The sequence below is a fragment of the Entelurus aequoreus genome, linkage group LG03 (assembly GCF_033978785.1).
Source record: "Entelurus aequoreus isolate RoL-2023_Sb linkage group LG03, RoL_Eaeq_v1.1, whole genome shotgun sequence".
Classification (NCBI taxonomy): Eukaryota; Metazoa; Chordata; class Actinopteri; order Syngnathiformes; family Syngnathidae; genus Entelurus; species Entelurus aequoreus.
The window spans coordinates 17976219-18037166 of NC_084733.1; the positions used below are offsets into that span (position 1 = coordinate 17976219).

Here is a 60948-nt window from a genome sequence, read left to right on the forward strand (position 1 = left end):
AACACTTAGGTATTCACATATCAAGGAGAGTAAAAAATAAAGATATGGAATAGGCACACTTGAATTGTCCCCTCACTTTCCTTCCGGTGCAAAAACAGCAGTGCAAATACCATTAAACATGCGAATAATATAAATAAGGCTATGGAATCGAATAGAATTGTCCTACCACTATACTTCTGGTACAAAAAGACAGCAGTGCAAGTAGCATTTTTTTGCATGTGAATAATATAAATACGGTCTAGTATACATACAAGTACAGTCAAATGGAATAGGAGAGGATTCAGTTTGTAGCCTTCCGGCTGCAAAAACGGCAGTGCAAAACAGCATTTTAAGTATGAGTGATATAAGTAATGACTATTTTCCAGTTTAATATATGCATCAAACCCTCTGATTCAAGTACAGTCAAAATTGGAATGTGATAGAATTTATCCAGTCAGTTTTTAGCCTTCCGGTGCAAAGATATCAGTGCAAAACAGCATTTTCAATAACAACGATATACGTAATGACTATTTTCCAGCAGTTGTCACATCAAATAAAGCAATATTTGTAGTCACACACTGCCTGTCACGATCACATCCACGGGAGGAAGGGACCAAGTTTTCCCTTCCTCCCGCACGATCACATCCACGGGAGGAAGGGACCAAGTTTTCCCTTCCTCCCGTGGATGGGATCGTGATAGGCAGTGTGTGACTACAAATATTGCTTTATGGATGTGACAACTGCTGGAAGATGATGTTACCATGTTACCATGAATTGATTAACGTGACATAAACAAGTTGAAAAACTTATTTGTGTGTTACCATTTAGTGTTCAATTGTACGGGATATGTACTGTACTGTGCAATCTACTAATAAAAGTCTCAATCAATCAATCAATCAATATTTTTCTTTTGGGTGACCCAGCTTATCCCCTGACGCCATATCTCACGAAAAAATACCCCAACGGCGGAGTCAACCCACAACAACAATACTTTGGGTGTGCTCTGTCTGGATTAGTTGTTGTAATTGTTGTAAAATGTTCTTTATCACTTTTTTTGTGTGTCCAATAAAGATTTGATTAATTTATGATGTCTCAGGTGTGATTCACAACAATAGAGACACTGGATTCTAGTTCGTTGAAATACCACAACACTGGATATTGTTCAAAGGAAGTGAAGTGGAATTATTAAAGATTAAGATTAAAGTACCAATGATTGTCACACACACACTAGATGTGGTGAAATTTGTCCTCTGCATTTGTCCCATCCCCTCGGGGAGCAGTGGGCAGCAGCGGCGCCACGCCCGGGAATCATTTTGGTGATTTAACCCCCAACTCCAACCCTTTGTTGCTGAGTGCCAAGCAGGGAGGTTATGGGTCCCATTTTTATAGTCTTTGGTATTATATTTGATATAGCGCTTTTCTCTAGTGACTCAAAGCGCTTTGACATAGTGAAACCCAATATCTAAGTTACATTTAACCCTTGTGTGGTGTTCGGGTCTGTGGGAACCGTTTTCATGTTTTACTAAAAGAAAAATTATAACAATTAATTAATTTTTCAAACTGAGACTCACTGACTTTGGCTCATTTTCTGTGAAGAACATATATCAGAATCATACTTGCCAACCCTCCCGTTTTTAGCGGGAGAATCCCGATATTCAGCGCCTCTCCCGACAACCTCCCGGCAGAGATTTTCTCCCGGCAAACTCCCGGTATTCAGCCGGAGCTGGAGGCCACGCCCCCTCCAGCTCAATGCGGACCTGAGACTGAGTGGGGACAGCCTGTTCTCACGTCCGCTTTCCCACAAAATAAACAGCTTGCCTGCCCAAAGACGTCATAACATCTAGGGATTTTATAGAGTGCACAACTGCGCACACAACAAGGAGACGAAGCAGAAGAACGAGGAAATTACAGACATGGCGGCCGAAATGATATACTCATCATGAACGGAGAAGTTAAACAGGACAATACTGCCATCTAATGGATAGCCACTGGAACACTGAAATTCAAGTTTGTTTTTGTTTTTTCTATGTAAATAAAATTAAAATTAAAATAAATATATATATATAGCTAGAATTCACTGAAAGTCAAGTATTTCATATATATATATATATATATATATATATATATATATATATATATATATATATATATATATATATATATATATATATATATATATATATATATATATATATAATATATATATATATATATATATATATATGAAATACTCGAGTTGGTGAATTCTAGCTGTAAATAGCCATCCCCCGAACCACGCCCCCCGCCCCCAAACACGCCCCCCCCCCCCACCCCCCACCCCCACCTCCCGATATTGGAGGTCTCAAGGTTGGCAAGTATGATCAGAATACATATTTAATGACCACACACCATACACCCCCCCCTACGCATTTCTATTACATATAAGAGGACAAGCGGTAGAAAATGGATGGATGGATGTTCTGTGTACCACACGCAAAACACAAACACACACACACACACACACACAGCAGGCCTAGACAGGAGGAGGACAGAGTGTAGGTACACTGAACATCATAGGGTCAAATGTGCGAGAAAATGAGAGCAGACAGTGTTGACAAACAATGTTGCAACCTTGTGTGGGAACCGCAGGTGCAAAAACACACAAGAAGAATCACTGTGGGATGCAGAAACTGGCAGAGAAATTTTCCGGGCAACGTTCATATTGTTGTTACTCAGCCAGCGTTTGTGGGTCTGATGGACCCGTTGCATTTTGTGGCTTTTAATGCCTCACAATCAAACACTTTGATGTTAAAATACTGAAAAGATATTTATTGGGATAATCAATCAATCAATCAATGTTTATTTATATAGCCCTAAATCACAAGTGTCTCAAAGGGCTGTACAAGCCACAACGACATCCTCGGTGTCGAGTGGGTCTGACATAATATTGTGAAAGTCCAACACATCAGCGAAAGTCCAGTCCATGGTGGGGTCAGCGGGAACCATCCCCGCGGAGACGGGTCAGCAGCGTAGAGATGTCCCCATCTGATGGACAGGCTAGCGGTCCACCCCGGAGCAGAGTAGAAAAGAAAAGAAAAGAAACGGCAGATCAACTGGTCTAAAAAGGGAGTCTATTTAAAGGCTAGAGTATACAAATGAGTTTTAAGATGAGACTTAAATGCTTCTACTGAGGTAGCATCTCTAACTTTTACGGGGAGGGCATTCCATAGTATTGGAGCCCGAATAGAAAACGCTCTATAGCCCGCAGACTTTTTTTGGGCTCTGGGAATCACTAATAAGCCGGAGTTCTTTGAACACAGATTTCTTGTCGGGACATATGGTACAATACAATCGGCGAGATAGGCTGGAGCTAAACCGTGTAATATTTTATACGTAAGTAGTAAAACCTTAAAGTCGCATCTTAGGTGCACAGGAAGCCAGTGCAAGTGAGCCAGTATAGGCGTAATATGATCAAACTTTCTTGTTTTTGTCAAAAGTCTAGCAGCCGCATTTTGTACCAACTGTAATCTTTTAATGCTAGACATAGGGAGGCCCGAAAATAAAACGTTACAGTAATCGAGACGAGATGTAACGAACGCATGAATAAGGATCTCAGCATCGCTTGTGGACAAAATGGAACGAATTTTAGCGATATTACGGAGATGAAAGAAGGCCGTTTTAGTAACACTCTTAATGTGCGACTCAAACGAGAGAGTTGGGTCGAAGATAATACCCAGATTCTTTACAGAGTCTCCTTGTTTAATTGTTTGGTTGTCAAATGTTAAGGTGGTATTATTAAATAGATGTCGGTGTTGAGCAGGACCGATAATCAGCATTTCCGTTTTCTTAGCGTTGAGTTGCAAAAAGTTAGCGGACATCCATTGTTTAATTTCATTAAGACACGCCTCCAGCTGACTACAATCCGGCGTGTTGGTCAGCTTTAGGGGCATGTAGAGTTGGGTGTCATCAGCATAGCAGTGAAAGCTAACACCGTATTTGCGTATAATGTCACCTAGCGGCAGCATGTAAATACTAAAGAGTGCAGGGCCAAGAACCGAACCCTGGGGAACTCCGCACGTTACCTTAACATAGTCCGAGGTCACATTGTTATGGGAGACACACTGCATCCTAGTGTTTGATTGTGAGGCATTAAAAGCCACCAAATGCAACGGGTCCATCAGACCCACAAACGCTGGCTGAGTAACAACAATATGAACACCACACAAGGGTTAAACCAGTGTGGGTGGCACTGGTAGGAGGTGGGTAAAGTGTCTTGCCCAAGGACACAACGGCAGTGATGGAAAAAGCGGGGATCGAACCTGGAACCCTCAAGTTGCTGGCACGGCCACTCTACCAACCGAGCTATACCGGGATACATTTTCATTTAAAAACTTGCACACAAAACACAGCAAACTATTTACAATATAGCTCTTTTAAATCCCTTCACAGTGAAGTAAAGTCATCTACTGGAGAGCAGATGGACGTTTTTTTTTATGTTATTTTTTTTCCTGCGTATGTGTACTAGATCGCGTTGCCCCGGCGGACGGAGGGGGTGCGGGGGTCTTAAACGGTGGTATCATTGTGTGTGGACACGGGTAAGGTTAGGTGTGATTTACCCTGGATAACCTGAGTGTAAACGGGGCCTAAGTGTTTCAGAATCTTGCAATTCTTCGCATATTGGAGTGTGAGATGTAAAAAAAAAGGTGTTTGTCTAAACAGGCCAACACTCACCTCCTGTTTGATGTGTATGGAGCTAAAAGTGAGAGGAACACCAGCCTGCCATCTGCACCACCTGTTTACTTCTGCCTGTTAGCCCATTCAGACCCCCCCAACACACACACACACACACACACACACACGCACGCACGCATACACACACGCAGGCAAACAGAGGGATAAGAGAAGAAGGCCGGTGTGAACGAGTGGAAAGACACACCTCATTAATCTATGTGACACTTAGCACTCCACACTCCTGCATTGGTTTACTTTTAAAGGCGAAAGTGAGGGTGACGCTCATTAAAACGCACGGCGTCAGCCGCAAGTCGTTTAAAAACTGTCGCCGTTTAAAGATGGAAGTTCACCAGCACGCTCGCTGCACTCTGGGCTACCACTAGTAGAGAAGCTCATCAAAAAAGATTTTCTAATAGATTTTCTTGCCTAAAAAATGGGAGCCACAAAGCCTCAATATTTAACAAATTGTTCAGTTTACAGCAGGGGTCCCCAAAGTTTTTGTTGGGTTAAAAAAATTGCCAGGCTATATACATATATATATATATATATATATATATATATATATATATATATACAATCGGGTGGAAGGCGGGGTACACCCTGGACAAGTCGCCACCTCATCACAGGGCCAACAACAGACAACATTCACACTCACATTCACACATGGATGGATGGATACATATACAAACGTGTACACATTCATACATACATATACACATACATACATACATACATATATATATACACACATACATACATACATATATATATATACACACATACATACATACATACATACATATACACATATATATATATATATATATATATATATATATATATATATATATATATATATATATATATATATATATATATATATATATATATATATATATATATATATATATATATATATATATATATATGTATATATATATATATATATATATATATATATATATATATATATATATATATATATATTAGGGGTGTGGGGAAAAATCGATTCGAATTCGAATCGCGATTCTCACGTTGTGCGATTCAGAATCGATTCTCATTTTTAAAAAATCGATTTTCTTTTTTTGTAATTTAAAAAAAAAAAAAAAAAAAAATTATTTAAATTTTTTTTAATTAACCAATCCAACAAAACAATACACAGCAATGCCATAACAATGCAATCCAATTCCAAAACCAAACCCGACTCAGCAACACTCAGAACGGCAATAAACAGAGCAATTGAGAGGAGACACAAACACGACACAGAACAAACCAAAAGCAGTGAAACAAAAATGAATATTATCAACAACAGTATCAATATTAGTTACAATTTCAACATAGCAGTGATTAAAAATCCCTCATTGACATTATCATTAGACATTTATAAAAATAAAAATAAAAAGAACAATAGTGTCACAGTGGCTTACACTTGCATCGCATCTCATAAGCTTGACAACACACTGTGTCCAATATTTTCACAAAGATAAAATAAGTCATATTTTTGGTTCATTTAATAGTTAAAACAAATTTACATTATTGCAATCAGTTGATAAAACATTGTCCTTTACATTTATAAAATCTTTTTACAAAAATCTACTACTCTGCTTGCATGTCAGCAGACTGGGGAAGATCCTGCTGAAATCCTATGTATTGAATGAATAGAGAATCCTTTTGAATTGGGGAAAAATCGTTTTTGAATCGAGAATCGTGTTGAATTGAAAAAAAAAATCGATTTTGAATCGAATCGTGACCCCAAGAATCGATATTGAATCGAATTGTGGGACACCCAAAGATTCACAGCCCTATATATATATATATATATATATATATATATATATATATATATATATATATATATATATATATATATATATATATATATATATATATATATATATATATACATGAAAAGGACAACCGGTAGAAAATGGATGGATGGATGTATACAGTCGCGATCAAAAGTTTACATACACTTGTAAAGAACATAATGTCATGGCTGTCTTGAGTTTCCAATCATTTCTACAACTCTTATTTTTTTGTGATAGAGTGATTGGAGCACATACTTGTTGGTCACAATAAACATTCATGAAGTTTGGTTATTTTATGAATTTATTATGGGTCTACTGAAAATGTGAGCAAATCTGCTGGGTCAAAAGTATACATACAGCAATGTTAATATTTGGTTACATGTCCCTTGGCAAGTTTCACTGCAATAAGGCACTTTTGGTAGCCATCCACAAGCTTCTGGTTGAATTTTTGACCACTCCTCTTGACAAAATTGGTGCAGTTCAGCTAAATTTGTTGGTTTTCTTACATGGACTTGTTTCTTCAGCATTGTCCACACGTTTAAGTCGGGACTTTGGGAAGGCCATTCTAAATCCTTCATTCTAGCCTGATTTAGCCATTCCTTTACCACTTTTGACATGTGTTTGGGGTCATTGTCCTGTTGGAACACCCAACTGCGCCCAAGACCCAACCTCCGGGCTGATGATTTTAGCTTGTCCTGAAGAATTTGGAGGTAATCCTCCTTTTTCATTGTCCCATTTACTCTCTGTAAATCACCAATTCCATTGGCAGGAAAACAGGCCCAGAGCATAATACTACCACCACCACCATGCTTGACGGTAGGTGTGGTGTTCCTGGGATTAAAGGCCTCACCTTTTCTCCTCCAAACATATTGCTGGGTATTGTGGCTAAACAGCTCAATTTTTTGTTTCATCGGACATCACATGGACAAAGATAAGACCTTCTGGAGGAAAGTTCCGTGGTCATATGGTATATATATATATATATATATATATATATATATATATATATATATATATATATATATATATATATATATATATATATATATATATATATATATATATATATATATATATATATATATGGTGTAAACTAGTTAGTGGTACTCACAGCTCAAATTTGGCAAATGTTTTGCGCCTGAACTCTTCAAATATCAACATGTAACAATAAAAACAACACAACAAACATAATTGTTAAAATAAACATCGCATCACGCTTGGTATCAATTCGATCGGGATTGAGATCGATCAGCCCACCCCCTACTGTAGTTCTCCCACAAACTACCTCGGCCAGATCCAGCGAGGTGGGGGGTGTTGGTGGAAGGGATTGAATAACAATGGGCCTGCTCGCCCTGGAGGAGATCGTTATGGTGGCGAGCAGGACCGAGCTGGCACCTCAGTAGCAGACAACCTGGGAGGGAAGTGGAGACGACAGGGACCCCCTGCAGGGACGGATGGATGAAGGGGACATCAGGCTAGACGGAGGTTTGTGGGGTGTCTCCTGCATACTCTGCCTGGGCGGGGGTGGGGGGGGGGGGGTGAAAAACACACATTACATTATTTATTTACTTATCCATTGACAAGAAGGAGAAGGGGGGTTAAAGGTGAAGGATTCAGGAGTAAATGAGTCATGACCAAAACCAAAGGGGGGGGGGGGGGCAGCGGGGGGGGAGGCAAGGTTGCTTGAACACACACAAACGAAAAAGTGCACACATGTTACAAAGTAAAAGTCATCCAAAAATTTAACTTGATAGTTACAAATTTCCCAGCTAATCCGCTGAAATTTCCCAGATGTCTTGAACATAACACACTAATGGTTCCCAGCATAGCCACCTAGCACTTTAACATTATTAGCTATTAATGAAACAATTAGGCTTTTTTTTTCATTGGAAGGCTGCCAACTACTGTTTGAAAGTTTTGGTTTTTTTTTCTTCCTCTGGAAATTGCTTCCCGTCGGTAACAATGCAGCAAACACAGCATCTGCACACGGTCAAACGTAACTGCAAGCGACACGGAACTCCCCTCGGCCTTGAAACGTGCTCCAAGAAACTATTTTCCTTAGGTTTTTGAAAGAAAACTATAGTCTTCTAGTGCAGCCATTCTCCAAACTGTGGTACTGTGCGCTCCATCTAGTGGCAGGCCAAAGAATCACTTAAAATATTCAGACATGGGGGGTGTATATATTTTCAAGTATTTCTTATATATATACACTACCGTTCAAAAGTTTGGGGTCATCCAAACAATTTTGTGGAATAGCCTTCATTTCTAAGAACAAGAATAGATGAAAGTTCTCTTTTTCTGGCCATTTTGAGCGTTTAATTGACCCCACAAATGTGATGCTCCAGAAACTCAATCTGCTCAAAGGAAAGTCAGTTTTGTAGCTTCTGTAACGAGCTAAACTGTTTTCAGATGTGTGAACATGATTGCACAAGGGTTTTCTAATCATCAATTAGCCTTCTGAGCCAATGAGCAAACACATTGTACCATTAGAACACTGGAGTGATAGTTGCTGGAAATGGGCCTCTATACACCTATGTAGATATTGCACCAAAAACCAGACATTTGCAGCTAGAATAGTCATTTACCGCATTAGCAATGTATAGAGTGTATTTCTTTAAAGTTAAGACTAGTTTAAAGTTATCTTCATTGAAAATAAGGACATTTCAATGTGACCCCAAACTTTTGAACGGTAGTGTATATATATATATATATATATATATATATATATATATATATATATATATATATATATATATATATATATATATATATATATATATATATATATATATATATATATATATATATATAATCCGTTCATGAATGATATCCGTTCAGCCACCATGTTCAATGGAGAAGTCTGATGTACAAAATGTGCAGGCAGCATACCCCTTCCCCTTCGAGCTGTCCTGGATGAACCGAAATTATTTTTTCCAATCATTTTGGAACTTGCAAGCGTACTTCTTCTGCTTACTCGTCGTCGCCATGTCTCTTCTTCGTTCTTCTGCTTCGTCTCTGTTATGTTTTTGGACATTACTACTTGCCGTAGTTTTGAAGCAATGCATGATGGGAATCCGGATGTTGTGTGTCAGTGTATTAACGTGCCGGCCGGAATAAACACACGCTGAGAAATAGCTCCGTGACTGTGTAATAGTGTGATGTTGTTGCGCTATATTATGAACTAGACAGGGTGTTATATTTTATTTTGAAGTATCGCTTTTATTTTGAAGAACCGGATGTCCGGTGCGGGAAGTGTCTTTGCTGTTTTTTCGATTGCTTTACTTCCTCTTCCTTCGGACTTTTGAATGACAAGGTAATAGTTCTTCACTGCTCCGTGTTTCTTCATATTGTAAATATTCTTCCTAAACGTTTCTAGATACTTTAACACGCGAAGTCCCAGAGAAGGGTCAATTGACATTTTTACCTAGAAAACACACAAGAGGGTCATTTGACCCCTAGTCCCCCCTGTGGACACTCCTTTTGTTATGAAAATGTGGCTGTTAGTGGCACACGGCAGGGGGCCACTTGAGCCTGTGTGGGGGAGGGGACCTTACAGCTCAAGCTTTAGTTCTGAGGTAGGTTGTGTGTGTTTTTGCAAGGATCAACAGAATGAAGGGATCAACACTCTGACATTTATTGTTAAAAAAAATACAAAACAAAACATATTTACAAAGAATGAAAAAGCAACTGTTTTCCCAGTTTTGGTGTGGAGGGTTGTTGCAGAAGCAATTGTTATTTTTGTGTGCCAAAAATAGTTTAAAAAAAAAAATTTACAAAGAAAAAAGCATATTTACAAAGAATGAAAAACCATGTCCATGTAAACGTGACTGACATACATTTGAGCAGTCACTCACAATCCTGGCACTGCCATTGCTCCTTTCGGCATTTCCCACATGTATAATTTTTCTGTCTACCTAGACAAACTGCCCCTAACAGCCTCATTACCATAACAAAATGAGTGATTAGTGTATTCGGGAAAAGCGTCGGGCCAAATGACCCCTCTCTGGGTCTTCTAGGTAGACAGAAAAATGCTGGGACTTCTAGTGTTAAAAGTTAACCCAATAATGTTGTGTGTACAAGTGATGTGTTGTTTAAAGTCATTTTTATGCACAATTTCGTTTATTTAGAAGTAGAGCGTCGACTGTGTGAATTATTTGGTAGTATTTACACATGGTATTTACATCACACAGGAGCAGATATCACTCCGCCAGAAAGTTGAGACCTGTGTGTGTGTGTGTGTTTCATGTTTCCAACACAGGTATGTGGATTTGTGCATTATTATTATTTTGTGATAAAACGTTTTTGTTAATGTAATTTAATGTATTATTATTTTTATATGAATGAATGAATGTTTGTTACTTCCTCTTCCTTCGGACTTTTGAATGAGAAGGAGCAGATATCACTCCGCCCGAAAGTTGCGACCTGTGTGTGTGTGTTTCATGTTTCCAACACAGGTTACCAATAAATACTGAACCGACGGCATGGTGAATTGTCTTTTATTTTAAAAAACTACACAACGCAGAATGAGACTCACTACACCTGTCTACTTTATGGGTTATAGATAAACCTATGGATAACGGCGCCATATATTATAGTCTCCTTTTCAGGTGAGAAAGGACGCTAAAGGAAGTGCCTTTAAGGCACGCCCCCAATATTGTTGTCCGGGTGGAAATCGGGAGAAATTCGGGAGAATGGTTGCCCCGGGAGATTTTCGGGAGGGGCACTGAAATTCGGGAGTCTCCCGGGAAAATTGGGAGGGTTGGCAAGTATGGTCCCAATCCGTCATGGCAGTTTTGGATTTGTGTTTCTATTTCCTGTTATCTTCCTGTCCTCTTACTTTGTTCTACTACTATGTTGCTTCCATGTTTCTGCCACTTCACCGCTTATCTTAGGGCTGATTACCTGTTCCTGATTCACAATCAGGAGACACACCTGTCCGCGGTTGTCATTCAGGGGGCTTCTTCGGATCCGGAGGATCTCAGGGCCCGGGAAGGTTCGTAGGGTAAAAGCAAATCTGAAAGATTAGGAGGCCCAATACTAGAGATGTCCGATAATGGCTTTTTGCCGATATTCCGATATTGTCCAACTGTTAATTACCGATATCAACCGATACCGATATATACAGTCGTGGAATTAACACATTATTATGCCTAATTTGGACAACCAGGTCTGGTGAAGATAAGGTCCTTTTTAAAAAAATAAAATAAGATAAATAAATTAAAAACATTTTCTTGAATAAAAAAGAAAGTCAAACATAAAAACAGTTACATAGAAACTAGTAATTAATGAAAATGAGTCAAATTAACTGTTAAAGGTTAGTACTATTAGTGGACCAGCAGCACGCACAATCATGTGTGCTTACGGACTGTATCCCTTGCAGACTGTATTGATATATATTGATATATAATGTAGGATCCAGAATATTAATAACAGAAAGAAACAACCCTTTTGTGTGAATGAGTGTAAATGGGGGAGGGAGTTTTTTTGGGTTGGTGCACTAATTGTAAGTGTATCTTGTGTTTTTTATGTTGATTTAATAAAAAAATTAAAATTAAAAAAACAATACCGATAATTTAAAAAAATGATACCGATAATTTCTGATATTACATTTTAAAGCATTTATCTCTACCCAATACTAGAGCTGTCCAATAATATCAGGCTGCCGATATTATCGGCCGATAAATGCTTTAAAATGTAATATCGGAAATTATTTCAAAACGTAAAACTTATGACTTTTTAAAACGCCGCTGTACAGAGTGGTACACGGACAGAGCGCCAATAAACTTTAAAGACACTGCCTTTGCGTGCCGGCCCAGTCACATAATATCTACGGCTTTTCACACACACAAGTGAATGCAAGGCATACTTGGTCAACAGCCATACAGGTCACACTGAGGGTGGACGTATAAACAACTTTAACACTGTTACAAATATGCGCCACACTGTGAACCCACACCAAACAAGAATGACAAACATATTTCGGGAGAACATCCGCACCGTAACACAACAGAACAAATGCCCAGAACCCCTTGCAGCACTACCTCTTCCGGGACGCTACAATACACACCCCCGCTACCCCCACCTCAACCTTTCCCACCTCAACCTCCTCATGCTCTCTCAGGGAGAGCATATCCCAAATTCCAAGCTGCTGTTTTGAGGCATGTTAAAAAAAAAAATGCACTTTGTTTTCAATAATAAATATGGCAGTGCCATGTTGGCATTTTTTTCCATAACTTGAGTTGATTTATTTTGGAAAACCTTGTTACATTGTTTAATGCATCCAGCGGGGCATCACAACAAAATTAGGCATAATAATGTGTTAATTCCACGACTGTATACATCGGTATCGGTTGATATCGGAATCGGTAATTAAAAGTTGGACAATATCGGAATATCGGATGTCGGCAAAAAAGCCATTGTCGGACATCTCTACCCAATACCATAAAAACATTTATAAACCATAAGAAGTGATGGCAGAACACAGCACTGTACTAGTAGAGTTTCTTTACAAAGCAACATCGCCCACTACTGGCCTGGCTTGCCTATCACAGCGTTTTACCGTGGCCCCATTTTCTGTCAAATCAAAATTGATAAATCTCCATTGGGATTTTTTTGGGGGTAAAACTTGTAAGAAAACGAGAATCACCGGCAGTGTCCCGCGTCTACTGGAGCGTCACTAGTGTTTCCCGAGCAGAGACATCAAGCACATTCCAAGAGTCCAAGGCCCAATTACCGGCAGATGAAGGGCAAGTTCTCCTTTGTTTAAGAACAAAGCCAAGAAGTGACAAAACTGGTCTTTAAAAAAAAGGGGGAGCTCTCCCAGCCTGGATTGGCCTACAAGGACAGGACAGGACAGGACAGGAGAAGAAGAGGCGGCTTGGAGGTGACCAGCTGGTTATAAATATCTATTGGTAGGTCACTTACTGGAAGCAAGATGTGGAGTTTGTTTGTCGTTCACTAGTGCAGGTGGCGGGCCGGCTGGTTGCAAAACATTACAGCCGAGGGAGGACGCACCTGTGTGAGAGTGTTTACATGAGACGACTAAGAACAGATCAGACCTGTGTATCATTTTGCAAATGGGAAATGCCAACATTTGAAAATGGTTAGTGCTAAGCATTAAAAGGGTACTGCACTTTTTTTTCTTCACTTCATTATTATAAAAATGGGACCCATTACCTCCCTGCTTGGCACTCAGCATCAAGGGTTGGAATCGGGGGTTAATTGGGGGTTGCACGATTGCACCAAGAAAAATTCCTAGTTTGCGAACCCGTTCTCAAACAATGGCAATAAAAACTATTCTGATTCTAGATTCTGAAATCACCAAAATGGTTCCCGGGCCGCGGCCACCGCTGCTGCTCACTGCTCCCCTCGCCTCCCAGTGGGTGATGGTGATGGGTCAAATGCAGAGGATAATCTCGCCACACCTAGTGTGTGTGTGACAATCATTGGTACTTTTATTGTTAATGTATGTCAGTATGTAGGGCAGCACGGTGGAACGGGGGTTAGTTAAAAGTGCAGATAAAGGGGATTTGTTATGATCCGTTGACCAGATCATGTGTGATTTGGTTTTAACTCCCTCAGCTCTGTTTTCAGCACCCTTGAGTTTGTGTGTTTTTGTTACTATGGGTGCTGACTAGTTTCACCTGCCTCTGATTAGTGTCCGGGACGCTCACCTTCTGCCGAGCACTAATCAGAGAGCGACTTATTCCCGTTTTTCGGCACGCTCAGTCCATACTTGCCAACCTTGAGACCTCCGATTTTGGGAGGTGGGGGGCGTAGTTGGGGGGTGGGGCGGGGGCATGGTTGGGGCGTGGTTAAGAGGGGAGGAGTATATTTACAGCTAGAATTCACCAAGTCAAGTATTTCATATATATATATATATATATATATATATATATATATATATATATATATATATATATATATATATATCCTGAAAATATGCAAACAAAACTGTGTTTAGATCATTGATACTTCAAACTTGCATAAATAAATATTAAGGAATATAACATAACTTGGCTTCTGAGAGCTTCAAAATGTAATGAATAAAATGCTAAAGTTGTTGATAAACAAGCAATTATTTTAGTAATTAAATATGATCATTTTGAATGAATTATTATGATAATTTAAAATTAATTATTTCAAATTGTTTATTTTAATGTATAATTCTATGGCTGGATGTAATAAGGAGTCAGAAAAAAATACAAATAAAAATACAATTAATTTTGATGTTTTTAGAAAAATATAGTAAAAATGTATTTAGTTTTTGTTTTTTTTAATTAATATATATATTTATTTTTAGGTAAGATAAACATAATACAATTTATCTCTAGTCTGTATGATTTAGTTCTTGTCACCCTGTTGTCCTCCCGTCTCTTCCCCAAGGATGGCTCCATGAGCTGGGCAAACGCCTAGAGATGCCCTACGTCAGAGGTCCCCAACTTTTTTGTAGCTGCGGACCGGTCAACGCTTGAACATTTGTCCCACAGACCGGGGGGGGGGTTATTTTATTGTATTTTTTTTTCATTCATAAAGAAATACAATCATGTGTGCTTACGGACTGTATCCCTGCAGACTGTATTGATCTATATTGATATATAATGTATATATTGTGTTTATTTATGTTGATTTAATAAAAATATTTATTTTTATTATTTTATTTTTTTATTTCTTGTGCGGCCCGGTACCAATCGGTCCACGTGGTTGGGGACCACTGCCCTACATCAACAACACGGTCTGCGGCCCGCCGCCCTCTACTTCACCCTCAGCAGATTTTCAGGAGAATATTTGTCCCGGGAGGTTTTCGGGAGAGGCGCTGAATTTCGGGAGTCTCCCGGAAAATCCGGGAGAGTTGGCAAGTATGGCTCAGTCTGGCTTTCTTGTTTGCACTACGCAACAGTGACCACGTCTACTATTTGCTTCCATGCAACATGTTACTAGGGATGATGTTCGTTAAGAAATTATCATGTTCGAGCCCATTATCGAATCCTCTTATCGAACCGATTTATTATCGATTCCAGATAGGTTGTTGTGTGTGCACTGAGTTCCAAAAGCCGTAGATGTTATGTGTCTGGGCCGGCACGCTGTTTATATGGAGGAAAAGCGGACGTGACCGAGGACAGCATGCGGACATTGTAGGGTGAAGGTTTCAGGTGAGAGAGGACGCTAAAGGCACGCCCCCAGTGAGCATATAGTGCTGCTATGTGCGTTGTACATACTTGCCAACCTTGAGACCTCCAAATTCGGGAGATTTGGGGTCGGGGTGGGGGGGCCTCGGGGGCAGGGTTAAGGGGGGAGGAGTATATTTATAGCTAGAATTCACTGAAATTTGAGTATTTCTTATATATATATATATATATATATATATATATATATATATATATATATATATATATATATATATATATATATATATATATATATATATATATATATATATATATATATAAAATAAATACTTGACTTTCAGTGAATTCTAGCTATATATATATTAGGGGTGTGGGAAAAAATCGTTTCGAATTCGAATCGCGATTGTCACGTTGTGCGATTCAGAATCTATTCTCATTTTTAAAAAATCGATTTATTTTTATTTTTATTTATTTATTAAAAAAAATTATATTTTTTTATTAATCAATCCAACAAAACAATACACCGCAAACCCGACCCAGCAACACTCAGAACTGCAATAAACAGAGCAATTGAAGGGAGACACAAACACGACACAGAACAAACCAAAAGCAGTGAAACAAAAATGAATATTATCAACAACGGTATCAATATTAGTTACAATTTCAACATAGCAGTGATTAAAAATCCCTCATTGACATTATCATTAGACATTTATAAAAAATAAAAATAAATGAACAATAGTGTCACAGTGGCTTACACTTGCATCGCATCTCATAAGCTTGACAACACACTGTGTCCAATATTTTCACAAAGATAAAATAAGTCATATTTTTGTTTCATTTAATAGTTAAAACAAATTCACATTATTGCAATCAGTTGATAAAACATTGTCCTTTACAATTGTAAAAGCTTTTTACAAAAATCTACCACTCTGCTTGCATGTCAGCAGACTGGGGAAGATCCTGCTGAAATCCTATGTATTGAATGAATAGAGAATCCTTCTGAATCGGGAAAAAAATCGTTTTTGAATCGAGAATCGTGTTGAATTGAAAAAAAATCGATTTTGAATCGAATCGTGACCCCCAAGAATCGATATTGAATCGAATCGTGAAACACCCAAAGATTCACAGCCCTAATATATATATATATATATATATATGTATTTTATTATATATATATATATACATATAAATAAAATAAATACTTGAATTTCAGTGTTCATTTATTTACACATATACACACATAACACTCCTCTCTACTCATTGTTGTATTTGAAAGTGCAATGCTTTGCAGCCAGTAGCACAGCCTTTGAAGGAGCATAGGTATGGGCAGTGTAATATTCTGGGTTGGAGTCAATAACCAGGCGAGGTGACGAAGTTACGTCTCTTTACTTCATACTTCAGAATTGACTCCCACACTTGCCGTCAGGGTGCGCAATACAACGTAAACCGTTGGCCAACCAAAAAGTAACCACAGAACACTATACGGTATAGTGTTTTGTGGTTACTTTTTGGTTGGCCAAGCGGACGTGACGACAGGCTGTCCTCACTCAGGTCCGCACGGACCAGAAGGGGGCGTGTCTTAAGTCCGGCTGGAAATCGAGAGAAATTCGGGAGAATGGTTGTCCCGGGAGATTTTCGGGAGAGGCACTGAAATTCGGGAGTCTGCCGGAAAATTCGGGAGGGTTGGCAAGTTTGGCGTTGTAAATTAAAAAAAATTGCCGCCAAACACATCACCAACATGGACGCTCACTTCTCAAGCACACTGGAGAAGAAGGGGACCAGCACGGTAGCAAATCGATACGCACAACGGGGCAAGAGAAGTCGTCTTTTACTGTTGTGCTAGCTTGCTATGCTAATGGACGACGAGACTCACTTTGAAAATGAGGAGAGGGAATCTGGCGTGTTTGATGGAGAACTTGCCCAGCTGTTCATTTCGGACACAGAAGATGAGGACTTTGATGGGTTTGTGGAAGAGGATTGATCAAAAAATAATGTGAGTACATTGATAAATACTTCAGTAAAGTACAACCGAACTCAGCTTTGCTCCTGCTGCCTTTTTAAAACAGCGTCCAAGCATGCTAACGTATGTTTTAAGATGGCGTATGTTTTAAGCTAGCGTATGTTTAACCATGCCTGCACCCAAAAATACGCTGCGCCTTATTTATACAGAAATAGCAACCGTAACTGACACGGCGCCTTTTAATACGGTGCGCCCTGTGGTCGCGAAAATACGGTGTAGTGGCTTCGATAACGGGAACCGGTTCTCAAAAAGGGATTCGGATCCATGTAATCGGTTCTTTTAGACTTAGACTCAGACTTCCTTTTTATTGTAATTCAAATTTGAACTTTACAGCACAGATAACAACGAAAAATGTCTTATCGAACAATCGGGAGAACCGGTTTCGGACATCATCCCTACACATTACGTTGAGTATTTCTACGATCTTTGATTCCTGTTCCTGTGCTAAGCTTCGCCATAGCTTTTCTGTCCTTTTTGTATTTTTAAATTTGGTACATTTCAATTTGCGGTCCTTATACACACACCATAATAATACTCGTATGTTTAATGCACCGACAATCCATCAAGCGGTGCGGCTTCATAGCTTACCGAAGTCGTACAAAAAACATTTTGACAGATTTTTGAGCGCCATGTGTGATGTTCTATATTCTCAATGGAACATTTAAAGTTTTGGTGTTGTTTACTGGTGTCATCTTGCAGTTTACACATATCTCTTATGTATGACTGCCATCTACTGTTTTTTGATTGATTGATTGATTGAAACTTTTATTAGTAGATTGCACAGTACAGTACATATTCCGTAAAATTGACGTCCACGTTAATCAATTCATGGTCACACTTATCATTACACCATGTACCAAATAAGATTGCTTGGAGGTCGGTAAGCATAACCAGAATCACGGCGTACATTAGGCGCACCGGGCTATAAGGCGCACTGTCGATTTTTGAGAAAATGAAAGGATTTTAAGTGCGCCTTATAGCCCGAAAAATACGGTCAAAAAAAGATGAATTTCTTTGCCATCTAAGGCTGCTGAGGACATTTTTCAAGTATCTAAACGGATCGCTACGGTTTCAAAATGAGTACTGTATTATTACACAAGGTTTTTTTGTTTGTAATCTTTTATATTAATTTAAAGATTACAAAAAAAACTATGGGAACAGTGATGGCGTGCACATGCACGATGTAGTCTTGGCGCATGTGTGGACCGATCAAATCTTCCAGTGCCATATGGGTAGTGACGGTTGTGTTTGTGCTTACAAAGTGACATCGCCAACTGCTGGCCTGGCATGCACATTACAGTCAGTTTCAATGGTCCGACAGAGTCGAAAATACACTTTGAGGCTAAAAGAAAACCATTCATGACAGGGTGGCGATACGTATTGTGCAAGCGGTTTGTCAATGTTCTCTGGAAGGGGCGGGGCCGCGTTTAAAAGGTGAATTCCCACTCTGCAGTAAATTAGCACACAGCAGGATAATGTCTGTTTATTCCAAAGACAGCTGCCTGGGCCTCTCTCCGCTGTACACCCCCCAACCCCCTCAACCTAAACACCAAACCTCCCACTGGATCACCTGCACAGGGAAACATACAATATGCACATTGTGTACTTGTTTAAAGAAATATGCCATTGCAAAAAAGATGTAAACATAGCAGTAACATGTGGACACTGCAGCTATATTGTCCCCCTAAGGTCAATAAATAGTTAGATTTTCTCCATGAATCAAGGGAAGATGGTTTAAAAAATGGTAAACCCTTCAATATAGTCATGACAGTGATTTTCTTTAAGAAGGTACGTGCTGCCATCTAGTGGGTGAACGTGTGTAGTGCAGTGGTAAACAATACATGGCCTGAGTGTATGTTAATGTCCCAAATGCACGATTTGGACCATTTACTTTCGCAGATGTCCGGTTATAACTTTAATACCGTTATTCCCAGTTAATTTAATTTACATTTCAATTAGCTTATTGAATATTTGATGATGATATAATCATTTAAACTACCTTCTGTACCCCCTGGTCTCAGACTAAGTCCCATTCACCCCAGGCTGTTACTCCAATGTGGCATTTTAGGAGCTGGGCCAATACACATTTTGAGTAATTTAATACATGTATCATCAGATTTATAAGTTAAAAAAATGACAGAAATGTATTTTGCGAGAGTTACTTAGACAAGTAACAAGTAAATAAAATATTATATTTTTTTAAATTATTATTAGAATATATTTGAGTATCACAGTACTGCTTCACGTGTGCATGTTGGTTACAATCAATCTGTGGATCTTTATTTTATTTTATTTTATTTTATTTTATTTTATTCAACAACAAACATATAGCCACAATGTACATAAAAGTCTAGGCACTTTCAACATATCAGGTTGAGCAAATTATGACTTGAACAAAACATGTCAAGGAAAGGAAATAAAAGAAAATACAAATAGAGTATTAAAATTAATAAATATTATTAATATGATAAAATACAAAATTCAAAAAGACAAAAACAGGGCTGATTAAATCACTTTACATTTTTTCAATAAAGATATCAATTTAAGGGCATTTTTCGTACGTTGACAAGATGCCACAACTGTCCATAAGACGTCAGAGAGCCGTTTTTGGGGGGTTTTTTTTATAAACCTTTATTTATAATTTGCAAAATTTACATACAAGCAAATATATAATAATTTAAAAAAACAAGTACAGAAACAGTACAAAACAGCGCCAGGGGGTTGTAAACTCAGTAAAGTAACTAAAATAGAATGCAAAATACATATATGTAACAAAATGTAAAGCCATTGGCTCACACAAGTTCAGTAAATAATCCAAATTTGGGGCACAGCATTTTCAAAGCTTTTTGGTTGTTAGAGGTAGAAAGTGTTTTAAAGTAGGGTTCTAATTCTTTTTTAAAGGCACAAAAAACAGGTCCGGTATTGAGAAACTTACATTTATGAATATAAAACTTAGCCAATTGTATAACGAGGTTGCAAAGGTAAAATTCATTTTCAAATGTTTTCTCATACAGTGTAAATCCAAATAGCACATCTTTAAAACAAAGCACAAATTTCACATGAATATCGTGTCAATCTGTTTTTTTTAATGTTTTTTTTTTTTTTACAAAATATATTTTTTAATTTGACACAAATGTAATTTTTAATACAAGCATGTCCTCAGAAATATACATATATACATGTATTTTTGAAACAAATATAGAATATATAATTTTGAGTCTTGATCGTGCTGTATTATTGTCCTTTTTTTTGTTGTTGTTGAATTTTATCAACCTTTATTTATAATATCAACATTTACTTACAATCAAGAAATAATAAACAAAACAAGTACAAAAACAAAGCACAAATTTGACCTTAATATATTGTGTCAATCTGTGTTTTTTTAATGTATTTATTTTTTTATTTATGTTTTACAAAATATATTTTTTAGTTGACACAAATGTAATTTTTAATACAAGCATGTCCTCAGAAATATACATATATACATGTATTTTTTAAACAAAAGTGGAATATATAATTTTGAGTCTTGATCGTGCTGTATTATTGTCCTTTTTTTTGTTGTTGAATTTTATAAACCTTTATTTATAATTTGAACATTTACATACAATCAAGAAATAATAAGCAAAAGAAGTACAGAAACAGTACAAAAACAGTACAAAACAGCGGCAGGGGGTTGTAGTCTCAAAAAAGTAACTAAAATAGAATGCAAAATATAATGTAACAAAATGTAAAGCCTTAGTCTCACACAAGTTCCGTAAATAATCCAAATTTGGAGCACAGCATCATAGTTTTCACAGCTTTTTGGTTGTTAGAGGTAGAGAGTGTTTTAAAGTAGAGTTCTAATTCTTTTTTAAAGGCACAAAAAAAACAGGTCGGGTGTTGAGAAACTTACATTTATGAATATAAAACTTAGCCAATAGTATAATGAGGTTGCAAAGGTAAAATTCATTTTCAAATTGTTTTTCATACAGTGTAAATCCAAATAGCACATCTTTAAAACAGAGCACAAATTTGACATGAATATTGTGTCAATCTGTGTTTTTTTCAAATGTATTTATTTTTTTAATTTATATTTTACAAAATATATTTTTTTATTTGACACAAGTGTAATTTTTAACACAAGCCAATAGTATAATGCAGTGTTTTTCAACCTTTTCTAAGCCAAGCCACATTTTATTCATTGAAAAAATTCTAAGGCACAACACCAGCAGAAAACATAAAAAAATTAAACTCAGCAGCCGATATTGACAGTAAAAAGTCGTCCTCGCAATTGTTGGATATGACTTTAAACTAGGGATGTCCGATAATGGCTTTTTGCCAATATCCGATATCCCGATATTGTCCAACTCTTTAATTACCGATACCGATATCAACCGATACCGATATCAACCGATATATGCAGTCGTGGAATTAACACATTATTATGCCTAATTTGGACAACCAGGTATGGTGAAGATAAGGTACTTTTTAAAAAAAATTAGTAAAATAAGATAAATAAATTAAAAACATTTTCTTGAATAAAAAAGAAAGTACAACAATATAAAAACAGTTACATAGAAACTAGTAATGAATGAAAATTAGTAAAAGTAACTGTTAAAGGTTAGTACTATTAGTGGACCAGCAGCACGCACAATCATGTGTGCTTACGGACTGTATCCCTTGCAGACTGTATTGATATATATTGATATATAATGTAGGAACCAGAATATTAATAACAGAAAGAAACAACCCTTTTGTGTGAATGAGTGTAAATGGGGGAGGGAGGTTTTTTGGGTTGGTGCACTAATTGTAAGTGTATCTTGTGTTTTTTATGTTGATTTAATTTTAAAAAATAATAATAAAAAAATAAAAAAATAAAAAAACCATACCGATAATAAAAAAAACGATACAGATAATTTCCGATATTACATTTTAATGCATATATCGGCCGATAATATCGGCAGGCCGATATTATCGGACATCTCTACTTTAAACCATAACTAACCATGCATCACTATAGCTCTTGTCTCAAAGTAGGTGTACTGTCACCACCTGTCACATCACGCCGTGACTTATTTTGAGTTGTTCTGGTGTTTTTCTGTGTGTAGTGTTTTAGTTCTTGTCTTGCGCTCCTATTTTTTTGTTGATTGTCATGTCATGTACGGATGGATGTACTTTGTGGACGCTGTCTGCTCCACGTGCTGTAAGTCTTTGCTGTCGTCCAGCATTCTGTTTTTGTTTACTTTGCAGCCAGTTCAGTTTTAGTTTCGTTTTGCATAGCCATCCTTAAACTTTAATGCCTTTTGTTAATTTTTTGGTTTAAGCATCAGATACCTTTTTACCTGCACACTGCCTCCTGCTGTCGTCTGCATATTGTGATCCCGACAAACCATGTTCCCGACATCTACAAAGCAATTAAGCTACCTGCTGCCACCTACTGATATGGAAGAGTATTACACGGTTACTGTGCCGAGCTCTTGACAGCACAGACAATAATTACTGGTTTGCAAAAAATATTTTTAACCCAATTAGGTGAAATTACATAATTTCCCAAGGCACACCAAACAATATCTCACGGTACACTAGTGCAGTGTTTTTCAACTTTTTTTGAGGCAAGGCACATTTTTTGCGTTGAAAAAATCCGGAGGCACACCACCAGCAGAAATCATAAACTCAGTTGACAGTAAAAAGTAATTGTCGCAATTTTTGGATATGACTTTAAACCATAACCAAATATGCATCACTATAGCTCTTGTCTCAAAGTAGGTGTACTGTCACCACCTGTCACATCACGCCCTGACTTATTTGGAGTGTTTTGCTGTTTTCCTGTGTGTAGTGTTTTAGTTCTTGTCTTGCGCTCCTATTTTAGTGGCTTTATATCTTTTTTTGGTATTTTCCTGTAGCAGTTTCACGTCTTCCTTTGAGCGATATTTCCCGCATCTACTTTGTTTTAGCAATCAAGAATATTTCAGTTGTTTTCATCCTTCTTCGAGGTTTAAGGTTCAAGGGTTTTATTCGTCACATGCAGAGTACACCACAGTGAAATGCTTTTTTCCATGCTCTTCAGATATTGCGTACAGTGGGATCCAAACACTAGTTAAGTTAAAAGTTAAAGTTGCTGAATCTAATACAATAAATACAAAAAATACAACAATTTGAATAGCTCTGATGTACATTAATTACAAGACAATACGTTGCACAATAAGTCCCAGTAGTTATGGTAGAAGTATCAGTACAAGTAAAAGTACAGTAGTCACATACAGTACCAGTGCAATATCAAATAGTATAACAGTATATATAGTATACACAATATATACAGTATAGGAAGTAATACATATTAAGGTGTCTACAGTTCTTTTGGCAGTTGAGTAGTGACAGTAGTATGAACAGAGGTAATGGAACAGTATGACTTCTTTATACTCTTGTTTTTACATTATTTACAGTCATTGAATGAAGAGTATTGTAGTCCGGTAATTACAGTGGTAAGTAAAGTGATTCTTGTGCGTGCGGTTTTCTGCAATTGTGATAAGTGTTAATCAGCGGTGCAGTTGAGCAGTCTGATGGCTTGGGGAAAGAAGCTCCTCCTGAGTCTCTCCGTGTTGGCCATGAGACTCCGGTAGCGCTTGCCTGACTGCAGCAGTGAGAAGAGGCAGTTGCTTGGGTGGTTAGAGTCCCTCACTATCTTCTTGGCCTTGGATCTACACCGCCTGGTGTAGATGTTGCAGATGGTTGAGAGCACATCTCCGATGGTGCGCTCGGCTGATCTGGCCACTCTCTGCAGTCTGTTGCGGTCGTGTGCGGTGCTATTCCCAAACCAGGAGGTGATGTTTCCAGTCATGACACTCTCTGTTGTGCATGAGTAGACGTTTCTGAGGATCTTGTGGTTTAGTTTGAACTTCCTGAGTCTCCTGAGGAAGTAGAAACGCTGTCGTGCCTTTTTCACCACGTTGTCTATTTGTGTGGTCTAGACAAGTCTTCTGATATTGTCACTCCGAGGTATTTGAAGTTGGTCACTCTCTCGACCGGCGTCCCGTCTATGCTGAGTGGACTGTAGTTCCTTGCCCCCCGTCTCCTAAAATCCACTATGATCTCCTTGGTCTTGCGGACGTTAAGGGCGAGGTGGTTCTCCTGACACCGTAGTGCCAGGTTCTTCTCTTCGCTCAGGTAGGCCGTCTCATCTTTATCCGAGATCAGGCCCACCACAGCTGTGTCGTCAGCAAATTTCACAATGGAGTTTGTGGTGTTTTTAGCCACACAGTCATGTGTGTAGAGTGAATAGAGGAGGGGGCTCAGAACGCAGCCCTGGGGGGCACTGGTGTTGAGGATGATGGTTGATGAGGTGCAGTTCCCTGTCAGCAAATCCAGGACCCACTGACAGAGGGTTGAGTTCAAGCCCACGTCCTTGAGCTTGATGACGAGCTTGGATGGGACTATGGTGTTGAATGCTGAACTGTAGTCTATGAACAGCATTCTCACATAGTTCCCCTGCCTTTTGTCCAGGTGTGTCGTGGCGGTACGCAATACGTGTGTGATTGCATCGTCGGTTGACCTGTTTGGGCGGTGTGCAAATTGCAGGGGGTCTATAGTGGGGGGGAGGGAGGAGCGTATGTGGTCTTTGATTAGCTTCTCAAAGCACTTCATGGCTATGGGGGTGAGGGCTACGGGGCGGTAGTCGTTGAGGCAGGGGCAGATTTCTTTGGAACAGGGACAATGGTGGATTTTTTCAGACAGGTGGGGATGACGGACTGTTCAAGGGACAGATTGAATATGTCTGTGAATACCGGTGCCAGTTGGTCAGCACAGACTTTTAGGACGCAACCGGGAATGCCGTCTGGCCGTGTGGCTTTCCTGGTATTCACCCTCTTAAAGGTTCTCCTCACGTCATGTTCTGTTATTCTGAATGCTGAGTCTCCATAGCCAGTGGCCACACCCTCTTCTGCGGCGCCATGAAGGCTGCTGTTTGAATTTGCAGCCTCAAACCGTGCATAAAAGGTATTTAGCTCATTTGCCAGGGAGACATCAGCATTCACCACGGGGGGGGGGGGTGCCTTTATAGTCTGTCATTGTTCTGATTCCTTGCCATACAGCTCTGGAGTCAGCCTGCTGAAATTGAAACTCCATTTTGTCTCTGTATCTTCCCTTTGCCTGCTTCACTACACGCCTGACGTCATAGCACGCTGCCTTGTACGGTGCATGTCGCCGGTCGCGCGCCCTCTGCTGTAGGCTGAGGTGCGCGCTTTCAAAGCCTCTCGGACCGATCTATCAACCCAGGGCTTCTGATGTGGAAAAACTTTGTGGGGACATTGTTGATTGTCATGTTCGGATGTACATTGTGGACGCCGTCTTGGCTCCGCAGTAAGTCTTTGCTGTCATCCAGCATTCTGTTTTTGTTGACTTTGTAGCCAGTTCAGTTTTAGTTTCGTTCTGCATAGCCTTCCCTAAGCTTCAATGACTTTTCTTAGGGGCACTCACCTTTTGTTTATTTTTGGTTTAAGCATAGGACACCTTTTTACCTGCACACTGCCTCCCGCTGTTTCCGACATTTACAAACCAATTAGCTACCGGCCGCCACCTACTGATATGGAAGAGTATTACACGGTTACTCTGCCGAGCTCTAGACAGCACCGACACTCAACAACAACACATCATTTGCAGACTATAATGAGTGGTTTGCAAAAAAATGTTTTTTTACCCAAATAGGTGAAATTAGATAATCTCCCACGACACAGCAGATTGTATCTCACGGCACACTAGTGTGCCGCGGCACAGTGGTTGAAAAACACTGGTATAATGAGGTTGCAAACGTAAAATTCCTTTTCAAATGTTTTTTATCATACTGTGTAAATCCAAATAGCACATCTTTAAAACAAAGCACAAATTTTACATGAATATTGTGTCAGTCTGTGTTTGTTTTTTTTAAATGTATTTATTTTTTTATTTATGTTTTACAAAATATTTTTATTTGACACAAATGTAATTTTTAATACAAGCCAATAGTATAATGATTCTACTATTGATAGTAAAATGATTATACTATTGATAGTATAATTATTATACTATCAATAGGGGATGGCGTGGTGAAGGTGGAAGAGTGGCCGTGCCAGCAATCAGAGGGTTCCTGGTTCAATCCCCACCTTCTACCATCCTAGTCACGTCCGTTGTGTCCTTGAGCAAGACACTTCACCCTTGCTCCTGATGGGTCCTGGTTAGCGCCTTGCATGGCAGCTCCCGCCATCAGTGTGTGAATGAATGGGTGGATGTGGAAATAGTGTCAAAGCGCTTTGAGTTCTTAAAAAAGGTAGAAAAGCGCTATACAAGTATAACCCACTTACCATTTACCAATAGTATACAAGCCATTAGTATAATGATTATACTATTGATAGTATAATCATCAATCTTTATTGCAGACCTTAAGATCCATTAAACATATAAAAACACAATCCAAAACATTAAAAACAAGACAATAACACATTAAAAACAAAACAATAAAATATGAAGCCCAAATGTCAGTTTCTGACATACAAACATGTGTGCCAATGGTTCCACAGTCCAGATGAGTAAATAACAGAACTGCGGCCAGGGTTCGTTATCACAGTGATTATGTCATTTTCAGACTCAGATGCACTACACATATCAGATGCCAATCACATAATGGTTATACTATTGATAGTATAATGATTATACTATTGGCTTGTATTAAAAATGTTATTTGTGTCAAATAAAAACATTTTTTTTGTAAAACATAAATAAAAAAATAAATACATTTTTAAAAAAAAAACGATTGATACAATATTAATGTCAAATGTGTGCTTTGTTTTAAAGATGTGCTATTGGGATTTACACCGTATGAAAAAAAGATTTCATACTCGCCATTTCCGGCCCTTAATGGCTGTCAAAGTGTACCAACTTATCGGATTACCTCCTCAGACTTCTTCTGTCCAGGTAGCATTGCATGATTTATGATCTACAATAAACTTCCAGGGAGCAAGGAAGCAGACCACTCGATGATGTAAACATAGGCACAAATAGTTTGTCTGCTTTAGCGCTTATATTAACAATATCACTAATACTTGGTTAATATTAATGTCACAAAATATAAATGAAGTATTGTTGTTGGTTTTTGAATGGTTATTTATTGGATTTTATGGGCAAAATAGAGGACCTCCCATTGGCTCTGCTGTAAGTTCTCCTTAAGAACTTACTCTCTTAAGTAGCCAGAACAATATTATAATACACCATATTCCTTCTACCAAGAAAGTACATTGTGTGGCAATTTATTTATTGTTTAAGTAAAACTTTGTCATAAGTGAATAAGTACATTGTACTATAATGAGGTTGTAAACGTAAAATTCCTTTTCAAATTTTGTTTTCATACAGTGTAAATCCCAATAGCACATATTTAAAAGAAAGCACAAATTTGTCATGACTATTGTAACTCCGTGGATCTTTTTTTTTTTTCTTTTTTTTTTCCAATTTTAAACTTATATTTACAAATTTCAACATTTACAAACAGACAAGAAACAGAAATCAAAATAAGTACAAATCCGTGGGTCTTTTTGTCGCCAACTGTCGGGTGAATGACGCCACAAAGCGTGTGCGTCGTACGTACGCGCTCTCGCGAAATGAATGCGTCAACGTCAGCTGTCAACACCCGTGAACGCGCACACTCATTCGCTCCTGCTCGATGGGCTGCTAGTGTCGCTATGGAAGTGCGGGCTTTGACATCACATATTCCTGATGAAACTCTCCCCCCAGGACACATAAAAGTCACGTAATTCGCGGCGTTTCGGGTGAAATCGTTTCATTTTAAAGTCTTATTTTTTATTTATTTTTTGGTCGGCTGATGGCGTAGGAGTTTTAAAACACGAGTGCTACGAGCATGTTGTCCGGTTAGCTTCGGAGTTCTACCGGCTTCGTTAGCCCTGGCGAGCTAGCTAGCTGTTAGACCCTTCTAGAAGCTTCATGGGACTAAAATGTATTAATTGGAGAGCATAATGGCGTCCTTTTTAAAGGTTAAAGCTAACGGGCGCGAAGGGTGGTGATGCTACAGTTATGAACAATATTAGCTCCGTGTTGAAGCAGACTTTACACAGCGATGCTAGTAAGTGTCCCCAAGTCGGGGTGACAGCGGCTGACAACAACAACAAAAAGTGGGACTACGAGTGCTGTCACGACATGAGCCCCATGGACGACACCGTGCAGGCCGGGATGTCTTCGGTCCAACCCGGACTGGACGCGCCACACCTGGACCTGAACCTGAACGAGGACGGGCTCCTGCTGGACTTCCCCCCGACCGCCCCATTCATCGGCGGCGACTCGGTGGAGTGCGGCAATGGCGACGCGGTGGCGGCGGTGGTGGGCCCGCTGTTCGAGAGGAGAAAGCGGTCTCGGTCCAACAGCTCCCGGCACCACTTCAGCGACGTGGTGGTGGAGCTCGGACCCGAGGAAGTGCGGTGGTTTTATAAGGAGGACAAGAAGACGTGGAAGCCCTTTGTGGGACACGACTCGCTGAACATTGAGCTGATGTTTCGGAAATACTGGGAGCTCAACCCCGGCGAGGAGGCCGACCGCGGCGATGCACCCGTGGAAGAGAACGGTGGAGTACCGGCGGAGACGTGGACGGGCAGTGTCTCCCTGGAGACATCCACCAACAGCATGGATGAGAGGGACCCTGGCAGCATTGGCATCAACGTGGAGCCTGTTTGTGTTCGGGGAGGACTTTACGAGGTGGACGTCAAAGATGGGGAATGCTACCCCGTTTACTGGAGGCGTAAGTATGCAGAAAACATCACAATTATATCCTCTTCTGCAATTTTGATCGAACAGTAAGCGAGCACAAACTACAGTATCCATTAAACCATACTTGCCAACCTTGAGACCTCCAAATTCGGGAGATTTGGCGGGGTTAAGGGGGGAGGAGTATATTTATAGCTAGAATTCACTGAAATTCAAGTATTTCTTTATATATATATATATATATATATATATATATATATATATATATATATATATATATATATATATATATATATATATATATATATATATAAGAAATACTTGAATTTCAGTGAATTATATATATATATATATATATATATATATATATATATATATATAAATAAAATAAATACTTGAATTTCAGTGTTAATTTATTTACACATATACACACATAACACTCCTCTCTACTCATTGTTGTATTTGAAAGTGCAATGCTTTGCAGACAGTAGCACAGCCTTTGAAGGAGCATAGGTATGGGCAGTGTAACATTCAGGGTTGGAGTCAATAACCAGGCGAGGTGACGAAGTTACGTCTCTTTACTTCATACTTCAGAACCGACTCCCACACTTGCCGTCAGGGTGTGCAATACAACGTAAACCGTTGGCCAACCAAAAAGTAACCACATAACACTATACGGTATAGTGTTCTGTTGTTACTTTTTGGTTGGCCAAGTGGACGTGACGATAGGCTGTCCTCACTCAGGTCCGCACGGATCTGGAGGGGTGTGCCTTAAGTCCGGCTGGAAATCGGGAGTAATTCGGGAGAATGGTTGTCCCGGGAGATTTTCGGGAGAGGCACTGAAATTCGGGAGTCTCCCGGAAAATTCGGGAGTGTTGGCAAGTATGCATTAAACCAGTGGTGTCAAACTAATTTTAGGCCCTGTTTACACTAAGTAAATCCCACCTAACCTTATCCGTGTCCACACACAACAATACCACCGTTTAAGACGCGACCTAATACGCATGCGCGGAAAATGCGCACGTCATAGTCACCGCCAGTGTTGCTTTGTGTGCAAGTGCTTAAATTTAATTTACCTGAACAATATCCAGTGTTGTGGTATTTCAATTACCGTATTTTTCGGGCTATAACTCGCAGTTTTTTTAGTACCCGGACTTATACTCAGGAGCGACTTATGTGTGAAATTATTAACACATTACCGTAAAATATCAAATAATATTATTTAGCTCATTCACGTAAGAGACTAGACATATAAAATTTCATCGGATTTAGCGATTAGGAGTGACAGATTGTTTGGTAAACGTATAGCATGTTCTATATGTTATAGTTATTTGAATGACTCTTACCATAATATGTTACGTTAACATACCAGGCACGTTCTCAGTTGGTTATTTATGCGTCATATAACGTACACTTATTCAGCCTGTTGTTCACTATTCTTTATTTATTTTAAATTGCCTTTCAGATGTCTATTCTTGGTGTTGGGTTCCATCAAATAAATTTCCCCAAAAAATGTGACTTCTACTCCAGTGTGACTTATATATGTTTTTTTCCTTCTTTATTATGCATTTTCGGCCGGTGCGATTTATACTCCGGAGCGACTTATACTCCGAAAAATTCGGTAACTGGAATCCTGTGTGCTGTAGGGCCCTATTGTAGTGAATCACACCGGCGCCATCATACATGAATCACATCTTTATTAGAAACGTAAACAATGTGATGAAGAACATTTTACATCAATCAAACTAGAGATCTAGATATCTGGTCAGGACACTCCTCACTCTTTTGCCGTCACCTTCATTGGCCATTCGTTATTAGTGACTTTATATACTCTGGACCTAGACGTTGAGTCCGCGACATACATGGCGGACAATAACTGATACAGTCTGCTTTGCCCGTCCAAATGCATTCGTCTTTTTTCATAGTTTTTCTTCGAAAACCAGGTAATACAAAGCATGGCTACCTTTTTTATCACATAGACGGGAGCCCGCATTCTCGTTGACTCTCCTTCGACAAATGGACAACGTTTTTTGCTAAGTAGAATCACAGCTGACCTGGACATTGACTGCGTGGGTTCCCTCCGGGTACTCCGGCTTCCTCCCACTTCCAAAGACTTGCACCTGGGGATAGGTTGATTGGCAACACTAAATTGGCCCTAGTGTGTGAATGTGAGTGTGAATGTTGTCTGTCTATCTGTGTTGGCCCTGTGATGAGGTGGCGACTTGTCCAGGGTGTACCCCGCCTTCCGCCTGATTGTAGCTGAGATAGGCTCCAGCGACCCCCCCGCGACCCCAAAGGGAATATGCGGTAGAAAATGGATGGATGGATATATAATATAAATTATCACATATTGCATATTTTGTGTTTTTGACATTAAAACATGGCATAAAACATAACATAACAGGCTTCCAAGCTCTGGAACGACCTACCTCTGAGTGTTAGACAAGCCTCCTCTCTTCCTGTTTTTAAATCTCTCTTAAAAACATACTTTTATTTCATGGCTTTTAACACTGAGTGATATCCATCCTGCAATGGCGCCCCATAATACACCTGCTGTGAACCTGTTTTTATGTTTTATGTATTTTATTTATTATCGTGTTCTGTTTGTGTTGTGTTTGCTCGGTACTCGTATTATCTTTTAACCTGCCCATTGTACAGCACTTTGGCTACCCCTGTGGTAAATTTTAAATGTGCTTTATAAATAAAGTTGATTTGATTTGAATTGATAAAAAAAAACATTTATGTCAACAGATAGATCTGAAGTTGATCTATAGATATATCAGCGTTGAAAGTAAAAAATAAAAAAATATGTATATATTTGACTTGTTTTTTTAACACTTTAATGACTGAGACCCTTTTGGGTCCACATAATCTTTAACATTCATCAAAATTGAGTAGAGCCCTAATGATTACAATCAAAATTGTATTTGTTTGAAAAACCAAAAATATCAAAATGGCCCCTGCATGCTTTACTTTAGCGTAAATAGTTTGGACACCCCTGTCTTAGAGAAATCGATCGATACTCGAAGCAATATGCCAAGAGGAAGTGAATTTGTGTGACGTCACATCCACCACCCAACACACATTTTTTTCTTTACCATTAAAAAAAAACTTTTACAAATTAAAACGGAAGAAGATAAACATATTTAAACACTTAAAGGGGAAGCACACTTTTTTGGGAAGGCTGCATATTGTTCACAATCATTATGAGAGACCTAATGATGATGTTTTTAATTTATTTTTTAGCATTCTAAATATTCAAATGGGATCAAAAGTTTGCTTCCATTGGAGCATATGGGAGCACATCCTTCATTAAGGTTTTATATACCGTACAGTATATATACAGATGTAAGTACAGTATATATGTACTGTAAATGTAGCAATGGGTGCATTTATAATAAGATTTAATATTTACGCATTTTGATCATTTTAAGCATGCAAGGCGCATTCATTTCAAAAACGCATCAGGGCGTTTGCATTTTTTTCTTCATCACTGATTACTGCTCACTGCAGACTTCATGAGAGCCAACAAACATAATAAAACATCACTTACTGTGCAGTGTCTGTTGTCATTAGGATGCTGACTGCTAGGATGTTCTTATATTCCCATTTAAATGAAAATGACCACAATCTTCACGTAGAAATAGGGTGGGAATGGCGGGGAGACCCAGCGTCTTTTCGTGTCTTTCTCGCCATTTCCGGCCCCTAAATGGTTGTCAAAGTGTACCAACTTATCGGATTACCTCCTCAGACTTCTTCTGTCCAGGTAGGATTGCATGCATGATTTATGATCTACAATAAATTTCCAGGGAGCAATGAAGCAGACCACTCGATGATGTAAACATAGGCACAAATAGTTTGTCTGCGTTAGCGCTTATATTAACAATATCACTAATACTTGGTTAATATTAATGTCACAAAATATAAATGAAGTATTGTTGTTGGTTTTTGAATGGTTATTTATTGGATTTTATGGGAAAAATAGAGTACCTCCCATTGGCTCTGCTGTAAGTTCTCCTTTAAAAAAAAAAAAGTCTCTTAAGTAGCCAGAACAATATTATAATACACCATATTCCTTCTACCAAGAAAGTACATTGTGTGGCAATTTATTTATTGTTTAAGTAAAACTTGGTCATAAGTGAATAAGTACATTTTGACCACATAAAATAGCGCACATTCATCAATACTGTGATAAAATATTGAAAATTATGATAATTTCGGTGACTATAACATCCATATGAAATTTTCATAGCGTTACATCCCTAGGTGGCATCACCAAACATAACAAGAAAAAACCCATGTGCAGGTAAGGTGTTCACTGATATCAGTTTGAAATGCAATGTTTGTCAGATTTTCAGGCATATTTTTTTTTAGAAAATGTTGGTTGGACTCCAAATTGGACCATTGTTGAGTTTAGTGCCCATTCAAAAGTTGTTTACTGCCAGAGATGCCATAGCAAATGTATACAAAAATGTTATTTATTTTAAGAGAAGTCTATTTAGTTTGAGAGCAGGTGGTTACACACAGTTATTATTTAGTCTAGCCAGACATGAACCACCTTAGCAAACATTATTTGTGCGCCTGTCAATGTAGCGACGCCGCCAGCCTGCAGCTTCTTGTCTGCTATAATTTCTGTGACGTGAGCCTGTTTGTGCTTTTGTCAAAAAGACTTAATAAATGACTGTGCCTGTTTGAATAATGGTTTATCCACATGTATTATTAAGACCATTTCTTTGAATCCTATCAACAGACTGATTAATGTGTAAAACTAATCACAGCTTTCCTTGCTCCATAAACCACAGAGATGTGGCCCTCCTGGATTTGTCTGAGTTTACTATGTGCCATATACCATTTGTTTTTTCTTTTTCTTTTTTTTCCCCTTCTATTGTAGCTGGGGGAGTTTATTTAATTTGGATGGATATTCATTGGATGGACATAGTAATTGATTAGTAGCTTTGCTGACTCTTAAGCGTGAAATTGATCGTGGATTAATGGTGTTATGGCTGCCACTAGCAGAGGTGCTGTTAAGTCACTTAACCAGTTTGCTGTTTTAGGACAACATAATGTCAACTATATTGGCTATATTCACATCATGGCACAACTCTTACGGGCAGCATTATTCTGCTCTGTACAACACTAGCATGGAAACAGGAGTTCATTACATTTTCTCCAAAGGCAGTCAAAAAAATCTATAGACCAAAGCATGTATCTGGGTGGACAAAACAAAAATAATACATATATTACAATTAATAAAATATTAATACGTGTTAATCAATATGTGTTTTATATGTTTACATTAATCATTTAAATATGTAATATTGATTAAATAATATATTGTCAAATGTAATCTTTAAAGACTGGATATTTGTTTTTGTGTTGTAATGTTAAGCAGTCTTTGCTCCGGAATAGTAGTTGTCTTTTAAATGAATTGTATATTTCATAGGTGTGCCAAAAAAAAACTTGATTCACATCTGAATTGTGCTTCTTATTTAGTTTGAATCAGTTTACAATTTTTCAAAACGACTTTTATTTGTAATGAATAAATGTTTTTCTAAGAATCTGTTTTAAAAATGTTTTTAGGCTATCACAGTACTTACTAGCTGTGTGTACGTCATACATCCTCAGACAAAATCGACAAGCGGTAGAAAATGGATGGATGGATGGATACCAAATATTACATTGCTAGAATCAGTTTTCATCAATTCTGAATCGAATCGTCAACTCAAGAATCGGAAATTGAATCGAAACGTGAGAAGGCCAAAGATTCCCAACTCTAATATTTCAGCTTTACAGATGCCAGGTCTGCTCTGCAAGTGGTATGTGCTTTTGTAGAGGCATCTACCCTAATACAGTTATAGCACTGTCATACAGTAGTATTTGAGGTATGGCGTTACTTATTCCAGTGTAGGACACACACTTTATTTCGGAGGCAGCGTGTGTTATAGTGGAGGGGACTTTTCTAGGAAATACAGTCAGACCACTAGTGACGTTTCGAGTTAACACAGTTCCCCATTTGTGTTGTTTTCCCTTAACAGAGCAAGACCACATCCCAGTGATGAGAGGCCAGTGGTTCATCGACGGCACCTGGCTTCCTTTAGAGGAGGACGAGAGCGACCTTATCGAGCGTGAGCACCTGAGCCATTTCCGCGGGCAACAGACACAGGACACCTTCGAGACCGACTTGGTTGTCCGGACCGTCGACAGTCAAGATGGTGAGTTTGTTGCTAATTTTAGGGTTGTGTTTAATTAGTAGTGTGCCTGCAGAGTTTTAAGTATTTATATCTACTCCTGTTTTAGAAAAGTGTGTGAAAGGCGTCTTTGCGTTCGTTTTGACACGCAGGATTTGAAGGCAACATGGGCTTCTATTCATTTGTGAGCGTACTTGTTTCGTTTCGTCATCGCCACAGTAGAAGCAGGTGCAGGGTGTACATTGAGGCACATCCCTAAAAAGGGCTGGTACTTGATGGCCAATAAAGAAAGAGCGTCTTTGATTCAACACTCTCATCTCAGGCTGCCTGATTGTGTGGGGGTGTGAAGGATAGTTGCTGAGAAAAGGACTTGAAATAAAATAAAGTAAGAGTGTGAAGAAAAATACAACTGAAAGAGATTGTATTAGGCTGCCAAGACCAGTGTAAAACATTACACAGTTGTAGTAACCTTTTGCAAGTTAGAAGTATTCAACATAGAACATACTGTACCTTGTTGTGGTACATTAAGAAAGGACACCATTTGCGCTCCTATCGCTACTCCTGTAGTGCAAGTGTCGGATTACGTGCATCCAGAATGCTCACCCGCATGTAAACACCCACACGCGACATAGTGATCATACTTTGCTTATCTCCATCTTTTAGCACGTGAAATGCACACACGAATGTCGTGTTTGAAATATATAATTAATACTAACCAGGCTCTAAACTGATTCAGTATCCTCAAGCACAAAGGTGCACGCACGAGTGCCGCAGCTGTGTTACAGACAATAAATTGAATCGTAAAGCTCGGAGATTGGATCTGACAGCGCTGCAGTGTTGCACATTTATCACTTCTTCTTACTAGCATATCTTTCTCCTTTTTATCTTTGAGCTCACAGTAAGCAGTATATAAATGGCGGACACACAAGTGATCGATACAGGCAAAGTAACATAATAATACATTACTTTTCTTTCTTGTAACTGTAGATTCATGAGCAATTATCTTCGTGTTTGTGTGTGTATACATTAGGGGAGACATACTATCTGTATCATATCAAATAATCTGTTCCATAGTCAAACCGTGGCTAGCATAAACGATGCTCACAAGTATTATCACCAACAATACAAAACGCTGTTATTGGCCTTCATTTGCGGTTTCTTCGCACAGCATCTATTGTATACCCCCATCACACACTTTAAGCCCTTACAGCCGTCAAACTAAATGGACTCTGCTGATGGCTTGTACAGCGAGCTAACTTCCTGTGCACTCAGCAGGTCTACTCCTCATCAGCCCCCCGCCCTTTTGATGAGGGAGACATTGCTGACATTTACAAATCTAGTGGCTTGTGTCTTTGCACGGACTTAGTCAGAGTCATGTTTGAGATTTGAAGCTTGCTAATTTGGCTAACAAACTGGCTGGTAAGACTTTTTTAATTTAAATGTAACGTCCAGATACCTTCGTGTACCTCATTGCAATTTAGGATGATGCTGAAAGTATAGGTAACTACATTGCTTAAACGTCTTCAATACAGAATGTGTAGCTCTGCTCTTTTATTTGTAATATAACTGCTTGAATATGTGTACCTTTTTAAATATATTAAATGACTCTGAACAAAAGCAATGTAAAGAATGGTGTTAAGCTAAATGCTATGCTAGGAATGAACCTTCTGTACATATGAGTCACTACCCCTGTCATCAGAGGCTCGTGTCAAGTAGTTCTGCATATTAGACTGTGGACTTGGTGGTGAGACACATCTCAGGACTGAGGTGCTGTTTAGGGATATTATCCACCAGTGCCCGTCATTGCAAATCAGTCTAACAGGTGTGCTACTTGACAAAATTGCCTGCTGAAGAGTGATGACCGGGGTAGCTTGTATGGCCCTTTACTCATTCTCTCTTGGTTGTTAGTTCTCTCCCACCTACCCCCTTTCTACCTCCCTTTTCTGTTCAAATGGAGTGGATATCAGACGAGTGCTAAAGCAACATGTCACAAGCGCAAACGCTGCCAAGGTATTGTAAAAGACTAGTTTTCTCTCTTACTTGAACCCGCTAGCTTTTACCCTCTCTACCTGTAGATCCTTGGTCTCTGTGGGACTAGATTTCCCTTTCTTCTAATAATTTAGACTTTTACTTAATGCTAGACCTAGGCTCAGTTCTCAACTGTAATTTTAACTGGGCCTAGTTGCTAGCACATCCCCCTTTTGTACTGTGATCCAGACTTTGGTACTGTTGCTGTTCTGTTGCTGCTTATTGAGGAACAAGTGCCTCTCTTTTCTGAGCCTAATAGAGTAGGCTGGTAGAGAAAGGACCACATAAACCAGTAGATCTTGAATGGCTGTCTTTTCTTAACTGACATCCCTTGCAGTATTAATGGAGCACCATCACTCTAAACAAGGCTGTTGGTTGCGATCCAAACACAAAAGGACTGACACAACAAGTCACTGTGCCATCTTTGATGTGTATCAGTGACCCAATTCTGGACGCATCGACCTTCATCAAATACGCTAAACAAAGAGGTCTGTCTCTGTGTTGTAATGTCACAATTGAATAATTATTCTGCTTACGTGCATAATTGTAGTACTCAGTCAGGATAGTCATTTATCCGTCCATTTTCTTCCACTGCTGCCACGTTATTGTCTCAGGCCACTCTTTTAAGGGGGAGCCTGGAAAGAAAATCTGCGTATAAAGTTTTAAGCTTTGTCCTTTTGGTCTCTTGCCAAAGCTTGTGACCATCGGTTGACTGATAAATTTTCTTCGACACAACATTCCAATCCTGCGATTGTGAATGCCCCACCGACCTTTCTATTGATTCCACAAACAATTACCCAAAATATTTTAAATCCTTTGCCAAGGGCTATTATGTCTGAACAGTATAATTGGTTGTGGGTTCACTCCTGACTAAGACACGAGTAAAACTTTGCACAGACCCATTTGAAAGCAACTGAGATCAGTCAGGTTGGGGTACACTCTCTCCCACAGCTTTTATCCCCCATCCCTGTAGCCCATTACCTTAAAAGTGGGCTACAATTCAACCAAAGAGAAGTCCTCATTGGCATGCAGTTACAGAGGACATTCTCTCGTTCATTATCCCGCAGTGTGACCAATGCCACATTTGCCTTCGTTACGTTGAAAGAATGTGGTTGGTAGTTAACAGACTTATTGTGAATGTGGTCCTACTCATTTAGATCAGTTAACACAAACCACTCCTTACTCACTTCGCCTCTTATCAGTCAACAGTTACCTCCCCCCTGAGTTGCATGCCTCAGTGAATTTTCAAAGACGATAGCGTACAGCTCATAGGATTTGAAACAGATGAACTTTTATGGTTCATGGTTGAATGCCACCCCTTCCTTCCATAATGCATCAGTGTTCACTATAAAGCCGGAAGTCACTTGTATGTTACAAAGAGACATCTGACCAATTCTCATTGCAGCTTGTGACTTCCTCCTGCTTTACAGTGCTGCAAGGCTGCATTGTGTCTTGGATCACAATTGTGTGTTTTGCTTTGTGTGAATGCATGGTTTAAGAAACACACTCCCTTACGTTTCTATTCCATCAGGAGTTGTGTTGTGTTATTGTTGGTGTGATTTCTTCTTACGATGGTATAAAATGGTGGTCTCGCTAAGACAAATGCATCTAGCAATGGTGTCAGATACTTTGTGAAACTGTTTAAACACCAAAATGTCATCTGCATTTCTCCAAGTACTTTTTTCTTAAGGCGTTTAATCCCCGAATTGGTTCAGAGTTTTGCAAGAGAGCTATGACTGCGCACTGGACCGCCGCCAAAGTCTTCTATCACTCTCATTTCAATGATGATTATGAGTGCTCGAAACGTCTAAGAGACGCATAGTGCAGGGACAGTCGAGCGTTTTGGTTCAGCCTCTGTTGTAGCTCTCTCTTGCTCTTGTCACTGCATTACAGTTAGAGGTGGGGGAAATGATTGATTTTTAGATGCATCGCAATTCGGAAATGGACGATTATAGAATCAATTAGCAAACGTCAATAATCGATAATTGATTTATTTATAGTAAATAAGGTAATGCAGACAGTTATAAAATTTCAGCGAGCCACCTCACCGAGAGATCCGACCAGCTCCTTTACTAGAGGGCACTTATGTTCCAGTTTTGCACACATTTTCATGAATTTAATTACATTTTGGATTTAATTTAACTTATTTCAAATGAATTGGGTTTTTTTAAAGTTGCAAGTGAATTATTTAGTGAAACTAAAATGCTTTTAAAACTTGCATCAATATACATTAATTAAAGATGAATCAATAATTGATTTTGAATCGAATCGTAGCTCCTGAATCGTAATCTTATTCGAATCATGTGGTGCCCAAAGATTCCCACCTCTAATTACATTACACCAGAATATACTCATGTAAGCAGGCAACAAGCACAAACTAGCACATCTTGGTGCTGTTTTTCTAATCCAATGCGTATGATGCTTATTTAATTAACCTTTTCCAAAAAAAAGTAATGTTTTCTATTGATAAGATTCCTACATTTCCGGTCACAACTTTTGCTCACAACTTTTCCCATATTTTCCTTCTTCTTTGTCAATGGATTTCCTTTTATCATGCGCTCACATTGCTTTATTGCTTTCCTCCAAAATCCCACAGCCATCCACAGCTTGAAGTTGAGTCGGACCCACATCGACTGGCACAGCGTGGATGAGGTCTACCTCTACAGCGATGCCACCACCTCAAAAATCGCTCGCACTGTGACGCAGAAACTTGGCTTTTCCAAAGGTCTGGAGGAGGAGATTACTCTGTCACTCCATTTAAGAAGCTTGAAAAATAGTTCCAACGTCTACGGTTTCGTTGTCATTCAGCCTCCAGTAGCGGAACGCGGCTTCATCGGGGATACGTTGAGGAGGCCTCTCCGGAGGATAGACCCCCTCAGACGACGCACATTGTCTTCGTGGTCCATGGGATTGGACAGAAGATGGACCAGGGCCGCATTATCAAAAATACTGGAATGTAAGTGTGAGATGTGATATACTGTAGGTGTGGCATATAAAATGTTTCTCAGACAGCGAGGATTGTTTTCAACGTACCAGAGCAGTCAAAGTGAGTCCCGAGGAAAAATATTTCACGCTAAATTGAGGAATGCCCTTTCACACGGGCGTCATACCTCTGTTACCACTCTGATACTACCTGAATAGGCGGAACATTGATGTCAGTGTTCCACTCATTGTTTATTCTCGTTCCATTTCGCCGGGACCCTCACTTCATGTACGTTCAACAGCAGTGTTGGCAGAGCATGCAAAGCAGAGCAGGGTCAGGCCATTACTTGCGGCTTAGGTCGGCTAAGCAGGTAAAGTAGACCAAGTCAGGTTGCAACACACCTTAAGCCTCACGAGCGGCTACCTCAGGATTACGGCCTACACACACCCTCTCCTGCCAAGAGGAAACATCAGCGTGGCATGTCTAGCCACTTCCTCTTATTGACTGACACTAGTATTTTGTGTTTGGTGGTATATTTGGTTTACAGAGTACACTTATAAGTAAAAATGTAAGTTCTGTCCAAATCTGTTCCAAGTACACATACGTCATGAATGTCACCTGTCTGCAAATATCTATTCATTATCTAACACTGCTGTTTCTACAAGATAAGCAGGTCTGCCAAAATTGTGACCCTTAAAAACACTGTGCTGCTTTCTGAGTAAGCATTTTCCCGTTCGATTTCATTGAGTAAGAATGTCCTGATCAACATTTTGTTGATTTTTTTCGGCATCAGATCCGATGTGATTTCGAGGTCCCAATCCGATACTTTGACAATAGATCATAGAACGGAAAATGTTTGACTGATTGATTGAGACTTTTATTAGTAGGTTGCACAGTGAAGTACATATTCTGTACAATTGACCACTAAATGGTAACACCCGAATAAGTTTTTCAACTTGTTTAAGTCGGGGTAGGATATGGACATCAAGTAGTGGACATAGAGAGAGAGAGAGAGAGATCAGAAGGCATAAGAAAAAGTATCTGCATTTGATTGTTTACATTTGATTATTAGCAATCCGGGAAGGGTAGTTTAGGGTTGTAGCTGCCTGGAGGTGAACTTTTATTGCGGTTTTGAAGGAGGATAGAGATGCCCTTTCTTTTATACCTGTTGGGAGCGCATTCCACATTGATGTGGCATAGAAAGAGAATGAGTTAAGACCTTTGTTAGTTCGGAATCTGGGTTTAACGTGGTTAGTGGAGCTCCCCCTGGTGTTGTGGTTATGGCGGTTTATAGCGATATTAGCGAGTAACTAAAGTAAACACAATAACACATTTTTATAAACCATATCTTATTACATTTAGAAATTGCTAGTATTGATGTATGATGTATTCTATTTGTGATATTGAGTGCTACATAGTTTTATTGGGGGGAAGGGGCAAAAAAACTAACTAAACAAAAGCAAAAATTACTAATGTCCCTTATTTAAACCATTTGGGTTTTTCCCTCAAAACCTTCCTGTATCCAGAAAATTACTACCTGAGTCTGTATACAATAACAAAAACGACCTCAAAAAAGGATTTTGTAAGAACAAGAACACACACAGGCCACATCACTGGCAGCGCAAGCTACATCACCGATAGGTGGACCACTCGTGTGCTCTATTGGAGGAGTCTTGCACTTATTGTACTCTTTAAAACAAATCATCAAAGCAACAAAATACAAATCGATGCCATTTTCTAATTTCATTTATCAATTTACTCTGTGAATCTTAGCAGCCCTAACTGGGACACCACTGTGGTAAGTATCTGTTGGGCTCGGCAGCTCATCAGTCGATCGCCAATCAGTTAAAAAAATAGAAATATCGACCCCAATCTGATCCCATGATAAGGATCGGATCATCTCAAGTTTGGAGGTTATAATCTCTAAAGCCTGGATAATGCCACTGCATCGAGTTGCCAGTATACAATATACCAGTTCGCTCCTCCCTGCAAACCCTTTTGCGCAGCGTGACGTGCACTTAAAAAAAGAATGTAACCTAATGCCACGGCGAGGTAGACCCTAAAGGCTGTGATTGGGCTCTTTGGTTACATTATTTTCTGTGTGTGTATGTATGACTCGTTCAGCAGGAGAGTACCCGCCCTCCTTTATGAGCATGTTCTCAACATTTGCCATAAAAGTGACATTCATTAGTTCCATCTTCAATAACGCTTCTTTTCTCTCTAATTACCATTGTTGTGCATGCGACAACAGAAGCTAACAAGCTACATATTCAATGAGAGTTGCGGTTGGTCACGTGAGATTACGTAACGCCACGCCCTCAACGCCGACAAAGAGGTATAAAAGTAGGGGTGTCCAAAGTGCGCTCGCGGGCTAATGGATAATAGATACTATATATTTCCCTTCAACAATTTCCATGTACGCACATGATTGTCTTCACATTGTTCTCCAACCCTACATACTGTCGGCTGTTGTTCAGGTTGAGGGAGGGAGTGAGGAAGATGGAGGAGAAGCACTTTTCGGAGCACAATGATGCACACGTGGAGTTTCTGCCTGTAGAGTGGCGCTCCAAACTTGCCCTGGATGGAGGTTTGAGATCTCTTTGATGCTCTTTGTAGTGGAGCAACATTGACCAGGCGACACTGTGCAGTTTACCTCTACTTTTACACTTTGTCTATATGTAGATACGGTAGACTCCATCACACCTGACAAACTGAGAGGCCTGAGAGACCTTCTCAACAGCAGTGCCATGGACATCATGTATTACAACAGTCCTCTTTACCGAGATGAGGTGATAGCACTAACAAATACATTTGATTGTCTGTTTTGTTAATTTTGTCCATTTCACTCCTCTTCTCTCAATCTAGATCACCAAAGGACTAACACAGGAGCTTAACAGACTCTACACTCTCTTTTGCTCACGTAACCCTGAGTTCGAGGAGCGAGGAGGAAAAGTCTCCATCGTGTCCCACTCCCTCGGGTGTGTCATTACCTACGACATCATGACCGGCTGGGATCCCGTACGCTTCTGCCTGCAGGAGCATCACGCCGTGGAGGAGGAGCTGGACCTGCACTGGATGTCCTACGAGGAGAGGATTCTCCTAGACCAACTGCGGCACACTAGAAATAGGTACGATTAACGTATTTCCCCAAAACAATAGCCTCTAATTAATGAGTGCATTTTTAAAAATATTTTTTACTACTTAAAGTATATCTGTTGCCACCACGTGTTGCGGTACGTTGTTCAGGGGTTCCCACAAATTGCCAATATAATTGTGGTGGGTGCGAGGCCTGAGTGGGGTCAAAATGACATCTTATGATTTGTAGAATTGGCGCCGATGCGTATATTGTCTCTTAAAGGCTAAAAAATATTATACATACATTTGAAAACACATCAAAAGTTTAGCCCTTTTTTAAAATCGTTGCTGCTTATTGTATAATGTAACACCGGCTGCACTTTGTTGAGAAGTTTTCTAGAGACCTTTTCTTTATTTGAAACGACTAAAAACTAATCTAGCATCTTTTTCTAGTGTTATAGGAGACTGTGCTCATTTTGGAGACTCTTTATTTCTGTCGCTCCATGTCCACGACAAACAGCAAGAGCTGCAGCGAGCCTCTATTATCCCAAATCACTCAATGATGTGACATTTGCCAGCTGCACTTTCTCTCCTTAAAAGAGCGCCACTGTCCTCTTAATATTTGCACATTGCACATTTTATAGATCGCTGTCTGCGAGTATATCTCGGATATATTTAAGTATGTTAAAAGCGCAGCCTTTGCTCCAGAAAAATGCATATGTAATCACAACATCCTCTTTTAAAAATGCTGTTTTAGTGATTAAATTCTATAAAAGTCTAAATAATAGATACATCCATTCATATTACTAAGATTAGTTTTCATGTAAAAACCCCTCATTTTTAAGGTATGGCTTCTTTTTTTGGCCGTGGCCTGCATGTAGGGGAAACTCTGACAGGGTTTCCCCCAGCTTGCCAATCAATATACTTGTGGCGGTTGGAGCGTGGCCAAAATATGACATCATCATATGATTTGCTTAACAGTCGATGCATATATTTTCTTGAAAAAAGGCTTAAAAAATTACACATACATTTAAAAACAAATCTGTGTTATTAGTAATTAGTGTTAACATATTGTTTCTTATATCGTTTTGCTCTTTCTTTATAATTATTATTGTTGTACACTGTAACAGAGGCCGTATACCAGTGGCGGCTGCTGTTCTTCCAAATAGGGGAAGTTCATTTTCAGGTACTCTCTAAACATGATTAAAGTCTCCATTTACAGAAAAAAGAAACAAAGATGCTAGATTTTACAAAGAAAATGTCACTTAAAAGATTATAAGATTCTCCATATCAACAGGAACAACGGAATGAAAATTAAAAAATGCTATGGCAGTGTTTTATATTTCAAAATCGCTGATTCACTCATTTAGCCGTCTATCAAAAAGGGATGCAGCGTATTACGTATTAATTCAATTTGTTTTCATATATAATATTCACATTTTTAAGGTTTCATTTTCAAGGTGTGGCGGCTTTCGCATTGCCGTGGCTCTGCACCACGATCAATTACATGTAGAGGAAACCCTGCAAATATAAAAGTGTGATCAAAAGGAATTTATTTTTAATTATAATGTTAACATAATATAATTTATTATACATATATACAGGTATATTGTGACAAGTCGCCACCTCGTCACAGGGCCAAAACAGATAGACAGACAACATTCACACTCACACACACACACACACTAGGGCCAATTTAGTGTTGCCAATCAACCTATCCCCAGGTGCATGTCTTTGGAGGTGGGAGGAAGCCAGAGTACCCGGAGGGAACCCACGCAGTCACGGGGAGAACATACAAACTCCACACAGGAAGATCCCTAGCCCATGCTAAAAAATAAGTAAATTATTTAATAACATAAAAAAAAGGTAAAAAATATTTTGAATATATATATATATATATATATATATATATATATATATATATATATATATATATATATATTATAATTATATATATATATATATATATATTTTTTTATATATATTCAAATTATTTTTTACCTTTTTTTTATGTTATTAAATAATTTACTTATCTTTTAATTTGTATTATTCAAGGCCTCCTGAACACATTACTTCAAATAAAAGCTATCCTTTATAGTTAAACAAATAAACATGTCCACCGCAACTATTTGAAAAGATACAGCTATCAAATATAAATCTCTACTTTATGGCCTTTTTATGCTGAGTCATGAGACACATATTGTTATTGCATTAGCAAGGGAATATATATTCCATCCACAGCAACCATGAAATCTCTCCAGGCTACAAATGCTTGTAGTTCACTTGCACCACCATCTGTCCAGTCTTGTGTATTGGCAGCCTCTATCAGGCACAAGCTTTTAATGGACTTGAAGACTAAAATACTCAAGAATGAGCTCTGTTTGTCTGTGTGTTTATGTCACTTAAAAGTACTCCCTTTGTCCATTTTTGCTTGTAATAGATTACGTGAGCTGGAAAATCAGCTGTTAGCACTGGAATCCTCAAAACCGTCTGCACCTCCAGCACTCAAATTTAAGGTGTGTACTCCCAAAACTGCTCGAACTAGTCCAATTCTTTACTAACTGTACTGTTGCTAATTGGAAGCCATAAGTAAGTCTCGATTCCATCTCTTTTAGGTAGAGAACTTCTTCTGCATGGGTTCCCCTCTTGCCGTCTTTTTGGCGCTGAGAGGGATCCGTCCTGGTACCAGCTGCCACCAGGACCACATCCTGCCCACTTCCATCTGCAGCAGGCTCTTCAACGTCTTCCATCCTACAGACCCTGTGGTCAGTTGGCATTACTTGCCTTAATGGACAACTTTTTTGGTAATTTGTGTTGTGCAGCAGTTTCTTTGATGCTAAAACATCCTAATTTGCTCCTTTTCAGGCCTACAGACTAGAACCCCTCATCCTCAAACATTACAACAACATTGCACCTGTCCAGATACACTGGCAAGACTCATTTATAGCACTGTTATAATGTCTAATCTATCACATATTGTAGCATTGAACATGTTCCTGCTCCATCAGGTGTAGCGCCACCAACCCGACACCTTATGATGAGATGCGACCTACTTCCCTAAACCTTGTTAAAGAGCCCACATCCGACATGGAGAGCATCCCCAGTCCAAGCACCTCTCCTGTCCTGCCCCGTAGACACTACGGAGAGTCCATCACCAACTTAGGCAAGGCCAGCATACTGGGTAAGACTTATTATCATGATCAGCCTATTATTCCAAAAAGCAGCATTTAAAGCAATGATTTTGTAGGTCAGGGGTTCTTTAGCTTTATGACCTCAGGTTCCAACTTTACCACTATAGAGGGCCCTGGGGCCCACTCAAATATTAACATTGAATTAGCAATTTTACTCTTAATTTTAATCGTATTCAATAGCTATATCTAATCTATTTACAATTACCAGGATTAACCTTGTCAAATTATATGAAACCATGTGTTATTCACAAATATTATTATTGAGGCTTAGGTCAGGCTAATTTCAAAAATAAATACTAATCAAATATAGTGCATAAGAAGAGACTCATACAACTAATGAAAAATACATTCACATGCAATTACACAATGCTAAAATAAATACATTCTAACTAAATTAATAGTATACCATATTATATATATATATATACATATATATATATATATATATATATATATATATATATATATATATATATATATATATATATATATATATATATATATATATATATATATATATATATATATATGGTTTACTTTGTAATTAAGTAAACGCAGTCTCAAAGAAGTATAACCTGCGGAGGCACTTTCTGTCGAAACATCCACATTTCGATGTCCGGCCCCTGAGCGCTTGGGCTCTTAAAACTGCAGCCCTCTTCATTTTGTAGTTGAATAGCCCTGATGTATTTCATTAACAGGAAAACAGTGTGGAGTAACTCAATTATTGAGATATTGTCTAAATAAAACGCGATTGGTGGGATCTACTTTTTCTTCCGCCAAGGTGAATACAGCGGCACTTTGTGCTGTGCTTAGTCATTCAGTCAGTTCTTTGTTTATTTCAGCAAATGACTGGCAATTAAATTAAAACAGCAAGTGTACTGTATCATTTTAATATAGGGGACTTGGAGACACTACATACAAGTTGAATATAAATAAGATAACACATTCAGTGCTGAATAACGCCATCATTTGTTTCGCTCTGTGATTTCATATAATTTGAAGATAATTCCTCAAGAGCAGCACCACTTGAAATACACTACTTTTTACATTTTACCAGACACATTAAGTATATTTGCAGAAAGTATTTGTATCGGATCGGTTCAACATTACCAGCCTGAATTCTACTCTATGTGCAATCGGAAAGTATCAACGGTATGGCACATCCCTACTATACTAACCACAGCTGAGAAAAATATTTTTTGGCGGCCCACTAAGGGGCAGCGTCGTGTATAGAGTATGGCCAACTCTGTTTCAGGCGATCTCCTCAATGATTGGTCAAAAGGCACAAAACTACAGGGCATTATGACTGCTACCAATATTGAGCTGCTGATGCGTGTCTGCGGCGCTTTCTCCTTAGTTTTTCGGCGTGTAAAAATGCCCTCTTGTGCAGCATAGGGCTGGGAATTGTGGAAATCTTTTACATTGCTTTCCCCGCAACCCGGAAAAAAGACAAGTGTGGGAAGTGAAGGTTAGCCATCAACACTGGATAGTCACACACTAGTGTCTTATGCCAGGTAAACGCACGACACCTCTGTGTTTTGTTCAAGAGAGAACACACAGAAGCTAATACAAATGACAGAAGAAATTAAAGAGATGGTTTGACAAAAACAGACTATCCTTGAACCTCAGTAAACATAAAATAATGCAATTTGGTAGCAGCAGATGAGAAAGCCAAACAAATACGAATAGACAGAATACACATTGAAACAGTAAAGTAAATTAAATTTGGGGTGTAATAACAGATGATAGTGGATCAATAAAGTTTGTCTAAGACTAAAAGCACAGGCATAGATAGCACAGTGATTACAAACAATACATTGGAGGCAGCCAACACTTCACGCACAAGTCATATTATCTCCGTAATTGTTTGTCCAAAGCTAATGAAGATTTTGGCAAAATTAGGGTAATAAGGTATTTGTTGGTCATTCTGGGTTTTTTTTTTTTCACCTTTTATTGCGCCGTCTGTCGCATGTTATAGAGTCTGCTGGTCACTAAACACTGCATGAATGGAGCAGCAGAGTGCCTCAAATACGGCCGCAAAATTATGCTTTGACGAAATAAAAGCATGTTTTATTGTAAGTTTATGAGCTAGAGTATGTTTACAACTATATTTACACTTATTATTTTGGTTGAAAAGTAACGTCAGAACGGGCAGCACGGTGGAACAGGGGTTAGTGCGTCTGCCTCACAATACAAAGGTCCTGGGTTCGATCCTGCGCTCGGGATCTTTCTGTGTGGAGTTTGGATGTTCTCCCCGTGACGTGCGTGGGTTCCCTCCGGGTACTCCGGCTTCCTCCCACCTCCAAAGACATGCACCTGGGGATAGGCTGATTAGCAACACTAAATTGGCCCTAGTGTGTGAATGTGAGTGTGAATGTTGTCTATCTCTGGACTTGAAGTGGGTGTGGCATGGATGATTGTTTGGCGCCCAATAAAAGACTTGATGCGTTGAGGTGGCGACTTGTCCAGGGTGTACCCCGCCTTCCGCCCGATAGTAGCTGAGATAGGCTCCAGCACCCTCCGCTACCCCAAAAGGGACAAGCGGTAGAAAATGGACGGATGGCGCCTCTTGTTTAGTTGACCATACTCTTTATACACGACTCTGAACAATGGTTCCGGGGTCTTATGGTTAAGAAACACTGTCGTAGGTCATGTTATTTGTTGACAGTTGTGATGAAGTTATATAAAGACCAGCTACTCATTCATTTTAATATATACAGGTATATATATATAGATATATATAATTTTTTTGTATTATTATTAATCAGTCCAAAAAAATAATACACAATAATATTACAATTACAAATTCAAACCAAACCCAGCCCAGCAACATTCAGAATAGCAATCAACAGAGTAATTGAGAGGACACACAAACATGACACAAAACAATCCAAAGTTCATTTAAATATTTGAACGAAGGTCAAACAATCTTAATTTAAATGAGCAAAATGTGCAAAAAGTGAAGCGCTGTGGATACTTCCCAGATGCTCTGTATCTATTGTGTACAGTATATCATGTTATTTAATACAGCTATTAAATTGATAAACATAATTTAGATCAGCAATATGAATAATGATTTTGAATATATAGAGAGAAACATAAGTAGATATTTGTATATATTTTATGTTTTGCAAAATTATCTAAAAATAAATGCACAATTTGTATTATTATTAAAATATTTTACAATCATGCATTATTCACCGAGGATTTAGAACAACAAAACTAGTCGCCACGGGGGGCGCTAGGAAACCCTGGAGTTGTCGACCAGTTACTTGAGTTGGATTTACTGTGTGATTTTATAGATGTACATTTTAAATCATTGTACTTTACCACGGTGTTTGTTGTTTTTGGGACGAATACTACATCAAATACTGCAACACTATGGACACTCCAGAGAATTGTCACCAAGGCTTTGATTGATTGATTGAAGCTTTTATTAGTAGATTGCACAGTACAGTACATATTCCGTACAATTGAAACTTTTATTAGTAGATTGCACAGTACAGTACATATTCCGTACAATTGACCACTAAATGGTAACACCCAAATAAGTTTTTCCAACTTGTTTAAGTCGGGGTCCACGTTAATCAATTCATGGCTCCTCTGTCCCTGTCCCTCTCTCTTTATGTATCTCTCTCTCTCTCTCTCTCTCTCGATCTCTCTCTCTCTCTCTCTCTCTCTCTCTCTCTCTCTAGGAGCGGCGAGTATCGGCAAGGGCATCGGCGGCATCCTCTTCTCTCGTTTCTCACGCTCCAACAGCCAACCTTCCGTCTCCATAGCGCTGGAGGGCGGGGCCAGCCCCGAAGACGAGGAGCAGAAGCGAACGGAGAGCCAGTCGGCGTACGGCCTCTCCACCATGGCCCGGCCCACCTCGCCCACCGCCGACACATCACGTTAGTCCCGGGCAGAACACCACCCTCCTGTCTCAGCAAATGTCACGCTAACAACCCTTGTCTCTGTCCTCAGTGGAGCTGGAGCGCCGCGTGGACTTCGAGCTGCGGGAAGGTCTGGTAGAAAGTCGCTACTGGTCCGCTGTGACCTCGCACACGGGCTACTGGTGCTCACATGACATAGCGCTCTTCCTTCTGACCTTCATTTACGGGCAGAGGACGACGCCCTCTGACCCCGAAGAACAAATCCCCGAGCCTGACTGAGAACTATTTTTGCTAAGATATTTTTGATGCGCAGATATTTTTCCTATGACCCAACACTTGGGAACCGTTAGTAATAACCTGACTGACTAGTTTCATTCCAGTGTTTTTATTTTTATTTTGTGTAGTTCCGTGCAGTGTCTCACCTTAACGGAGGACCAGAAACCATAGCGACCTTAGCTGGTATGACCTCTGACCCCTGTAGCTGGTTAATGAATAGCATGGACAGTCCGGAGCCTTCATGACACTGATGCCTGTCGCTCAAGCATGAAAACAGCCGGAGCGTTTCTTTGCCTTTTTTTCCGAAGTAGCCAAACATTGTGGGCATTCTAGCAACCCCCGGTGAGGAGGATTCTCAGTTTGCACACACAAGTCACAGCCCTTTAAAGGAAGCATGGCCAGTTCTCAAAAAAGCTAACTCGCTTTCTCCTGCAGCGTTCTCTTTATAACCCGCAGCTTTAAAGATGGCACTGAGAGTTTTTTTTTTGTTCCCTCAAAAAGGGGAAAAGGGAAGCATCAATTTTAGGTTCTGCACTGGAGCGAAGGCCAATATTTAGCGCCTAACATTAGGAGGCCCGCTTATGCAATAACACATTTCACGGTTTATAGTGGAGCTAAAGGCATTATCATTTATTTTTGTGCAAAATATCGCGTCGTTCCCCCATCAATCAACCCTCAACCATGTTTGGTTTGAGCGTTTAAAGCATTTTAATATTTGAATTTCAGTTCCTCATAGTGCCCTTTCGCACGCGCAGCAATCAACCAAGAAGTCATTATCTGTGTAACGAGCTTTGCATATGAAGGGGAATATGGTGCCAATATGCCATGTTTGCACCATTAAATCCGTTTTATCACACAAGAATAGAAACAACACTGTGGAGAAGATGCTTTGTTATTAACATCATTGCCAAGAGCTCCATTAAATTACAGGACCGCTTTTGTCTTCTGCACAAACAAGGGCTGATGCATCCGTGAACTGACTGCATTGTTTATCGCTGTCAAAAGTTATTTATTTGTCGTCCTGTTGACTGAAACCCAGACTGCCTTCCAGAACAGCCCAAACGTTGGGAAGCGTTCTCGAAATGAAAGGAAGCAAAAGACACATCATCGTCATCTCTTCTACTCCTTTTTTAATTTTTTTTTTTTTACATTTGCACAATTTCAATGAAAGCAATTTAAAATTAAAAAGCACAGCTACTTTTTTTCAAAGGATGATATTATATTTTTCTTATTGAAGGCACTTTTGTAGGTTCCCTTCTGTTACTTCCCACTAATTTGAAGCAATATGTCACTCCTCACAACAAACGTCTTGACCTAATGGAGTGAAGGAGAGAAATGTGCATTAAAAGTGTAACTTCCATCCAAAGCAATGTATTTAGTTCCTTTCATTAAAAAGTTTTCCTTGTTTTGGAGCACTTACGCCTCTCATTTGCAACTATTACAAAACCCAAAACAAGTGAAGTTGGCACGTTGTGTAATTCCTAAATAAAACAGAATACAATGATTTGCTAATCCTTATCAACTTATACTCAATTGAATAGACTGCAAATACAAGATATTTAATGTTCGAACTGAGAAACTTAAAATTTTTTGGAAATCATTAACTTAGAATTTAATGGCAGCAACACAACACATTTTTACCACTGTATTACATGGCCCTTCATTTTAACAACACTCAGTAAACGTTTGGGAACTGAGGAGACACATTTTTGAAGCTTTTCAGGTGGAATTCTTTCCCATTCTTGCTTGATGTACAGCTTAAGTTGTTCAACAGTCCGGGGGTCTCCGTTGTGGTATTTTAGGCTTCATAATGTGCCACACATTTTCAATGGGAGACAGGTCTGGACTACAGGCAGGCCAGTCTAGTACCCGCACTCTTTCACTACGAAGCCACGCTGTTGTAACACGTGGCTTGGCATTGTCTTGCTGAAATAAGCAGGGGCGTCCATGATAATGTTGCTTGGATGGCAACATATGTTGCTCTAAACCCTGTATGTACCTTTCAGCATTAATGGTGCCTTCACAGATGTGTAAGTTACCCATGCCTTGGGCACTAATACACCCCCATACCATCACAGATGCTGGCTTTTGAACTTTGTGCCTATAACAGTCCGAATGTTTCCAAAAGCAATTTGAAATGTGGACTTGTCAGACCAAAGAACACTTTTCCACTTTGCATCAGTCCATCTTAGATGAGCTCGGGCAAAGCGAAGCCGGTGGCGTTTCTGGGTGTTGTTGATAAATGGCTTTGGCTTTGCCTAGTAGAGTTTTAACTTGCACTTACAGATGTAGCGACAAACTGTAGTTACTGACAGCGGTTTTCTGAAGTGTTCCTGAGCCCATGTGGGGATATCCTTTACACACTGATGTCGCTTTTTGATGCAGTACCACCTGAGGGATCGAAGGTCACGGGGCTTAGCCGTTTACGTGCAGTGATTTCTGCAGATTCTCTGAATCTTTTGATGATATTACGGACCGTAGATGGTGAAATCCCTAAATTCCCTGCAATAGCTCGTTGGGAAATGTTGTTCTTAAACTGTTTTGACTATTTGCTCACGCATTTGTTCACAAAGTGGTGACCCTCGCCCCATCCTTCTTTGTGAATGACTGAGCATTTCATGGAAGCTGCTTTTATACCCAATCATGGCACCACACCTGTTCCCTATTAGCCTGTTCACCTGTGGGATGTTCCAATTAAGTCTTTGATGAGCATTCCTCAACTTTCTCAGTCTTTTTTGCCACTTGTGCCAGCTTTTTTGGAACATGAATGCAGGCATCAAATTCCAAATGAGCTAATATTTGCAAAAAATAATGTATTCCAGTTCGAACATTAAATATCTTGTCTTTGCTGTCTATTCAATTGGATATAAGTTGAAAAGGATTAGTAAATCATTGTATTCTGTTTTTATTTACCATTTACACAATGTGCCAACTTCACTGGTTTTGGGTTTTGTACTTTTTTTCCTGAAACTTTGTCTGCAGGTGGGGACAATTTGTTTTTCAGTACAACCTGTCCGATCCAGAACTGGAAGCCGGATTGGTCGCCAAAAGAGCGCAAGTGTCTTGCCCAAGGGGCACAAAGGCTGTGACTAGGCGGAAGCTGGATTGAAACCAGGAGCCTTAACGTTTGGACGGTCGCTCTACAAAACCTTTTTTGTATGTATTTTAATTTTTTTTAAGCAGTTATGCATATGAATACACCACATGTCCATTTTTGTGAAATCTTACACTAGGATGGCAGAAGCTGGATTGGAACCAGCAACCATTTGAGCCACGCCCCATTTTTTTCCCCCAGTAGACTTCCATACATTTATGAATATGCCACATGGGCACTTTTTTGTGAAATATCTCGGTCTGGTTTGCAAGCACATGTTGACTTGACTTCAAAAGGAAGACCTTACCATAACTTTTAACTGGGATTGGATGCGTAGGATGGAACCATTGCTCATTTCCTTGCTGACTTTCGAGGACAAGGGGTCCGTTTGTGCTCCGCTTTGATATATGACACACATGCACCATCCCTGATGGGAGCAACAAAGCAGAATTACAGATCCTGAATGGCCCTCCTTGTAATCCTGACTTTTTAATGCAGCCTGCGAACATCTGCAAGGGCCAGCAGGCCTTCAGTCATAAATAATTCACCAGAACCTGCTGTTCCTTATTCGGCCAGGAGAGGTCAGTCAACTATAGTTAACACAGTAACAAAGGCTGCCATTGACCCATCTGTCCAAAGCCTGTTCTCCCTCCTGTTTCCATTTACTGCCCCTCTGCTGCATTGTTGAAGTGAGTCAATGAAGACTTTTTTTTTTTGGTTTCTGGATCGGACTCCTCCAGGTCTGCTCCACGTCACTCCCACTCGGCTCGGCTTCACATCTGGCCGAGTCACATGTTTACGCTGCAATTAAAACACGGCCTATAAAAGGCAGCAGCAGCAGCAGCCAGACACTGGGGGAAGATGTTTGGGGGTGTGGGGGAGCAGAGCCGGGGATCATAAATCACGTTGATGCTGACTGCAGCAGCACAGAACGGTCCCGGGAAAAAGAGATAGTCCACTTTGGAGATGTTCGGATGGAGCCAGGAACTTCTTGATGATTCATGGCGTTGAACTGCAGAGTAGTTGTGAGCAAGGACGACACATTCCAGCCATGTAAGCATTCAGGGGGTGCCTGCAAAAACAGCCCATATGGAAGATGTGGATTTATGACACCCCCCCCCCCCCCCCCCCCCCCCCCCCCCCCCCACTGCAGCTGAACCAACCCTCACAATTAGACTGAATGCAAAGGATGAAATACTGCATGGTTGCAAATGTGCACTTTAAAAACTGTTCCCTTGGACCAGGCCACAAGCTGAGGTCAGAGTTGACATTTTCCCATATTTTTTTTTGCAAACTCCCACCTTGTTTAACAGCCTCAACCTGTGTGTGGAGGAATGCACAGGCAATGTATAATAATTATAGATATTATCGGCCGATAAATGCTTTAAAATGTAATATCGGAAATTATCGGTATCGGTTTCAAAAAGTGAAATTTATGACTTTTTAAAACGTCGCTGTTCGTAGTGGTACAGAAGTACAGAGTGCCAATAAATCTTAAAGGCACCGCCTTTGTGTGCCGGCCCAATCACATAATATCTACGGCTCTTCACACACACAAGTGAATGCAAATGCATACTTGGTCAACAGCCATACAGGTCACACTGAGGGTGGCCGTATAAACAACTTTAACACTGTTACAAATATGCGCCACATTGTGAACCCACACCAAACAAGAACGACAAACACATTTCGGGAGAACATCCGCACCGTAACACAACATAAATACAACAGAACAAATACCCAGAACCCCTTGCAGCACTAACTCTTCCGGGACGCTACAATATACACCCCCCCCCCCCCCCCGCTAACCCCTAACCCCCCCTGCTGTTTTGAGGCATGTTAAAAAAAATAAATGCACTTTGTGACTTCAATAATAAATATGGCAGTGGCATGTTGGCATTTTTTTCCATAACTTGAGTTGATTTATTTTGGAAAACCTGGTTACATGGTTTAATGCATCCAGCGGGGCATCACAACAAAATTAGACATACTAATGTGTCAATTCCACGACTGTATATATCTGTATTGGTTGATATCGGAATCGGTAATTAAGAGTTGGACAATATCGGAATATCGGATATCGGCAAAAAAACCCATTATCAGACATCTCTAATAACAATACCAACAATATAGCCGTGTATTTTGTGCACTACAACAAGCACACAAATATTAGTCAAACTAAACATGGACGTGAACTGAAAATATCGATCGTATCACACTGGTATCAAGCTGATGTTGATACTACCCTTGGCATCATAGATACTATCGATATTTGGATTGATCACCTCACCCTCTTACCTATTACTGTATTATGTATTTGAATGTATCTTTCTTGCACTGTTTGCATTCATATTGATGTGATATACATGTTATAATGTACAGCATTTTGAATGTAACTTTATTGCTCTGTTTATTTCATACCTGTTCTTATTGGAGTTTGAATGTAACTTTATTGCACTGTTTATGATTACATACATGTGATATACATTTTATAATGTCATTTGGATGTAACTTTATTGCATTGTTTATGATTACATACATGTGATATACATTTTAAAATGTCATTTGGATGTAACTTTATTGCACTGTTTATGATTACATACTTGTGATATACATTTCATCATGTCATTTGAATGCAACTTTATTGCACTGTTTATGATTACATACATGTGATATACATTTTATCATGTCATTTGAATGTAACTTTATTGCACTGTTTATGATTACATACATGTGATATACAGTACATTTTATAATATCATTTGGATGTAACTTTATTGCACTGTTTATGATTACATAGATGTGATATACATTTTACAATGTCATTTGGATGTAACTTTATTGCACTGTTTAGGATTACATACATGTGATATACATTTTTATAATGTCATTTGAATGTAACTTTATCGCACTGTTTATGATTACATACATGTGATATACATTTCATCATGTCATTTGAATGTAACTTTATTGCACTGTTTATGATTACGTAAATGTGATATACATTTTATAATGTCATTTGCATGTAACTTTGTTGCACTGTTTAGGATTACATACATGTGGTATACATTTTTATAATGTCATTTGAATGTAACTTTATTGCACTGTTTAGATTACATACATGTGATATACATTTTGATAATGTCATTTGAATGTAACTTTATCGCACTGTTTATGATTACATACATTTTATATACATTTTATAATGTCATTTGAATGTAACTTTTTCGCACTGTTTATGATTACATACATGTGATATACATTTTATAATAACATTTGAATGTAACTTTATTGCACTGTTTAAAATTACATACATGTGATATACGTTTTATAATTTAACTTTATTGCACGGTTTGCAACTACACACAGCAGGGGTTTTCAACCGTTTTTCATCTAGTGCTGCGTACTGAAAACAATAAGAAAGCAATGGGCCATTATGGTACATTTTGTACACTAATGATGCTAAAACCACTTCAATGTACATTAGAATAGGCTAAACCAGTGATTCTCCAACAGTGGTATGTGTACCACTAGTGGTAAACGGGCTCCATCTCGTGGTACGCCAAAGAGTCACTTAATTAAATATTTAAATGCCTACTGAAACCCACTACTACCGACCACGCAGTCTGATAGTTTATATATCAATGATGAAATCTTAACATTGCAACACATGCCAATACGGCCGGGTTAACTTATAAAGTGCCATTTTAAAATATCCCGCGAAATTTCCGGTTGAAAACGTCTATGTATGATGACGTATGCGTGTGACATCAATCGTTGAAACTGAAGTATTCGGACACCATTGTATCCAATACAAAAAGCTCTGTTTTCATCGCAAAATTCCACAGTATTCTGGACATCTGTGTTGGTGAATCTTTTGCAATTTGTTTAATGAACAATGAAGACTGCAAAGAAGAAAGCTGTAGGTGGGATCGGTGTATTAGCAGCAACACAACCAGGAGGACTTTGACTTGGAAGCAGACGCGCTATCCGACGTTAGCCGCCAACCGCATCGATGATCGGGTGAAGTCCTTCGTCGATCGCTGGAACGCAGGTGAGCACGGGTGTTGATGAGCAGATGAGGGCTGGCGTAGGTGGAGCGCTAATGTTTTTAGCATAGCTCTGTGAGGTCCCATAGCTAAGTTAGCTTCAATGGCGTCGTTAGCAACAGCATTGTTAAGCTTCGCCAGGCTGGAAAGCATTAACCTTGTAGTTACATGTCCATGGTTTAATAGTATTGTTGATTTTCTGTCTATCCTTCCAGTCAGGGGTTTATTTCTTTTGTTTCTATCTGCAGTTAAGCCCGATGCTATCACGTTAGCTCCGTAGCTGAAGTGCTTCGCCGATGTATTGTCGTGGAGATAAAAGTCACTGTGAATGTCCATTTCGCGTTCTCGACTCTCATTTTCAAGAGGATATAGTATCCGAGGTGGTTTAAAATACAATTCCGTGATCCACAATAGAAAAAGGAGAGAGTGTGGAATCCAATGAGCCCTTGTACCTAAGTTAAGGTCAGAGCGAAAAAAGATACGTCCTGCACTGCACGCTAGTCCTTCACTCTCACGTTCCTCATCCACGAATCTTTCATCCTGGCTCAAATTAATGGGGTAATCGTCGCTTTCTCTGTCTGAATCGCTCTCGCTGCTGGTGTAAACAATGGGGAAAGGTGAGGAGCCTTTCAACCTGTGACGTCACGCTACTTCCGGTACAGGCAAGGCTTTTTTTAATCAGCGACCAAAAGTTGCAAACTTTATCGTCGTTGTTCTCCACTAAATCCTTTCAGCAAAAATATGGCAATATCGCGAAATGATCAAGTATGACACATAAAATGGATCTGCTATCCCTGTTGAAATAAAAAAAAATCATTTCAGTAGGCCTTTAAGTAATAATCAGTGATATTGTTCGAAAAAAGCAAACATTGTGATTGAAAGAAAAAAGCAAACGTGATGTGTTTTTGAAACCATGCGTAAAATGATCAAAAAACATGAATAAGCCTGCTCAGTGGCCTAGTGGTTAGAGTGTCCGCCCTGAGATCGGTAGGTCGGGAGTTCAAACCCCGGCTGAGTCATACCAAAGACTATAAAAATGGGACCCATTACCTCTCTGCTTGGCACTCAGCATCAAGGGTTGGAATTGGGGGTTAAATCACCAAAATGATTCCTGAGCGCGGCCACCACTGCTGCTCACTGCTCCCCTCACCTCCCAGGGGGTGAACAAGGGGATGGGTCGAATGCAGAGAGTAATTTCACCACACCTATAGTGTGTGTGACTATCAGTGGTACTTTAACTTAACTTTTTGGGGACCCATGGATTCGAACATTTTAGTTGTGTAGTTTGAATGGAACTTTATTTCACTATTTATAATCACATAAAGCGACATACCTGTAAAAGTGTAGTTTGAATGAAACTTTATTGCACTGTTTTTAATCACATAATGCGACATACCTGTAAAAGTGTAGTTTGAATTAAACTTTATTGTTCCTGTTTCTAATCACATAAAGTGACATACCTGTAAAAGTGTTACAAGGGTGTGGAGATGTCCTCATTCTCTATAGAAGAAAGCAAATTTGATATTTTTGTAAACGACTGTAACATAAAAATGTTTGTCAACATTATTATGCTCCAGGCAAAAACAATTATACATAAATGTCGATTTATGAAAATAAGTCCTACATTTTCTAATTGGCTTAATGGGTTACAATTATCAATCAAATCTTGGAGAATGATTAAGAGTACAAAAGCCCTTAGAATTATATTCTTCTTAAAAACATTTAAAGTGATTTAGGTAGCTCTTTTTGTCTTTTTTTAAAAAAAAATTCATATTTTTTATTATTATTACTCTATCTGTATTTGCTTTTGTTTTCTTTCCTTGATGTTGAAAGTGCCTTGACTTTTGTGTGAATTATAAATGCATGTTTGTTGTTCAAATACAAAAAATAAAAACTGTAGTTTGAATGAAACTTTATTGCACTGTTTATAGTCACATAAAGCGACATACCTGTAAAAGTGTAGTTTAAATGACACTTTATTGCACTGTTTTTAATCACATAAAGTGACATACCTGTAAAAGTGTTACAAGGGTGTGGAGATGTCCCCATTCTCTATAGACGAGATCAGCTTTGGTATTGATTGATTGATTGATTGATACTTTTATTAGTAGATTGCACAGTACAGTACATATTCCATACAATTGACCAGTAAATGGTAACACCCAAATAAGTTTTTCAACTTGTTTAAGTCACGTTAATCAATTCATGGTAAAAAACCTGTTGTCAGAAGTGGGATTCGAACCCACGCCTCCAGGGGAGACTGCGACCTGAACGCAGCGCCTTAGACCGCTCGGCCATCCTGACACATAATGTAACAACTGTAACATAGAAATGTTTGTCAACATTATTATGTTACAATTATCAATCAAATCTTGGAGAATGATTAAGAGTACAAAAGCCCTTGAATTTATATTCTTGTTAAAAACATTTAAAGTGATTTAGGAAGCCCTTTTTGTCTTTTTTTCCCCATATTTTTTTAGTATTATTAGTTTGAATGAATCTTTATTGCACTGTTTATAATCACATAAAGTGACATACCTGTAAAAGTGTAGTATGAATGAAACTTTATTGCTCTGTTTATAATCACATACAGTGACATACCTGTAAAAGTGTTACAAGGGTGTGGAGATGTCCCCATTCTCTATAGAAGAGAGCACATTTGGTAGAGAGTACAAAAGCCCTTAAATTGATATTCTTGTTAAAAACATTTAAAGTGATTTAGGTAGACCTTTTTGTCTTTTTAAAATATATATATATATATATATTTTTTCCACATTTTTTAGTATTATTACTCTATCTGTATTTGCTTTTGTTTTCTTTCCTTGATGTTGAAAGTGCCTTGACTTTTGTGTGAATTATAAATGCATGTTTGTTGTTCAATTTAAA

At 39.0% G+C, this 60948-nt stretch overlaps 1 protein-coding gene and 1 non-coding gene across 3 annotated transcripts; one reads left to right on the top strand and one right to left on the bottom strand.

Moving 5' to 3' along the window:
• Positions 1–28315: 28315 nt before the first annotated feature.
• On the top strand, positions 28316–52357 carry LOC133646242 (phospholipase DDHD1-like). 2 transcript variants are annotated; one of them, XM_062041404.1, is made up of 14 exons: positions 28316–29397; positions 35399–35575; positions 37460–37561; positions 40176–40304; positions 40388–40535; positions 42980–43089; positions 43185–43291; positions 43368–43630; positions 46018–46093; positions 46193–46342; positions 46443–46507; positions 46586–46758; positions 50464–50661; positions 50735–52357. In XM_062041404.1, the coding sequence occupies exons 1-14, from the start codon at positions 28680–28682 to the stop codon at positions 50920–50922; spliced, it is 2604 nt and encodes an 867-aa protein (XP_061897388.1). In that variant the 5' UTR covers positions 28316–28679; the 3' UTR covers positions 50923–52357. The 2 variants fall into 2 exon arrangements, with proteins under 2 accessions (XP_061897388.1, XP_061897389.1); XM_062041405.1 differs by lacking the exon at positions 37460–37561 and having other exon boundaries at positions 50735–52355.
• Positions 52358–60283: 7926 nt separating this feature from the next.
• On the bottom strand, positions 60284–60366 carry trnal-cag (transfer RNA leucine (anticodon CAG)). The gene has a single exon. It is a non-coding gene; the product is annotated as a tRNA-Leu (tRNA).
• Positions 60367–60948: the final 582 nt, after the last annotated feature.

Bases quoted from the DNA above. Each gene is read 5' to 3' on its own strand.
- LOC133646242 (XM_062041404.1), top strand. From the start codon at position 28,680: ATGAACAATATTAGCTCCGTGTTGAAGCAGACTTTACACAGCGATGCT. The intron at 29,398-35,398 runs GTAAGTATGCAG...TTCCCTTAACAG, and splicing joins CTACCCCGTTTACTGGAGGC to AGCAAGACCACATCCCAGTG. The intron at 40,305-40,387 runs GTCTGGAGGAGG...GTTGTCATTCAG, and splicing joins GAAACTTGGCTTTTCCAAAG to CCTCCAGTAGCGGAACGCGG.